This window comes from Parasteatoda tepidariorum, chromosome 10 (genome assembly GCF_982258835.1).
Source record: "Parasteatoda tepidariorum strain Cologne lab strain chromosome 10, Ptep-v5.0, whole genome shotgun sequence".
Lineage (NCBI taxonomy): Eukaryota > Metazoa > Arthropoda > Arachnida > Araneae > Theridiidae > Parasteatoda > Parasteatoda tepidariorum.
Genome location: NC_141764.1, coordinates 15,690,275 through 15,762,265, shown reverse-complemented (window position 1 = coordinate 15,762,265; position 71,991 = coordinate 15,690,275). Strand labels below are relative to the sequence as shown.

At 28.8% G+C, this 71,991-nt stretch overlaps 4 protein-coding genes and 1 long non-coding RNA gene across 7 annotated transcripts; 3 read left to right on the top strand and 2 right to left on the bottom strand.

The window, feature by feature from the left end:
* The first annotated feature begins 6,268 nt into the window (after positions 1-6,268).
* On the top strand, positions 6,269-14,644 carry LOC107450676 (venom peptide MmKTx1). The gene is made up of 4 exons (XM_016066528.4): positions 6,269-6,333; positions 8,097-8,190; positions 11,657-11,771; positions 14,239-14,644. Exons 2-4 carry the CDS (start codon positions 8,124-8,126, stop codon positions 14,348-14,350), a joined length of 294 nt encoding a protein of 97 aa, XP_015922014.1. The 5' UTR covers positions 6,269-6,333; positions 8,097-8,123; the 3' UTR covers positions 14,351-14,644.
* A 12,277-nt stretch (positions 14,645-26,921) lies between these two features.
* Positions 26,922-29,600, top strand: LOC139426329 (uncharacterized). 2 transcript variants are annotated; one of them, XR_011637571.2, is made up of 3 exons: positions 26,922-27,060; positions 28,023-28,137; positions 29,379-29,600. It is a non-coding gene; the product is annotated as an uncharacterized LOC139426329 (long non-coding RNA). The 2 variants fall into 2 exon arrangements; XR_015430009.1 differs by lacking the exon at positions 26,922-27,060 and having other exon boundaries at positions 27,929-28,137.
* LOC107450678 (U-scoloptoxin(16)-Er13a-like) lies at positions 29,316-40,781 on the bottom strand. 2 transcript variants are annotated; one of them, XR_015430008.1, is made up of 5 exons: positions 40,655-40,781; positions 38,977-39,058; positions 36,454-36,562; positions 35,666-35,831; positions 29,316-29,486 (listed from the first exon to the last, which is right to left on the bottom strand). XR_015430008.1 is itself a non-coding variant. In XM_016066531.5 (4 exons), exons 2-4 carry the CDS (start codon positions 39,038-39,040, stop codon positions 35,720-35,722), a joined length of 285 nt encoding a protein of 94 aa, XP_015922017.2. In that variant the 5' UTR covers positions 39,041-39,058; positions 40,655-40,781; the 3' UTR covers positions 35,652-35,719. The 2 variants fall into 2 exon arrangements, 1 of the variants encoding a protein (XP_015922017.2); XM_016066531.5 differs by lacking the exon at positions 29,316-29,486 and having other exon boundaries at positions 35,652-35,831.
* Positions 40,782-47,164: 6,383 nt separating this feature from the next.
* LOC107450677 (venom peptide MmKTx1) lies at positions 47,165-55,952 on the top strand. Its single transcript, XM_016066529.3, has 4 exons — positions 47,165-47,232; positions 48,640-48,733; positions 52,590-52,704; positions 55,583-55,952. Exons 2-4 carry the CDS (start codon positions 48,667-48,669, stop codon positions 55,692-55,694), a joined length of 294 nt encoding a protein of 97 aa, XP_015922015.2. The 5' UTR covers positions 47,165-47,232; positions 48,640-48,666; the 3' UTR covers positions 55,695-55,952.
* An 8,357-nt stretch (positions 55,953-64,309) lies between these two features.
* On the bottom strand, positions 64,310-71,761 carry LOC122270169 (U-scoloptoxin(16)-Er13a-like). The gene is made up of 4 exons (XM_043046538.3): positions 71,629-71,761; positions 68,600-68,681; positions 65,726-65,834; positions 64,310-64,487 (listed from the first exon to the last, which is right to left on the bottom strand). Exons 2-4 carry the CDS (start codon positions 68,661-68,663, stop codon positions 64,376-64,378), a joined length of 285 nt encoding a protein of 94 aa, XP_042902472.2. The 5' UTR covers positions 68,664-68,681; positions 71,629-71,761; the 3' UTR covers positions 64,310-64,375.
* Between the last annotated feature and the right edge of the window lie 230 nt (positions 71,762-71,991).

Here is a 71,991-nt window from a genome sequence, read left to right as displayed (position 1 = left end):
ATATCTTTCCTCCAGGTATTGAAAATTAAAGATATTTTTCAGCAATTCTTTAGATATTATGCTACAGATATTAAAATTTACTTTACAAATAATAAAAACTTATGTTTACTATCAATGGCTTTGAAAAATTATTTTCCAATATTTGAAATGATGTGCATTTTTTAGAGCTTGCTTAGATAGGTTTCTAAATTAATTATAATAATGCAATTATAAAATTAGCTATTTCAAATTAATAGCTAAATAAAGAAAAAATTAAAATTTCAAAAATATTCATGAACTGTAAAAAAAAGAGAAAAAAATTAGTGTAACTCAACACAAAAAATGAAGGCAATTACAATACACGCAAGTGGTGTAGTGAAACAAAGCAAGATAACTTTTATATCTACGTGTTTCACTAAACCAAGAATGTAGTCGCCACCATTTTTGTTATTAACACCCAAATTTATAACTACCGTAAGATATGATACATTTATCAGTGTGTGATATATATAATATATATAATGTTATTTTTAAGATACAATACAAGGAAAGAATCATTAATTTAAAATACATGTATGCAATATTTCTTAAAATAAATTTACTTGTTAATAAAGCTTACATACAGCACAGCGCACAGTAATATTTTATAACCGTTGTTGAACAGCCGACCCAATTCTGCTTTGGGTTCGCGACTACTAATGTTCAACTCTGTAGTCTTGTAACTTTGAACCCTATCCAGAAGACAAGGGAACTCCTGGATCAAATATTGAGACAAATTTACTTTCGTGGAGGACTTTTGATGAAACTAACCCGCCTTTTCGTTACAAGGAGAGGAAGACCACGAGAACCTCCCATGGTTAGCCTGACTTCAAGGGGACTCTAACCTATAATCCGTCTGCCACTGAGGATACTTCACGTCAGCACTGTGGTAGGTGCTGAAGCCGGTACCTACTGCAATCCGCATGCAAGCCGGATGCGGAATTCGGATCGACCAGCCATAGCTGGGATTCGAACCCGGTTCACCTCATTGGAAGGCGAACTCTCTATCCCCTGAGCCAGCCTGGCTCATATTAATACATTTGATAGAAATCTGTTGAATTGCGATATCAAATTTCAAATATACGGCATGTAAAAAGCCGTATATTTGAAATTTGATATCGCAATTAATATACGGCATGTAAAAAGCCGTATATTTGAAATTTGATATCGCAATTCAACCGATTTCTATCAAATCTATCCCCTGAGCCAGATTGGCTCATATTAATGCATTTGATAGAAATCGGTTGAATTGCGATATCAAATTTCAAATATGCGGCTTTTTTCAAATTTGATAGCTTAGAAACTATTCAACAGATTGTGCTCAAATTTGTGTTTTGCTATTTTAAATTACATTCTTTCAATTGCTGTAAAAATTTGCACATCTTATAATTTAAAATTTTTCGACTATTATTAAATAAAATAATGAAAAATAGTGAATAACTATCAAATTTATTTTTTCTTGGAATTATCTTTAGATGAATGAATTTTATATTTGTGTGCGAAAAACTTTTGATTCGCTTAAAAATTTCTCAAGATATCAAATTAAAAAACAAATTAAGATTAGGAGGTCCAAACTTTTCATGACCCTCCTGACCAAATTATTGTGACCACATTTTCTAGATTGCTGCTACACTTCTATATTTTAGGGATCAGAAATCCAAATTTTATGAAAGAAAGGAATGTTTATTTAGAGAAAGTAAGTTTTTGTGTTTGATTCTGTAACTTAAAATGTCATCTAATAACTAATTAGCATATTGCAGTTTAGGTCCTTGAACCATTAAAGATTTAATATTTTTTTTATATTTTGGCTGTCTCTTGGTTAGTCGCCTCAGTCGTGTTTATTGTTTTCCCACGATAATGAAACTAATCTTCATTAATAATTCTCTAAAATTATTATTTTAAAATCAATAATTCTTTAAAATTATTATTTTAAAGCATTAATGAGTGGGTGGGGTCATTTAGTGACCCCACATTAAAATCTATTTTTCTTTAAAATACTACTTCTTCTTAAAGTAATCAACAACATCGGAAATATTAAAAAATGATCGGAAACTCAACCAGAAAAATACTAAAACTCTATAATTGTTTTTTAAATTTAAATATGCACCAATATTTTCCTTTTGAGTCCCTTAATGATTCCTCATGCATAATACGAGGTTTATGCAAAATGAATCTTTAGAAGTTCATCTTATCAAAATTAAGTTAAAGTGTAGCAAGATGCTGTTGCTCGTGGAAAACTCATAATAATCCAAGTACAGCACAATCAAGCAATTTCCTTCGGTACACATTACATACCGGGAGCAGTAAGAAACCTCTTACTACAGTACCTCTATTAATATAATTGATACCTAATACCACGATATCAGTAGAACCTATTTCCGAAATTAAATAAGCATCACTAGTGTCAAAAATTGTACATTTTAACGGTTCCTTGAAGTTGTACACGGTTTGCTCTTTGGTGTACAAATCTTCCTTTTATTTTAACTATCGTTCATTGGGTACTTGCACTTCAAGAAAAGGAAGACCATTTATACCCACACATGTGACCGATGAGGTCAGTGCCAGCTGATCGTTTATAAGAAAAATGGCGTTTTAAAGTAGAGCTAAGTATCTCCACATAAGTTAGAATGTTAATTAAAGTGAAGTTAGTTAGATACACTGCCGTATGGCACATCGAATTTATTGAAGTGTAATTCTTCCTCTTCTTCGTCTTTTATTTAACTTGTATTTATTTTCTTTTTATGTATTTTATTGTGGCCGTGATATTTTTTTGTTTTGTGTACCTGGCAACTTCGATGCTTAATTATCTAGCTTATAATTTACCTGGCTTCATGCCTGCCTTTGTGTTAAGTAAGAAATATATAGTGGAAGAATTAAAATACTTTATACGAATATAGAATATTTGTATGCGAATATGGAATGTATCATTTAAGAGAACTGATGCTTAACGGGCTTGGCTCACTCTAAATATAATAGAAAGAACAGTTGCTAACGTAAACAAATGCCACGTTTCAACAACCAATCTGGATCAAGATACAGACACTACGTCACCTACAGATATCCCATTTTAAATTATTTACTATTTTTATTTTTATTTTATAGCCGTCGTTGAACAGAAGACCCAATTTTTAAGCTTATAACTACTAATGTTCAACTCTGTCGCCTTGTAATTTTGAACCCACTCCAGAAGACAACGAAACTCATGGATCAAGTATTAGGAGGAATTTGTCTTCGTGGAAGACTTTTTGATGGAACTAACCCGCATTTGCGTTACATGAAGAGGAAGACCACGAGAACCTCCCACGCTTAGCCTGACTTCAAGGGGACTTTAACCCATGATCCGTCTACCACTGAGGATATTTCACGTCAGCACTGTTGAAGGTGTAAGCCGGAGGCGGAATTCGTATCGACCAGCCATCGCCGGGATTTGAATCTGGTTCATCTCATAGGAAGGCGAACTCTCTAACCCCTGAGCCATCGCGGCTCTAAATTATTTACTATTATAGAAACTGAAAAGTTTATTCATTAAAAGTTGCATTCAAGAGTGTAACTATAAACAAAATATACACGTGGCTTGAGATAACTTTAGAAGACCTCGGTGACGTAGGCAGGTCTATGTTGATCCTTGCGCTTATCTGAGTCAACAAATAAAAAATAATTAAATGAACGTGAAATAAAATCTTTTTAAGATTAAATAAAGTTGTGAGTTAAGAACTGATGTTATTTTTTTAAATACATGGAAAACAGAATCTTTCAGAGTTTACTTCATGATAATCATTCATGTTAAACCTATGAGAAAAATTAATTTTTCAAATTTTGTTCTCTTATGATCTAATTGAAATTTTGAAACTATTACCAGAATCGGGAGCAAAAATTGCCTCTTGTACCTACAGCCTAAAATTCCTAGAACCACCCGTTCTAGAGTAATAGGAGAAACTTTTTATTTTAATAACAGAGAATGAATCAGAAGTTAATATCAAAGTTCAACCTTCAATTATTTGAACAGCTTATTATTTGTTCAGATGTTAGAAAAGATTAATCACAAAATGTATGTTTCGATTTAAAAAGAAGTATAACTGTAATAATTTTTTTATAGATTGTATTTTTATTCGTTTTCTGAAAAATAACTTTTCTTCTGAACTTTTCTACTTAAACACCTGAATAGTTTTTGAATAAAGTTTTGTTTAAAAAAAATTTTTTTTCATGAAAAAATTAATGTCCAAGCTAGAGGCTAAACTATATCACTTGACTATTATCATTCAATCAATTGCCGCAATATTATGGTTGTTTACATTAGATTTATGCGTCTTTTTCACTAAATTTCTTCGAAATGAAATGGTTGGTTGCTACTAGTGATTGATTGAATATTTTATTTTATATCCGTCGTAGAACAGCCGACCCAATTTTTGGGTTTACAACTATTAATGTTCAACTCCGGGGCCTTGTAATTTTGAACCAATCCAGAAGACAAGGAAACTCCTGGATCAGTTACCCCAGAGGCATTGATTTGTTATGAGAGCATGAACGGACTTAGCGACCCGACAGATTTAACGCGCATCAGTCACTATTTACTACACGGGGAGTCTTCGGCCGGCGGGGATCGAACCCACGAACTCTTGGACATGAGTCAAAACTACCAGAATATAGTAAAATTTACCTTGTTTCAGGCTCTATGGGAACGTCACATAGCTAGTTAATTTTTACCGCAGTACTTTGGTAATGTTGATGGAATTTACAATAAAATATAGTTTTATAATATGTGATGAAAATTGGTAAACATGCTAAAATTTGGTATTTTTAACATAGAGAATGCTAAAAATCATTTATTTGATTAAATTTACTTTTTCAGTTTTATATTTTTTACTAAATGTGTGGTAATAAGGACTATAAATTTGAAAACCAAATTTCTCAATAAGTCGTTAATATACGAATAGAAAAGTTACCAAATAAATGGTTTAATTACTGTATATTTGGTTTTGTTGTCAAAATTATTATTATCGTTATTATTTATTTTACCAGACATGCCATTAATATACAAGTACAATATTTTCTTCGTTCGCACATTACGTATTTGACATAATTAGTAAAGTTTTCTGATTTGCTAAATGAACCAATTTAAATGGTTTAATTAACAAATCAGAATATGATTTGTTAATTAACCCATTATTGAACCAATTATTGAATTATCAAATGACATTTGATAACTCAAGGTGATGAAATCAAATAGAGCTCTAAAATAATAATAATAATACATAAATAAATGGACGAAAATAAATAAAAAATATTCCTAAGGTCCTAATTAGAATTACTGTAACTAATGTCATAGTTTCTTCATGCAGTAAGTACATGATACGGCTCCTTAGACTATCTGGGACAGCTATTATTATTATAAGGTTTCAGTAGTTATAGTTCATATATAGTTTTATATATGACCACATCATTCTATTATTTCTGAAAAAGTATCACTGACGTTTTATTGATTTGTTTATTTACACTAAAATAAATGCAATTTATCATTTCAAAGTAAAAAATAGAGCACAAGTCATCATTGAGTTTCATAAACAGAAAAAAAATTGCCTTTAGCAACAAAAGTTATTGGCGAAAAGAAAAACCTTCAATCTAATTAAAAGTCGTTTTCAGTTTACCACTTCAGTTTCAGTTGACCACTTCAGTTTCAGTTGACCATCCAAGTTTTCAGATGACCACTTATATTTAATTTCTGCCCATTGTATGCTCATTAACTAAATGTTTTCTTGAAATTTTTTTTGATTTTTTGGTATTTGAAATTTTCATTTTTAATAGTAATCAATTTTAATTTGTTAATCAAGTTTATCCTACCGACATATGTCTTCCAATTTTGTCTTCTGCAATTGAATCTATATTTGACAAGACACCTAAGTATACAATTTTAAATTTAAATTAAGAAATTTTATCTGACAGAAAATAGCGTTTACTTATCATTTTGATTTTCCATAGTTTATTCCATAGAAAAATTAAATTTTATAGTTTATTTATATACTTAAAATTCGGATATTGTATCTGTCAGCAAAGAAAGTTTATTCATTGCTTTAGATTTTTTTTTTGTTTAAAATCAACTGCCAAGAAGATCAATGTCAATAAACTTTTATTATTTTATGAGTACGTAATTCATGATTGGATTGCATTTCAACATCACATTTAAGATTAATTTAAATAAAACTAAATAGATTTTGTGATGTTAAAAACACATAAATCTGAACATAAAATTTAGGATGATTTATAAAAGGATGATACTCTTTGCAATTTATGTAGAATACATACTTGGAAAGTACCGTAGTAAGTCTTCTAACATATTTTATTTATTCATTTTTTTCAAAGATATTTCTTTTATATTCGTTTATTGAGATAATTTTTTTTCAAATGGTTTCCCCCAAAATGCTTTACCTAATGTATAATTAATATATTTAAACTTTCTGTAAAGATTTTTTTTAACTCAAAACGTTTAAGTAGTGTTCTAAGTTTAATTTTACGAATCTCAATTTTATCAGCAGTCAAAAACTTCGTTGCTCTTCTACTTGCCAGACATAGTTACGATTATATCGTTACTGTATAATATTGAACATATATAATACAAAATAAAAGAGATTTTTTAAATAACACTTCATGAACAAGTTTTAAATTAAATATATTGTATGTTACTGTCCAAGTATTATGAGAACTCCTTTCGACTGAAAGTGTAAGGTTGTCTGTTGCTATGGAATCGATTAATAATTGAAGAAAAGACGTAACTCTCCCTACCTAAATAACTTATTATAAAACGATTAACCCCACATCTTCAAATTGAATTACATTCGTAGCTACTGTAACTCCACTTGAGGTTGATGTCTAGAGGAGATTTCGTGATAGCCAAACAGTAGGTGAATTTTATAGTTACAGTCCGCAAAAGAAATCCGGTTCTCGGAATAAAAATATTTAAAATTTGAAATCTTGAAAATTTAAGTATAAAACATTTAAAAAAATTTAAAACTTTTTAAAACCATCATAATGATTATTAAATAAATTATTTTTATTATTAATTCAGCTCATTAAGGAAACCTCAAAAATATTTCAGACATGTCTGTTTTGTAATAAATTGAATCACGCCACTGTTGAGAATTCCGTCGTTCGCTAACTTTCGTGGTTTCCTGTTAGTGTAATGTACATGTAAAATTCCTGGAGTATTACGAGACAATTAATTTAAAGGGTGCTTACTAGTGAAATTATTAAAATAATTGCTTGTTATTGAAATGATTTCATTTAAGTTTTTCTGTTATTTGAGTTCAACTGTTGCGTTACATATCGATTTGTAAGATGGTATTTTTTTCAAGGCTTTTGTGATGCAGGATTTTTTGCCACAATACTCAAAATTATACGTTTTTTAAGATTTTTAGTTTTACCTTTAATTAAAATATGGTAAAAATATGCTTGGTTGTAACTAAAATGAATTGGATCATCAATATTAATTTTGTTTTTTCAGCATTTTGTACTATTTTTGAAATATGAGCAATGAGCCTTAACATCAGATAATGGCGTCATCAGCGGCATTATCAAAAGGCTTGTAGCAACTTAATTATAACTAAACAGCACATCTGTGTCAGGCTAATTAAATATTACATTGTTTCAATGATTAATAGTACAAATTATTCACTATATGCATAGGATAAAACAACTTAAATACTTATGTAAACAATATTAATGAGTTATGTAAACGATATTGTAAACAATGATTTAATATGTAGAGAAGATATATTAAACTCTGATTTGTTTTTGCACTGCATGAAGGATATATGAAACAATGATTCCCTATGTAATGATGATACTTGTTTTATATATCAAATTTATCTTCATGTCTGAAAATTTTGATATCTTGTTAAAACTATTATTTTTATTACAATCTTTTGGGAATTGTCTTAAATTTTTTAAATTTGCGTGGGGATATGCTAATCGTATTTAATATTTATTGTTTTTTTTATTTGAAGCAAATAAACGAAGTTCTTTTTTTCTCTCATATTTTATGCATGCAAATACTGCGTGAAATAACATATTCATATCTATTTCAGAAAAATCTCTAAATAAATCTTTCAACAATGTTCCGTTGTACAGCAATTTTAGTTTTTGTTGGATTGGCGCTTGTATTGGTAGCCGCAGAAGAAGGTAATTACTTTTTTAAAATTTTTTTTGCTAAATTTTATATTCCAATTAATCTTTAATAGCAGAAAACTGTGGTCATATATTCTAGTTAACAATATGGATAATTAGTTTTTCTCATTGGTGTTACTATTATATTTATACTTTGGCAAATAAGTAACTTGCTTTTGAAAACAATTTTTACCAAGTATAAAATTTCAATAAACTTTTCAAAACAAATTTAATCGTTTTGAAATGAAAAACATTTGATTTTGAGTTTATTTGATAACTTATATAAATTTTAATGAATCTTTTAATTTTATTTCAATTAATTAAGGGTTTGATTTCATTATTATTTTTTAATTAAGAGCATTAGACTATATAGTGATATATTCAAATGCCTATATTTTGTTGAGTATCATTATTTTGGAACAAATAATATTTTTTCAACATTTAATGATAACATATTTCTCTAACCTGAATGAAGTAATGACTATGTCCTCGATTTTAAAATTTTTGATTATTTGTTGATAATTTTTAGCTTTTAGTTTAGATTATGACAAACGGCCTTGAAACCAAATAAACAAATCCTCAAGGGAACCTAACTGACACCATCCTTGATGTTTTATCAGAGAAATTCCTTAACGGAAGGTCTACAGTTATTCTTTTCTTTTAATCCTCTCCTAGTCTTCGACTTCCTTTCAGTCAACGAACTCGGGGATCTTGTCTGACTCCGACAGACAGAGAGGATAAGCAACAATAACTACAACAACACCTTCTGTTAAAGAATTTCGATTCAATTCCAAATAGAAAGAGATAAATAAGAGAAAATTAACACAGAACTCGTAGCATGCAGTTCCCCCAGAAAACTTTTGGTGACGTGAGAAAACCAAATCTAATACCAAAATGACTTTCAAGTGATAGATTTGATATTCTATTAGATTTTCATGTTTCAAATCGACAATCGAAGCTATTCAGAATGGTAGGACTAACTTTGTCGCCACTAAGCGAGTGTAAATCTTATGTGCTGCAATGAATCTCAATCTTATCAAATCTTATGTGCTGCAATGTGGTGGCTCAGGGGATAGAGCACTTACCTCACATTAAGGTTAGCAGGTTCGAATCACAGCGATGGCTGGGGGATACGAATTTTGCATCCAGCTAGCACTGACCACAGTGCTGATGTAAAATATCCTCAGTGGCGTATGCGGCAAAGGTGTCCCTTATACCGATAGTGGAGAGTTGGGATCACGAGTTCCAACATCGCAGTCGATAACAATACTCAACAAAAATTATCTCAAATATATCATGGTTAAGAGTTTTTTTTTTGATTGTGGTGTAGTTGTTTGGACAAAGGTCTATCAGCACAGGTTCTGCCACGTCACCTGGTCATGTTCAAAATTTCGCAATTTACCATGATCGTTAAGAAGATAGAACCTTGGAAAGCTAGGCTGTTTTTTAGCCATTATTTGATGATATACGCGAGTACTTGGACAAAGAGCCTTAAGCATGGTAAGTTTTAAACCAGCATTACACTTGATGAATATAGTATCTTCACCTATCAGATTAACCTGTTCTGCACCAGCGAACCATGCTGAAGACCAGCCCTCAATTATTCGAAATTATAACGAATTTGTTATAGCGGACAGCCATATAATATTGCTCAAAAATTGAAACAAAACGTTTCAAATAGAAATCACGTCCGAGTGATCATTCTTCGTCCATGTGAACTGTTGTTGTCAAAAATAATCGGCTGATATGATATCGTAGGTAGTGAAATGAGAGTTGTGTGATCACAGTTCTGACCATTTAAAGAACAAATCATCACATTGAAAATTTTTCCTGATAAAACAAGGATATATTCCAACTTATTATTCCAAGGATATATTCCAATTGCCCCAATATTCAGCACACATGGAGACTTATTTCCTGGTGGTCGGCTCTCACAGTAAATATTTCAATACTTAGCATATAGCCCCTTCTAGATCCGTCAGCTGACAGTAAATATGCCTGAAACTTCTATGAAGTCAACAGAACTCCTCTCACCATTCTTTCAAGAGCACTGTCAATAATTTTGATTATAGGGTAATTATATTTCAAATAGATGTGTAGAGTAAACACTTAGAACGGATTTTGATTCGGATTAGAGAGCGAAGTACCGATCTACTACTAGAAGAACTACTCCAGACACCAGACTTACATGTTGTTTGATATTATGGTAGTATTGTAATTAATTCACTTCAAACAGTTGCATGAGGATTCCATTCGCAAACCGTTTCACATTGCTTTAGGTTGGGTAGACATACCATTTCTTCAAATCACAAACTCAAATTTTCTCGTGAAAAGGGTTGGGTTTCATGAAAACTAGAAATATCTAAAACTACCTTCTTGAAAATGCCCATATTTTATTTCCATAGCACCATACAGCCCCCCAGTCTCGGTAGTGAGAAGAGTGATTTTGATTCAACAGACCATCCCCTTGCGCACTGTGCTCCTAAGTTTTGTTAATTCTAATGGGAAAGACTTAATTAGCATCTAAATTTGAAGTCTTGATTTTTCTTTATTTTGTTAATATCAATGGGAATGACTTAATTAGCATCTCAACTTGAAAAGTTCAATAGCTTTGCTCTTTTTTTCTTTATTTTTGTTAATATCAATGGGAATGACTTAATTAGCATCTAAATTAGAAAAGTTCTATAGCTTGCTCTTTTTTTCCTTATTTTTGTTAACATCAATGGGAATGACTAAATTAGCATCTAAATTTGAAAAGTCTTGAAAAGTTCAATAGCTTGCTTTTTCTTTCTTTATTTTTGTTAATATCAATGAAAATGACTTAACTAGCATCTTAATAAGAAAAGTCTTACAACTATGGTTCTATGGTTACAATTTATTTAAGAAATTATCCATTTATTATTAATTCTTAATCAACGATACAGCTAATTATTAGAGAGTACTAAAATTCTCTATTTTGACTCACCGAAGTGTTAATAAAAATCTTTATTTACATTTTTCTACCAAACGGTAGAAACTGAATATCTGTTACGTTTTCGTGACTTATCATGTAATTTAAACGAAGTTAACTTTTTAAATATAATTTTGCCTATTTTTCCATTCCTGAGGTACCAGAACACAGCATTTTATGCTGAAATTTAACATGTTAGTTAACGTTAAGGATTAGATATTTTTCCCATGGTCAGCGTAGCATCCCTGGGATCACCAGCGTTAAGAAGTAAATTTTGGCAGTGAGCAATGACCTGTGCGATAACAATCAAGTTCAGACTCGATTATTCATATTTATTATCTAACTAATAAATAGATATATTTCATGTAATAAATAAATAAATAAATGGATAAATATATGCATAAAAAAACACATTTTGTAGTAAAATTAGAGTCTAAGCAATTTAACAGTTTGTTAGAATTAAACGGCATTGTTATTTATATTCGTTTTTGTTAAAAAAAAAAAAAACATCTTTTATTTTTATTATTTTAGAGACGTGTGAATATGCAGGAAAAACATACAAAAAGGGGGAATCATTTCCAATGGAAATAGAAGATGGATGTGGAATAAGTACTTGCCTAGGAAAAGGTTCAATAGCTGGCAAAGGGTAAGTTTAAAATAATAATTTTTAATAACTGCAATAAGTCATTAAATTATAATGCCATTATAATCAACTAATTATTTATTATAATTGGCCAAAAATAACAAATTATTAATTATAATTTTCAAAATGCAGTTATAAATTAAACAGTAATTGTAACTAATTTTAAAATGTAGTAATTAAGACTTTTTTTAATCATTAATCATTATAAATTTTTAAAACTAATTATTAACCTTCATTGTAAAATTTAAGTTTTTATTTATTATGTTTTATACAAATTAATAATTTATTACAGCACTTTTCTTTATCAGCTACTTATTGTAATTTTTACTCACTAAATAATTATTATTGTTATAAATCAATGACTTACAATTTTCACATATTATATATAATCTTAACACTTTGATGAATATTAGCAACTAATCATTACTAATTATAAGTTCTAAAAAATTAATTAAATATAATGCGATTATAATTAACTAATTATTTGTTATAATATCCCTAAAATATTAAATAATTTATAATTTTCAAAAACTCATTATAAGTTAAACTAGACTAATAATTAATTATAAAATAGAGAAATTAGGAATTTTTTTGTAATTCATCTTAACTAATAAATTTTTAACATAAATTTATTATAAAAACTAATTATTCGCTTTCATTGTAAAGTCTAAGTCATTATTTATTATATTTTATACCAATCAATAATTTATTATAACAATTTCAGCTTTGTCATTTATTTACTGTAATTTTTACCCACTAAATAATTATTAGTAATAATGTTAATAAACATAGCTTACACCAAATAATGTTATTTAAAAATAGCTTACAATTTTTACAAATTATACATAATTTTAAAACTTTATTAATTATTTAATAAACTTTAATAACTAATCATTACTAATTATAAACTTTTAATAATTAATTACTTATAAATTTTTAATATTTTTAATAAATTGCTCAAAGCAAATGACTCATAAGTTTTTAGTAATTGAATGGGAGTTCAGTAAGTTGAGAGTTAAAAATCAGTAATTTTACAATATTTTGTTAAGGAATTTTTAAGGCAGATTTTCAAATTATTAAAAGGAAGTTGGGCTTTACATTTCCGAGAAAACATTATTTGCTAAATAGAAAAAAAATGCAGCAGCTACAATATTTAAGTTTGTTATTTAGGTTACGATTTTCAATGTCTAAACAACGTTTTTTAAAGGCCCGATAATAATGTAGTCAGCGTAAATGAATAAAATTACATTAATAAAAATTAAATAAATACGAAATTAAAGCATTCTCGCAACAGTCCATTTTGAGTCAGGGAGATCATAGAGTTTAAGATTCTAAAATTTGTGACCAGTGACATGATTTCAGGCAATGCGGTCAGCATTACGCGCACGCCACATTTACTTCCTCGACAAGCTCGTACGCTTCGATTTAAAGTTTAGTGTGATTCAAGTGTTTTCTGGGGATAATTATTCATCTTATTCTTCCCCAGTTATTCACAATGACAACTCAGTGTCTAAACCTCGGAGTCAACAAAAATCGTGTGTCAACAAAAATCGTGTGTCAACAAAATAAATAAATTGAAATCAAATTAATAAATAAAGGAAATGTCTCAGAACATAGTTGTCTCCTTCAATTTTTAATTTTCAGAAAGTATCAGAGCGTTTTAAATTATATAGATATATATTAAAAAAAATGGAAATGTTACACTGGTAAACGAGAAAGAAAATCAAATAAATATACTTTAAAAATGAATATTAAATAAAATTGTAAGAAATAAAATTTTAATAAAAAATAAATAAATAAAAACATATTTCAAAAATTAATTTCTTCACCTTTTGCTTTGCTTGAGAAATAGTGAGGGAGTTAAAAATCATAATTATAAAACCAAATAAAGTTACTACTATTTAAGGGATAAAATAATCATATAAATAAAATTAAAAATTTGAAGTAGAAATAAAACAAATAAAAAATTATATTAAATAAATATCCTACTGCAAAAGGTAATTTTCTCTTTTTGTTTTATGTAAGAAATATTAAGAGAGTAAAAAATTATGACGTAAAAAAAGGTGGAAGCCATTTCAGTTTATATCATAAAACAATCAAATAAATAAAATCGATAAGCAAAATAGGAAATAATAAAATAAATCAAATAAATATAAATACATTAAAATTATAAATTATTAAAATTAGTAAAACTTAATTAACATTATGATGAAATTTATTATAATCAATTAAAGTTAATTAAAGTTAATTAAAATTATAATAAAATTAATTATAATAAAATTAAATAAAAATCTTATTTCAAAAGAAAAGTGTGTCATCCGTTCTTGGACTCAATGAAATGGTGAGGGCGTAAAAAATATATCTTAATATAGCTCAATTTATATCTTGAACTATTTTTTAAAAATTTTTTTCGAAAAGATTAATTTTGATATATTTTTAGCTATTAAAGTTTTTTTAAATTTATTTTCAGGTGCGGAACATTTCAACTTCTCCCTGAATCTAAATGCAGGAGAGTACAAGGACAGGGAAAATATCCTGATTGCTGTGAGCGACCAGTCTGCCCTGGAGATCCAGATTACTAAAAAAATAAATAAATAATTTTTAATACAGAACTCTAATATATAGAACTCTAATTTTACATTAACATGCATGTAGTTTAATTCACAAACGTATTAAAATGCTATTAGTTTTCAAGCACAAACACGCAATATAGTCAAATTACAATTCTATAGTTGTCTGGTTTGCTTTAATTATGCAACGTTACGTTAATAATATGTTAATGAAAAAATTTGTAAATTTCTTTGATGCTAGCCATTTATGTAGCTCAATAAATATGCTGTATATGCTTAAAATTAAAGCATGATTAATAACATAAATTTGATATGTATTATTTTGTGTTGTATTTATTGAATTAATATTAAAAAGGCTAAGTACATATTTTATTTTATTTTATTGTTGGTGTTAAGGCCGTTCGCTCGCTCGATCGGGAGAAAAGCAACCCCCATGTTATTCTATGGACAGTTCAGTACTGCATAAAATCGTCAATTTTCAAGATAATAACGTTCTGTTTTTTGGAAACGAAAGAAAATAAAAATATCTTTATTATGCTGTCTGGAATTAAATTAAAAATTTTTTTTACTATTTTTTAAATTCGAAAAACTCATTCCAACTTCCAACAGTTTTTATCCATAGTAGTTTTTCTCCCATCTAGTTTTTAAAAAGGGAAAATTAAGGTTAAATTCTTATCTTTCATTTAAAAAAAAAAGAATAGAATTATTTTTAAATTTGACCGAGAAAAATGGTACAAAGACATCACGAAATTGGAACTTTAAATCTAAGCTAACTGAGTTATTGTGCTGCCACCTACAATGAAGGCGTTGATTTACCTAATTATGCGAAGTGAAAAAAAAGCAACCCCCTTAGTCGGCTGGTCACTGATTGGTTTAAGGAATGGCGGTTCATTCGAAAAAAGTAGCCAAATTTTAGCCTCTCCTTACTGGTAGAATAAGTGATTTTCTTTACTTGTAAAAATTTCTTAATGTTTTGCGAATTTTATTTTGGAAAACGCTTTACGTCTTTGATCTTTCCTTCGATTCTTAAAGTTCCGGAATAAAAGATAAGAATTAATATTATGGGTATGCATTGAAATCTGGTATTATACAAATGGAAAGACACTATACTTTATTATTATTATTTAGTCAGCAGTTAGTAACCCCTCACCGAGCCTCGATAGCGAACTAGGCAGCGCGTCCGTCTCATAATCAACGATCTCATCTCATAATCAATCCCCTGAATGAATGATTCTGTATTTCTTTCATTAAAATATAGAAATCAACAAATCGGAAAATTTGCAAAAGTTTTTAATAAATTATTTTTGAGTTATCGGTAAAAAAATTTCACAAATTTAAAAACATTAACTGTGAAATTTTCTGATTTACTCTCAATAAATTTTATTTGAATTGAGTTTACAAAATATGCATTTACCCATACATTAAAAACAGGAATTCAGGGGAAAAGTTATATGAAGCTTTATTTGGAATAAATTGATTCTGCGATTTTTACAACTTTCAGATTATTAGCAAAATACAATTTTTTTTTTATTTCAAGGAATAGTAAACATTATTTTCTTCTGAAAAGTAAAAATATGTACTGTTATTAATTTTTTTATTATTCGCAATTCTTATAGCAAACTCACAAAAAGATTCAGAAAAAATATAAATTTTCTAATGGGAAATTGTGCTGATTATTTAATGGAATAATCTAATTTCGATGGAAAGAGAAATTACATTATTTAATAATTCTAAATTAAACTTTTGAAACTAGATACATGAATTTATATTCAGAAAATAACACATGATTTACCCCTTCAATAAATAATACATTTTCTTATAAATAATAAATAATACATTTGTTACCGGGGTAAAGTATAAAACACCGGCATTCCATAACATTGCATAGAATGCCAGTTTTTTTTTTTTTTTTTTTTTTTTTTTTTTTTCCAAGCACGAAATATGAGAATTATTACATACTTTCCCTAGACACTATATGTAATAGCTACACATTCTATAGAATGACAAATGATATTTAGGCAAAGTAAGAAAAAAGATCCTGATAAGGCTATTCTGTAAATCACGCGCATTCCTCAATAATTTAAATGTTATTCGTAAAAAATAATGAGAGTGCCATTAAATAAATGTATTCAAGATGCGTAGAGAAATTGAAAGTTGGATAAAACAAAATTTATGCCTTGAAGAATCCATGCCATATGAAGGGAAACAAAATTTTCATATACAAATGAAGAAATTAAAATTAATCTACTTGCTCTGATATGGTAAGCTTCAAAGACGTTTGAATTACATTTCATTACATTCGAAACGAATCATAGACATATTTTATACTTTGCAGGTTTTTCATTACATTGAATGCTTAGAAAATGTGAGAAATAAGAGTCCTTTCAGGCACTGGTTAGTTTAGGTATAACAACGCCTTGACATTCCACAGAATGTTGACTTACAAACTTTGCCGGTAACATACGTATCAAAATGGAAGAGCCGTGGTTGTGTAGGGGATAGAGTGCTCTCCTCCAAATGAGGTTATTCGATTTCGAATCCAAGTGATAGTTGGTCATACGAAATCCGCCCACGGCTCACACCGAGCGCAATGCTAATAAAAAATCAGACGGATCATGGATCCGTTAGGACTATCCGTGGTAGGTTTTCGTGGTTTTCATGTCCACCTAACGCAAAGACGGGTTAGTTCTTTCAAAACGTTCTCCACGAAGGCAAATTTTCTCCCAATACTTGATTGAAGAGTTACTTTGTCTTCTGGATTGTGTTCAAAAATACAAGGCTACGGAGTTGGTAGTCATAAACTGGAAATTGGGTTGGCTGTTCAACGACAATTACTAAAAAAAAAAAAGAAGAAGTAAAAGAAGGGAGAGAAAAAATGGAAATATTGGAAACCGGTAAGAAAATCATTTCTTATTTTTAATCCATAAATATCAATATATTTTTGGACAGTTATAATAAAGATACGGGACAGTTTTTTTATCCGAAAAAAATAAATGTTGATGAATATTTTGTAATCACAAATAGTGAAATCTTATTTTATTCCTTACGATCTTAATTTTTTTCCTGACAGTGTGCCAGTTTTTTTAAAGAAAATAATAAAATATAGTAAATCATTATTGATAAGATTTCGGAAATAAATAATTTATACTAATACAATTTCCAGCTGTATACAATCTTTATGTCCCCTCCCCATGTATTCGCATCTCGCCTCCCTCGCGCGTTTACTTTATATTTTCGAAACAGCGTAAACAGTATAAGAAACGAAAACTGAAAAGAAAACAAAGAAAAGAAAAAGGAAATAAGTTAAATAATGAATATAAGAAAAACAAGAAACTGTATCCATCTCTTCCTGTTACTATGGGGTATATGCATAAAACCGGTTTTTTTCTGGCTATTCAAATGTGTAGTTGTACTAGCAGGGACTAATATAGGGAAGAATACGATTTTTCAAAGCAAAGCCTACTAAAATGAGCAAAGCCTACTATGAACTAAGATGCCTCGCTTGCTTAGCTTTTATGTATAATAGAACTAAAATAAGACTTTCTGATGCATAATAAAACAACTTTTCAAAATATTAAAAAAATCAGATTGTTTTATAATAGAAGTTTAATTATTATTAGTATGTATACGATTGTTATTTCATATGATAATCAACGTTATTGACATGATTCACAAGCTTTTCGCTTATTGTTTTCGAATAAGGTATTCAAAAACATTATTCTTGGTTCCTAATTTTTTACCGGTCCCTCAAATCTCTAAAAGCATTAAACTTTATTAATATATATGAGAAAACGCATGACTTCAACACTTCAAAAGTTCTAAATAATTTTCTAAGTATTCCTTGAAAAATATGAAAAAATGCATTAGTAGTGGATTGTTTCGATTATTTAGACCGATTATTGTACATACATACATAATATATATATATATATATATATATATATATATATATATATATATATATATATATATATATATATATATATATATATATATATATATATATATATATATATATATATATATATATATATATATATATATATATATATATATATATATATTCGTATAATGTATTTGTTTTATCGGAATCTTCCATAAAAAATGGAACCATATCTATCAGCAACTGAAATGTCGATAAACTAATACCCCTGCTTCGTTTTCTAATAACCGTTTAATTTCTAGCAAATCCTCTTTTTCATACAATAACTTTAAACTACCAAGGATTGCCAAATATTTTGATAACATATTCATATTTATAAGTATTGTGAGTACATTTCTTACAATAAAGATTTTAAATTTGAAGAAATTTTAAATGAGCATGCCGAAAATATTTGTATGCCATTTACTACGCTCAACGATTTGTTTTCAATTTATACAACAGACATTCAATACTTTTACAAGTAGTGAAGAATCGACTAATATTAAGTTAATCATGATAGATTAAATTAGATTGTAAATACGTATTTTAATCAGAAATTATACAGCAAATTTTTTATAAAATCAATGTTAGACTTATTTTAATTAATTATAACTTTTAAAGTCTCTTATCATTTCGAAGCTGATTAATCTAAAACAATAAACCAGAATTCAATGGAACTCCTGGATCCAGCATTGAAACAAACTAACCTTCGTAGCTTCTTTAAACTAATAACCGGCATTCACATTACATGGCGAAGAAAACCACAAAAATCTCCCACATTTCGCTCAACTGAAAATGGAATTCTAACCCTGATGGAATTCTAACTTCGTATCAACCAGTCACCTCTGAGCTCGAACCTGGGTCTCCAAATTGGAAAGCGTATGCCTTATCCCCTGGGCCTCCGTAGCTCTCTTTATAATTATTTTATTTAATTTTACAACCGGTGTTGAAAAGCCGACCTAGTTCTCAGTCTGCAACTATCATTCTTCAATTTAATAGTCTTGTAATTTTGAACCCAACCCAGAAGACAAGAGAACTCTTGGGTCAAGCATTGGGAGAAACTAGTCTCCGTGAAAGGTGTTTTGATGGTACTAACTTACACTTGCTGTACATAGAGAGAAAAACCACGAAAACTTCTTACGGTTAGCTCAACTGCAAGGGGACTCTAACCCAGGGTCCGTCCACCACTGGATATATTTTAAAACAGTACTGCGGTTGGGGAGTCGCCAGGTGCAAAATTCATATCTACCAGCCATCGCTGAGATTCGAAATTGGTTCTCCTCACTTGGGAGGCGAGTTTTTTATCCTGAGCTAACACTGATCTTTTATAATTATATTTTATAACCATCGTTGAACGATTGACCCAGTTTTAAATTTACGACTACTAATGTTTAACTCCATAGCCTTGTAATTTGAACCAATCCAAAAGACAAGGAAACTCCTGAAGGACTTTACGAATCGACAGATTTAACGTGCATCAGTCACCATGTAAACACAGGGAATGTTCGGCTTGGGGTCGAACACACAACCTTTTGGACATGAGCTCAGTGCCCGACCAACCAGGCTATCCTGGCCCCTTTAATCATTCTGGGAATTTTTCTGATTCAATTACTTATGTATTTGTTTTTAAGAAAAATGCGTTTCTGAGTTATGTCTAAAGAATAAAGTACTCACAGCATCCCTTGTGCACACAATATATATATATATATATATATATATATATATATATATATATATATATATATATATATATATATATATATATATATATATATATATATATATATATATAGTATTTTTTATTACCATTTAGGATGATCATGGTTAAGGTATTTACCCAGATCCCCTGTTTTAATTATATTATTCAAAAACTTTAAAAACTAAATTCGATATAATAGCTTTAAGTGATTTATTTTTAAGAGTGAAAAGTTAAACATAATATAATTCATGTTTTTCACTCTTTGAAGCAGAATAAATTGAACTACCATTGAAAATAGTTAGCTTCTTCACAGATTCTACAATGTATTTTTAGAAAATTGGGAGTACATCCTTCTGTTTGCAGTCGCTCTCCACATACTCGCACTCCGGAACTACTCAATTACTCGTGATATTGTTCTAATTCACTTTTTTCACTACTACCCCAGTTTTTATAGTTTAATTTCTTTTGCACTAAATTTTAAATGTATTGTTCGCTGTTGTCATCGGAAATAAATGCTGCTGATAGTCTATATATAGGATATCATCACATATCGAGCAATATATTATATATTAACACATACCGAGCAATATATTATATATTAACACATATCGAGTAATATATTATATATATTAACACATACCGAGAAATATATTATATATTAACACATACCGAGCAATATATTATATATTAACACATATCGAGCAATGCATTATATATTGTGATAATATGAATTACTAGAAGGCTTTGTTTCATACTCGATTCGTTCTCCAATCCTCGCAATTGCCTGTTATTTTTAACATCCTAACGAAATTAAATACTTAATATCCCCTCAATATATATTGAGGGGATAGTATACTATTTTTTGAGGGGATATTAAGTATTTAATTTCGTTAGGATGTTATCGAATTAGGAATACTTCAGTGACCCAATCTGTCATCTTGATTAAATAATATTATAACTAAAGATGAAAAGGGACAATGACTTGATTTAAGAACTTCACTTAGATATTATCCGAGATTTTGATTTCAAATACTCTATAACGCATTTATCGGATTTTATTAATTAAAACACTATGGCATAATAAACATGTAGTTGAGATAAATATCTTCGTTTGTTTTCAACTCTTTCATCCCTTTTCTACATCTTATACATTTTTGTAATTAAATGGATTGTAATTAAGTATCAGGAGCAGATTAGCTTGTTTTATTGTAAGTGTCTACTAGTTTTAATGTTTATTAGGTGAGAGTAATTGCATTAATCATGGAATTTCTTTATGTATGTCATATATTTGGATTAAAAAGTAAATTAAGTTAGATTTTAATTTTTAAATTTTTTTACAAAATTTGAAGAAAAAAATATTAAAAATTAATTTTAATAAGTATGCTTTTCATGCTAAAGCATTGAGGCGAAAATAAAAATAATAATTTAAACAAATTATAATGTAAAATAAACTGAAAATGGTAAAATATTAATAATGAAATAAACTAATTTTATAAAAATAATATTATAAATTATGAAAGCATTAAAAAATTAAAAAAAAATTACTATGGATAATCATTAAAATAATTATTTTTATTCCCTACAAGCTCATGGTTCTGATTGAGGCTGGTTTCCAAAAGCCTTCTTGGCATTTGTTTGGAGGTTGGAGGGTCGGGGGAGGTTTAGGGGTTGGGGGGTCGGCGCTTAAGAACCAGTTTTACTCTCCCCTAAACTAGAAGGAGGAGGGAGTGTTACTTCCGCGTCATTGTAAATAGTCTGAGAATAAAATAATAAAGAAAAGAGGATACCCTTTTACTACCCGCTAAACATTTTTATTTGGAAAAGTATGCATGGAATACGTAGAGTTTGTTTAAAATACATTATTATCAAAATGATAATATTATATCTAATAAAAAGAGATAAATTGAAAACTGCCGAGATCTGTACTTCGGTATTAATAAAGCATGATTTCGTTAGAGAAAATTAAATAATTAAAATAATTTAATAAATTAAATAATTAAAATAATTAAATAATTTAAATAATTAATAAATTAAATAATTAAAATAATTAAAATGAAAGAAAATTTTTAATTTTCGGTTTTAAGGTTGACTACCGCAATAGTGTACTCGTTTTAGTAAATAAATTTTCGGCTTTTTCCTAATGAAACGAAGCAATGTGTTATAAAAAGCGAGACTCGCTTAACAGTTTTGTTTGCTTTTTTTCATCTATTTTCATCTACAAAATTAAAGTATCTCTACCTGAATGCAGAAAAGTTTATAAAATTATTAATTTAAAGTTAAAGGAAATTAATTATACTTAATTTTGAAATGATATATTAAAATATATTTTTTACTGCTATTTTTTAAGACCCAGCAGATAATAAAATTAAGATAACTCTCATGTTAAAACATCATCCTCTAACTCGTTGTTACAAGTATTTTTGAAGAATCCAATTCAAAAGCTAGAGTAAGTATATAATTTTGTTAGCCAGGACCTCTCGAACCAGTTAGATATATAGATTTTTTTTCTTTTACTTGCTTTTTGTTTTACTCGTAAACTTATTAATGTTTACATTTGAAAGTATATGCTACCTTTTATTCATTTACTAAAGTACCACCTGTGATTGTTAAAAATTGTAGAGGTCTCTGATAAAATGCTTGTCAATTGTAATTTAATAGTAACTATACGTTAGTTCTGTTTAAAAAATTTTAAAACAAAATTCTTGTCTTAGAATTGCAAATGATAAAGATAGCTTTAACAAAAAAAAAATCTAGTATAACGGTTTATAACTGATAGATAACGTGTAAAAAACTAGTCTATAGTATTGTTATTACACATTGTTTTATAAAATATACGGAGCACACATTTAAGAAATTACGCTTTTTATATTTTATTTAAATTTGGATTTTATGAATTATTATTTTGTTTAGACTTTGTAAAAATATTAATTTCACATTATGTTGTATTTTCTTTTAATCCTTAAATGACTACTGTGTTATTTTAAAGTTACTTACTTTTTTTTTCAAATAAAAAATTTTGCATACATTAAAATTAAATTTTTGAAAGTTTATAATTTAATTTTTCAGTTGTATTTTTTTAGATCTATTGAAACTTCAAGAGAATGTAGAAAAAGACATTAAGATTTATTCGTCGTGAATCATGAAAAATACAGTTTTCACATTTTTCAATAACATCAGAAATATAAAATAAACCTTTGAATATACCTTTAGGATCACCATTAAATGCAAGTTAATTGTCCCCGGTTTAGTAAAACCCTTGCGCACTTTAATTCTTAAGTAAAATATGGTTTGAAATATTCGGAGATGTAATGACTATATACACGCTATATTACATAGTTATGTGAGTGAAAGAAAATTCAAAATGATATCGAGGCTGTAATATTTATTTACTGTTGGGGATACGCAGAAAGAAGATTGAAAGACCCAAAACAATTTATACAAAATTATTGTTAGTCAGACTATTAATATTTATAATATAAATCTTTTTCCAGAGCAGAGTAATGTTTTAAGGCATTCCTAATATGAAGGAATAAAAGACAGTGTCATACATTATTTTAAATTTTATTTGATATTACCAATATTTGGAATGATGAGGAAATATGAATGGTGTAAAAATAATTAAATAAATAAGAGGAGTAACAAGGAATCACACTACCTCCGTTTTATACACCAAAAATAGTGAAAAAGTAATAAGTGTAGTTGCGTGATCTATTTTTGGCGCACCCTTTAAATATTGAGTTTTGCCAAAAAATGTAACCCGGACTTCCATGGTCGCTCAGTATATCTCCACCCCCTATGTCCACTAATGTCCACGCCTATTCCTCCCATTCTCCCACCCATAGCTCCTTCAATTTGACTTGTCTTTCAGCGTAGAAAGGGCCTTAAGCAGCTTTTTTTTTTTGAAATTCTGTAGCCTTGTAATTCTGAACCATAAACACCAGGAAATCCAAGAAAAATATAGACGCAATGTATTTTATGTAGCTACGAAATTGCAATATCAATATTCCCCTTCAAATAGAAGAATATAGCACATATTCTTAATATATTAAATAGGCCTATAAAGTCTCATTTTGATTTTGAATTTATAATTACCTATAATTTTTAAATTTGGCCTCAATTATTGTTATAACATACTTGAAAACAAAGCTGAACAGCAGAATTTCAGTCGAATTAGCTTGCGTAAAAGATAGACTAATTTTAATATGAATATTATTTTTGTAATAGCTCATATTCAAAATACACATAATGGGCTATATGTTCTCTTAATATTAAGCACTTATTTTGTAACTTAATCAGATATGTTTATATAACATACTCAACTACCAAACCTAGCCGATAAATTATAGACTATTAAGAGCCGCACAGTGGGATCTAACAGAGAGCGCCCTATACAAACTCGGGGTCATGGCTTAGAAGCTTTATATCCAATAGAGTTTTGCGAAAAACAAAAGTTTTCGTTAATTAAGAAGCAAACACGATAAATTTTGTCACATTCCGGTAGTTTTTGACATATTTTTTCCTCGATGTAAAATTAAAATTTTTTTTACCTTCGTTATCTCTCATCTGCCTGTATAGTGCTACTCAAGATTCATAAAACCAAACCCTTCTTGACTGCTGTAACGTACTTGTAAAGAATTTTTTAATCTTTTATACCATTAAATAACTCTGTTGCTTAAGGGTTATTGGTCTAGAATAAAAAGTTCTCCGATGACACGCATTGGAATTTTAAACAGAAATCTACAATAGTTATTCACATTTTATTAGAACAGTTCAAAAATTTTTCTATTTGCCAGAAACTTTTTGACATTTAGCATTGGTTCTCAAAATAAGGTAATTCGAATCAAAAATTGCTTCATTTTGATACTGGCAGTCATTAAATAGCTATAAAAAGCTTAAAAAACTTATTTAAGATGTAATTAAGAATTTTTTTTGTTCGATGCAAAGATTATAAGCAATGCCATATTTGAAACACTATTTTATGAGTATGTTCCTAATGATATGTATTTGTTCATGCATCTAACATTATATTTAACGATTCATTTGAATAAAATTGAATTGGTTTTTATGGTACAAGAAGCGAACATAAAAATTAAACATAAAAATTGAGTGCTTTTTATAGAAATATGGTATTTTTTCTTTTTGGGAACTTCTAAAAGGATATTTTGAAGAAAAGTTTAGTAAGTTTTATAATGCTTTTTCTTATCTTTTTTTCTTATTTTTTTTAAAAATAGATTTATTTTAATTTCATGTATAGAAATCAGCTTTTTACTCTATTTTAGATTTGTCTAAAGTTTAAATTATGAACAAAAGTGGATTCGGTCTTAAAGTTTAACTGATGCTTTAATATTTGTTTAATTATGTTTATTTCCCTTTTCTGGTATTCGTTCCTGTTTCCGTAAAATGGGGCTATCTAAGATGGCTATCTAAGATGGCCCGGCTATCTAAGATGTGAAGACCTGTGAGAGCTAAGCTGTTCGACGCAGAAACTGCTAGATTTAATCAACACATTCATTGTTTAGTTGCTTACAACAAATTTTTCTTGAGTCACGATGACTCAGGGGTTAGAGCGTTCGCCTTCAAATAACGTGAACCGGGTTCGAATCTCCCGCGATGGCTGCTCGAAACGGATCCGCATTCGGTTTGCACCGACCACAGTGGTAAACGGATCATGGGTTAGAGTCCTTTTGTCGTCAGGCTAACCATGGGAGGTTCTCACGGTCTTCCTCTCTATATAACGCAAATGCGAGTTAGATCCTTTAAAAAGTGTCCTCCAAGAAGGCAAATTTCTCCCAACACTTGATCTAGGTGTTTCCTTGTCTTTTGGATTAGGTTCAAAATTTAAGGGCTACAAAGTTGAATATTAATAGTCATAAACCCAAAAAATTGTTCAATAACAGTTATAAAATAAAATATATATTAGTCTTCAAAATTTTATTAATGTAGTACTTCCTTATAAATGAAAAAAGTAGAGTCACCCGTCCAGTTGCATATGTTTACTTTATCGATTATTTAGAAAGACTAGAACTTCAGTGAAAAAGTAGCAGATTATTTAATTTTATTAGACAATTTAGGAATATTATGTGCGAAATTCACATACGAAGAAATTATCTTCGCCCTCCACTCAACTAAACTTCCGTGGGCCCTAGAAAAAATACTTTGTGTATTGAATCAATCTTTTTTTTTTGTTTAGTTATAAAATATATCACTGCAATATAAACAATCCTCATCTGATGCATTTTTATCATCTCCATTGGAATGAATCAAGGGTTTTGGTTTATTTATTTATGTAAATTTTTTTTGTTAATAAAACTGTTTTGTTATGTAAGTTGTTCATACACTTGTCTTTTCTCTTTTTGGTCATTTTGCTTTGAAGTTTTCCATTTTTTTAATTATTTTTTTATTCACCTTAAGAATTTTTCTCTTCCTCGATAGTAATTTTCTTTAAATATTCTTTTTTCTTTTTTTAATCCGGAGAATTACCTTTATATGGTGATGGTAATACGGTAATTACCTTTATAGGGTGATTGTCTTACCACAAACTTTTTTCTTATTTATTTACTTTACTTTCCCACCTTCCGAAAACATTCTAAATTCATATTTAACGTTGTTTTTCTTTTTTTTCCCTGCAAATGAAGTAAATAAACATCAACTCCTCATTGTTACTCAAATTCAATGCTCAAAAGCAATTGTATTGAATTGTATGAAAAAACATATTTGTATCTATTTCAGAAATATCTTAAAATAATTAAATCGATCAACAATGTTCCGTTGTACCACACTTTTAGTTTTTGTTGGATTAACCTTGATACTAATAACTTTTTTTTATTTAAAATTATCAATTTCTTTCCCACCTTTCAAAAGCATTCTAAATTCAAATTTAACATTGTTTTTTTCCCCCTACAAATGAAGTAAATAAACATCAAGTCCTCATTGTTACTCAAATTCAAAGCTCAAAAGCAATTGTATTGAATTGTATGAAAAAACATATTTGTATCTATTTCAGAAATATCTTAAAATATTTAAATCGATCAACAATGTTCCGTTGTACCACACTTTTAGTTTTTGTTGGATTGGCACTTGTTTTGGTAACTGCAGAAGAAGGTAATAATTTTTTTATGAATTTACATTTGTGTAAATGCTTACTCTTATGTGCATTCCAAATAAGTTTTATTCAAAGAAAAATCTCGACGTCTGTTTTAACTTAAATAGATAAATATTGTTTCATAAGTTTGGTAATTCGATCTACACTTCCGCATTTTTTCTTTTTTTTAAAAAAGTAGTTTGTACCCAAAATAAATTTAAATAATTTTTCAAATCAAATTTAACCATTCTGAATCGAAAAAAAAACCTTTTGATTCTACTGTATTTGATAACTTATGATCTTATTTAAGAATCTTAAAAGAGTCCTTTTTAATTAATTAAGATTTAATTTCATTATTATTTCTTTATTTGAAAAAAATTAGATACATTATTGATTCATTCAAATGACCGTTTTTGATTAACGCCTGCTAATTTGGTACATAAAGTTATTATTATTTTGTAATATTCAATAGATAATTTTCAAAAATAATGATTAAATCTTCTATTCATGGGATTATCTGTAAATAGTTTCTGTTTCAAATTTATATTTCGACTAACGGAGTTAAAATCATAAAAAGAAAAAATATATATCCCGAAAGCTTAACTGTCTCCGTCACCGACGTTTGCTCTTTAAAATTAATAAACCTGAAAAATTTAAAGTAAAGCAAGATTTCGATCGGAGCCCTGAGGGCAATAGAAAAAGAGGAAGGCCTAACTACTTGGCACAGGACTATTGTAAACCAATTGAAAACAATAGGAAAGACAAGGAAAGAGGCAAAATATCTAAATGAGATGGAAAGCTATGAAAGAAGCCCTATGCTAGTGAAAAAGAACATGTATGCATAAATAAATAAATTAATAAATAACAAAAACACATTGCACAGTTAAATTAACGCCTACAAGTCTAAATATTTTAATAGTTGACTTGAAGTAATACTTTATTTTTTTTTTCAAAGAAAAACTTCTTTTTGACATAATTTCAGAAACATGAGAGTATGGAGGAAAAACTTACAAGAAGCAGGAAAAATTTCCAATGGAAGAAAAGGATGGGTGTGGACTTAGTACTTGCGTAGGAAAAGATGCAATAATTTCAGTTGGGTAAGTTTAAAATTATTTTTTTAATAAACTTCAAATATTTACTAATTATAATTTTAAAAAAATAAGTAGCCATTTAATATGATTCTTCCGAACTAATGAAGCATTAATTATAATCAGCAGAAATTATTTCATTGATTTTTTCCATTGTAAAAATTAATTAGTAATTTTCTATAATTTGCCCTAAGTACTTATTATAAGCGTTCCGACTTCTTCAATTATTAATTATATTATTTAATCCCTAAATAATTAAATATAATTTTCCTTAACTGAATTGTTAGTTATAATTTTATTGAATTGCTACAATAATAAATTTCAAGAAATAATTAATTATTAGTTGAACGTTTTAATAATTAGGTAAACATTAATTTTTAATTATAAATTTTTAATTTTTGAATTAAGTTTTAAAAATTCCTTTTAAATAAATGATTTATTAGTTTTTAATCTGTAAAAAAGGTCTTTGGTAAGTACTGCTTGTTTTGAAAAGCAGTAATTTTAAGACTATGCTTAAAGAATTCTTAATAAAATTTTAAATTTTTCTTTGTACATAAAAAAGGAAGTTGAACTTTATATTTCTGTGAAGCAGTACCTGTCAAAATTAAGTAATAATTTAAATAATTTAGTTTGTTATTCATGTAATGATTTTTAATGACGAAATTCTGTTTTCGATAGACGCTATAACATTTCTGTGTGAATGTATGAAACTATGTAAATGAAAATTAAAGGAATAGAAAAAAAGAACCTTATCTTAATAGCATTTTGTATTCACTCCGACTCAATAAGTTGGTAATCAATAATCTGAAAGTGTAGGACAGGGAATCGAATCCCAGTCCTTCACATAGACAGCTCAATTCCTTAACTATTAAAAATCTAGAATTAGCGATATAAATAAATTAAAATCAAGTAATTAAACAAAAATTCTTCTTAAAAACATTATTGTCTTATCCATTGTCAGATTTCAGAAACGATCAAAGCGTTAAAAAAGTCATATTATGAAGCACTGGAAAAGTTATTCCAATTTAGGGGACAGAAAAATGAATGAATACACAGTAAAATATTGTATATAATAAATAAAATTAGAATCAAAAATCATGGTACAAAAATTATAATAAAAAGTTATATACATCAATAAAAATATTTCATAAGAGGAAAATATTTTGGTTTAAATAAATATTATTTTTATGCTTTCGGAAAGATTTATTTCGGATATTATTTATCTAATAATCAAGTATTTTTTTTTTTAGCTGTGGAGAATTTCAACATTCTCCTGAATCCAAATGCAGGAGAGTAGAAGGACAAGGAAAATATCCTGATTGCTGTGATCGACCCGTCTGTCCCGGTGACCCTGATTTCTAAAAGAAATAACATAACATTTTTGAACTATTGAAAAAGAAAATTAAAATTGGCATGATATGAGTTATTTATGTACTTCAGTAAATATTGTTCTTGGCACTTAAAATAAATATATGAAGGTTTATATTGTGTTGTATTTATTTAAAGAGTATGAAAAATACCAAGTATATACTTTGCTGCATTTATTGCCGGCGCAGAATAGCTGAATTTGTATTTCATTTACCTTGCCCTTTAATTTTGAACTTGAGAGACATGGAAACTCTTAGGTTAGCATTACAAAAATGGGAGACATTTTAACAGAGCTGACCTACATTTGTGTTAGATGAAAATCCCTGAAACCTCCAACGGTTAGACCGATGACAAGGAGATTCCAACCCATTTGATGGGTACAGTTGGAAATATTTTTACTATGGTCGATGTAAATCGGGAGAAGTGCGTGAATCGACCAGTCATCGAGAGTTAAACGTGGTCTACTCATTAGAAGGCATGTGCTCTATCCTCTAAACCATCGCAGGTTACAAAATTTAGATTCATGAGATAGTAGGTTCATGAGATTAGGCTCATGAGATTGACATAGTAGTGTTCCGTAATGATTGCTCTTAGTATATATTTTAGAATACTTGATAAAAATGAGGTCATTAAGAATGCACATTGGGGAATTTCATCGCGAAAAGCATAAAGCGCCATCAAAATAAAAAAGATCATTACTGAGGAAGGCTTAACATTAAATATCTAAACCTGTTTGATTACTGGAGAATGCAGAGAGGATTTAAAAGCATTAAACTTTCCAGACTGACCTGATTTGGGTATTCTAAAACAGTGGTGCATACTAGGTGTTCCACATGGGTTGTGTGAAATTATGGCATGAATTTTGAAAATTCAGACTTCATTTAACCAATTACGATTTTTGAATCCTGTAAATTATTTTTTTAATATTTTTATACAGTTTTTAATTTAATAATTTATTAATTACTGATTATTAATTACTGATTATCAATTATAAATTTATAATTTTTTAAACATATTATTAGTTATGAGTTATTAATTATAAATGTTTAATTTTTTAATTATTGATAAAGTTAATTTTTTTATTATTTCTCTAAAATAAAAGAAAGCAAAATTCAACAATTAAGAATTATATTTATCTGACAATCGCTTTAAACTTTTAAAGCAGATTTTTTTTTCTTTTTTAATCATTTAAAGGAAATTTACAATTCAGATTATTTTATTCATTGACTCAAGCACCAAAACAAATTTTCAACTAATATGCTGCTCCAAACCATTGAGAAGTAAATTGTCTAACATAAAACTTAAAATTTTAGAACAGAATTGATAAAAACATGAAAATTTCGATATTATCAAGTGTCTTTTTTGAGTAATATATTCATCATAAATAATGAATTTTATTTATAAAGTCGGTGTTCTATCAAACGATCATTTAGGGTTCTACAGCTGAAGACATAATTTAATAAAAGTGTTATCAAGGTAAAACTCGGACCTTTCGAACTACATCATCACGTTCTACCACTAGACCACGCCTTCTGGTTGTACAGAATTAAATGATTCTAAATTTTTTCTATGGATATGTTGTATAGGGAATATTGATATTGCGATGAGGCGTCCTTTTGCCAAATCCAATTTGCCTATAATTTTGAGACTTGGTGTATTGGAACAGTATATCTGACTAAGTTATAAATTTCTTACTAATTTCTTACGCAAGTTTCAAATTTCTTATAAAAACCTAATGATGTTGAAATATTTTTGTTTCCCTAAATTAAAGGTTAAAATTACCTGTGCAGTTATTATTACGTTTTTGATTTTGTTTGATTTCTAAATTAAGGGTTTATGAGGATTTTTTTAAAAATTATTATTATTAGAATAACGTAATTCAACGTTTCATTTTAAAATAAGTTATTTGAATCGGTGTCTGATCTTATTAATCGTTTTACAATTCTTATATTTTGGTGCAAATTACATTGTGAATTATGGTTAACGAGATATGCATGAGTGCAAAAATTATATTTAAAATACATCCTTCCGTTTGGTAAGAAAAAATTTCGAAGTACAAATGTTAACTCACTAAATTTGTTATAACGATATTCTTTTAATTTTAAATATTATTTACCGTCCGTTTGGTAAGAAAAAATTTCGAAGTACAAATGTTAATTCACTAAATTTGTCATAACGATATTCTTTTAATTTTAAATATTATTTACCGTCCGTTTGGTAAGAAATAATTTCGAAGTACAAATGTTAACTCACTAAATTTGTTATGACGATATTCTTTTAATTTTAAATATTATTATCCGTCCGTTTGGTAAGAAAAAATTTCGAAGTACAAATGTTAACTCCCTAAATTTGTTATAACGATATTCTTTTAACTAGGAGGCTCCGCCCCCTGCTCGCTTACGCTCGCCAACCCCCGAGAATTGCTACACAATCCTATGTAGTTCACGCCGTGAACCATGCCTCGCTGCGCTCGCTCGCCAATGAACACAATGCTCTAGCACAAAGACATAGTATATTATCATCAAAGACACAGTATTTTATCATCAAAGACATAGTATTGTACTTATGTAGAAGAATTTTATCAATGTTCTTATTGTCAAAAAGTATATTAGCTATTTAGATTGTACATGGTGAAAAAATCAAAACATTAGCTAAATGAGAAACATATTAGCAAATATTATGAAATATTGCAGTTACTCACCTAAATTCAACTAAATGTGTACAATAAATTAGTTAATGCTAGAAATTCTGAAAGTTTTAGAAAAAAATTTTATTATTTAAAAATATAAACTTTAAACCCTAACTTTTCCATGTGAGATAATAACCCTCAAAAAGTCTTTCATTTTCAAGAACACAAAAATTTGTTTTATCGCCAAATGAAATATTTTTTGGTGATCAGCATTATTGAAATCAATTTCTATTTTAATTAACATTTGTGATAAAGTACATAACATTTTAGAACAAAATAAGGATGTTTTACATGCAATAAATTAAAATGCATGGCTGTTAGCATTACCCGAGAAATACCAGGTGGCATGGAGGTCGCCATGCTGCATTTCTAATCGGGGAGTTTTGATTTTGGCAGTTCCCCTTGCCTACTGCCAATAGAAGTTTCAATTAAATTTTTTCCAAAAAACATATTTTTCTGCAAAGCTCTAAGAAATTAACACTAAGCATTTAGAATTTCTTTGAAAACACAATTATAGATTTGGCATCTTGGAGCAATTACTGAAAGGCTTGACAGGCTAACTCTTGACAGGCCAACATAAAGTTGTCCATGACTAAAAACTTGTTTAGTCAATACTAAACTGATTTTCTCAAAAGTCTGACCTTGTGACTTATTTGTAGTCATGGAGAAGGCCAGCCTAATTAATTCCTAATTGAGTTTAAATTAAATATTATCATGTTTTAGGGCATGAATCTGAATTGAACAACCTGGTAATGCTCACTCTGGCTATTGTTTCCGTTTTTAATAGCGCTATATGTTGAGCCACCTCATGTGACATTTGCCATGCAACATTTTTATCAGCAATCTTTGGTCCATTTTCTAACGTTGCCATTCGGGGAGTTGTAATGAGGCTTTTTTTTGGTGCCATGTAAGAGAAATATATATATAGATTTTAAATATTATTATCCGTCCGTTTGGTAAGAAAAAATTTCGAAGTACAAATGTTAACTCATTAAATTTGTTATAACGATTTTCTTTTAATTTTAAATATTATTTCAAAAAACGATTACTTAGAAAAAGGATTTATGTTCACTTATAGATCCTAATAGTATTATAAGGGAAATATTTGGACGTAGGAAGAGGGCGGGACAAGTGTTCTTTTTAGTGTTTATATTTTAAGTTGAATAATTTCAATTGTTTTATGCCAAGAAACAGCAATTATTGCGAAGCAATCATCGGGGGTAGAGAGCGTCAGTGACCAGGGGGCTTAGGGCCCTAGTATGGAATAATATTTGTGGATAATATATGTATATTTGGAAAACAGTAAATCACATAAGAAAAATTTTGATATTAAGAAACTATAATGAAGACCCTTCTGTCCTCTCTAATTTGCATTTAATTTTGAGACTTGGTGTGGTTATGGACATTGGAATATTGTATATGAATTAGCTTCAAATTTTCGGAATTGTGGAAATAAAGGCTGTCTGTGACGTAACTACCACTACAATTATTAAACATAAATTCACTAATATCTATGACATGCTAAGTCGATTCAATTTTGGGGAACCTTTTCATAGACGAAGGGTAACATTGTCGTTTCCTACTCTCCCCACATTGGTGACCCGGACGTGATATGAACACGCCTACTTCGATGGATGGGTCACATTGAAATGTTGACTTGCTATTTGAGACTGCGTCCTTCTCACGCTGTTGCTTCTCAGTCTCATGTACACACAACGGAACCACGCACACACTCGACTACTAATAGCAGCGCAGGATAGACCAGACACCAATCGTGAACTTAATATAGCTCACATGACAAATACTCTAAACTCGGTGAGCTTAACGCAGCTCTCCCGATCTTTCACCAATACGGCAACTAATGGTATACATTCATCGAATTATATTCCTGATAAAAGTCTGGTGGAGCAGCATTGTGGTGTAATTACCACTAAAATTATTAAACATCAATTCACTAGAATATAAGACATTCTAACTCGATTTAATCCTAGGGTACCTTTTGATAGATGAAGGCTGACATTGTCGATTACTATACTCTCCTCACATATCTTAGACGCAGTGATTTACCAAGGAAAAATTTTATGATCGAACACTGACAAGAAAAGAACAAAGAAAACCCCCTCGATAGATCAACCACTTATCTAAATTGACCACTTAAACATTGTTTTGCTACTATTCAACTTATACAGTTTTCATTGCACTTTGTAATTTCTCGGATAGGAAAACCTTTGGATCGTATCCCCAGTGTCCATTTTTAGGCTTTTGGACTGGTCAAATGTGCTATTCATCAACATTTGTTTCGCTTTCATTAAATTAACTTTGTATTAAAACATTACTAACTCGTTAAAGTTTTATTATTTTGAAATTATTGATTTTCACGTATTTTATGATGCAAAAAAATCTACTTTTTGCGTAGAATTTATACCATAAATTCAAACTTGAAAGAATAATTTAAATTTTGAAGAAACCAGAAATATACGTTTAGAAAATATTGAACGTTTTTGTGAAATCGAAAATTTAACAAATTCTTCTAAAGACTAGCACATTTTAAATCAAACTACTTCTTGCTATTTAGCACTATGTTTTTAAAAAAGTAACCATATAAAGTAGAAAAATCCTTTCTTTTTTCTAAAGAAAACTTTTAACACTGATAAAACTCCGAGAAGTTGAATAATGAGACGATTTTAAATTTCTTGATGTATTCTTTGCAGTATATAACTGAGGGTTAATATCAAAAAGAAAGCTTATTGAATTGAAAAAAACATAAGAGAATATTAAAAAAAAACATCCAAGCTATTTCTTCATTTTTGTAATGATAAAAAAACTATTATATTCCTAGCGATATAATTTATCGGTGAAGTGATTGGTGACAATATGAACCAAACCCAATTCTATGTTAGATAAATGTTCAGGTGCCATTGGGATATTAACGCGTTGGTTCTAGTCCTTCCGACTGCGATAAATTATTTTGAGCAGTGGTGGCTTGCTTAGAGGATAGGGCGTTCGCTTTCCAATGAGGTGAACCGGGCTCTAATCCCAGCGAAGGTTGAATACGAATTCCGCAACCGGCTTACACCGACAGCAGTGCTGACGTAAAAAATCCTCAGTGGTGGACGAATTATGGGCCAGTGTCCCTGTGCCATTAGGCTGATTGTAAGAGGATTTCGAGGGTTTCCTTTCCATGTAACACAAATACGGATAATTTTTATTAAAAAATCCTCAACCGACTCCTCATTTTTCTCCCAATACTTGATCCATGAGTTCCCTTGTCTTTTGGATTGGGTTCAAAAATACAAGGCTACGGATTTGATTATTAGTATTCGTAAACGCAAAGCTGGGTCGGCTGTTCAACGACTGCTATAAAATGTAAAATAAAACAAAATGTATAGATTGACAATCTTCATTCATACGCGTTAGTATTTTAGATAAAAAGATAGATAGGTGGATAAAATGTTAATAAAATGAGAAATTTTTATGTACTTTTTATTCACTGTTAAACATGATGCTTGTGTTTAAAGAAAATGTGAAGCCTTCTTAAAAGTCTGGATCTCCTGGACAGACCTTTCGTGGACAGCATTCGGGATATCTTCCTTCTTTTTCGATAATCTTGCAAGGGGAATCATCTGGCAATCGAAATACTCCGCAGCTAGAAATATAAAATTAAGCAGTATATCAGTAAAGGAAAAAGGAATTGCCATTGTATTTAAACTCTATTAGAGACAAAAGAGTGTAACAATAGTGCTGCTCATGTGTTATCTTCGTCATCCGACCGGAGTCAAAATTACATGACCTTAAAAGATGGATCCCTGAGGAACGGAGTTTGGTGATTGGGGGTTGTATGTGATCATCGATATTATGCAGAGTGAATTTTAAGTCATTACGCTTCAAGTATAATTTAAAATTTTTTTACGGCCTATTAAAACATATTTCAAAGAATTTACTCGATTTTTATAACTTATGACGAGTGTGCAAGACTCCATAGTATCTCTTTTTTTCGTCAAATTTTGTCTCTAAAGAAAATTTAATTATAAAAGTTGTTTGAAAAATTTTACGCAATTGTTTGCATATAAAAAATATCCGTGATTACAGTAAACTATTTTAGGAAAATTTATGCTTATGTAATAAATACTTTAAGAAAGTTTAGAACCCTAAACTAAACTTTATTTTAGTTACACAAAAGCAAAAAGAAGTTATCCATCGATAATCTTTTAATAAAATAAAAACCATCTTGACTCCTTAAGAGAATTTTAAACAGTTTGAATACTTACTCAGTAGCGTAGATTAGGCCTCCAGCCTGGCATGTTTGTATTAAACATCCCTTCTCACTGGGGAATTTTTCTCCTACTTTATATGTTTTCCCCCCTACTGTACATGTATCTGAAAAAAAGAAAAATAAGTTCATAATAATACGGAATAGTGAGAAAAGCATTTGCAACCAAGATTGCGCTCAACAAGTATTAAGAATTTTTTTTAGTAAATAAAGAACAATAGAGTTTTAAATAATCCACTATACTGAGATGTGCATCTGTAAATAATATCGATGATTAACCTATCCTTATGTAAAATTTACTGTAAATCCAGATAATATTTTACTCAAAAATAAAAACTGGTGGAATCAATTTATCTAAAATCAATTGATAAGTCATTTTTTTATATTTTACTATGATCCTGATAATGCACTTCTGAAACCTGATGTAAGATATTTTTTTCAATTTAATGCTTATTTTTTAACCTGAAAATGAAAGCTTAGGAGTACAAGTATTATTTATTACTCAGAGTATTTTACAAAATAAGGTGTCAAAAATGAAATTCAAATTTTGTTAAAGATGAGCTAGTACAACTTCAGAGCCTTTATTTATATACATACACTGAAGAGCCAAAAAAACTGGTACAGGCATGAGTATACAAATAAAAGGGTATGGAGCCAATCAAAGTGCAGCGCTGCGATCGGCAACGCGTATATAGGACAACGAGTGTCTAGCACAGCTCTTAGATCGGTTACTGCTGCTTCGAGACGGTGGGCCAAGTCCGAAAGTATCTATGCTGGAAGTCCGGTGTTTCCCTTCTGCATGCCTAAGCTTAATGAACTTAGAATAGCTGGAGAAATTTTGAGATCCTAGCCGAGGAGTTTGCCCACGAGCTCATCTACCATTCCGGTGGGCGTTTCCAGAGGGCGAACAGTGAATTCTTTTGTGTACTTATAAAACTTTAAATTTTATTTCGTTAACATTTTAGAGGAATCATTTACCGTAAATTCTGAACTGTTTATGTTGTGTTTTTTTGTGTGTAGGAGAACAATGAGTATTTAAGTGTGATTTATAGACATCATAAACCAAGTCTTTATTGCTTTTAGTAATGATAAATGCAGTTTTTATTTCTTAAATGTCTTTTTTGAACTGTATGAATTGAAGGTTATGCTCAAGTGTTTTAAGGTTGCATGTTGTTTTAATTAATGAATAAAGGGAAGTGTTTATTCCCATGTTAGCATTTGGAAATGTGTGGAATTATGTTTTTTGAAGATTTAGAATTGCAATAAAAATGAGTTTTAAATGTTAAGAGTTTCCTGTAATTCATTAGGTATTTGTCTACTGTATAACCTGGGTAACCGTTACTAAAGTTAAAATTAGAGTTCACAGCTAGAGGGGTAACGGTACATATTCATATTATTATATATAATAATATAATAATAATAATAATATATATATATATATATATATATATATATATATATATATATATACTCTTTTTCTGGACATTTTCATTGTATGATGCCAAAAAATAATTTTTTGACTAAGATAAAGCAGTTGCATGAACTCATGAGAAAAATATTTTTAGACAATGTGAAGCAATCAAGAAATTTATTTTAGAAATTTACATGCTTAGAATTTTTTTTAAGAAATTTCTAATGATTTAATCACTGATTTGATACTAATGATTTCATTATATTGATTTTATTATAATCATTCTGTTTACTTAATGCTGATGATTTACTTATAATAATTTTATAACATTGTATGCAACTTAAGCGTCATACAAATTAAACACTTTTAAAAAAATTAAAAGAATATTGATATTGACGTTATATGTAACAACAAAATGATAATAATTTTGTTTTCGGAAAAACAACTTTAAAATTATTATTTATCAATAAAAAATGAAACAATGTAATTTTTCTTGCGCAGTTCTGCACAAATTTTTTGTGGAGAACTTCTCCAGACTAAAAGTCTGGGATTGTCGGCTGTTATGGTAAAAAGCAAGAGCATATTTCTAATGAGGGTGTAATGGTGAAATGAAGGTGTTGATTGGTTAACTCACGTTGACCTGTTCAAAGATCAAGACAAAACAATTCATCCCACACCCCTGGTCGAAGTAATTTTCCCTCGTAACCATGGTACCCGCCACGATGCAAGATTGAAGTCTGGAGGAGTTCTCCTGAAAGCCATACTATGCTACTACTATATATGCTAATCTTATGCAAAAACAACTTTTTTCCTCGTTTACAGTGTTTCAAACCTCCTTAACTCTTTGGCATAGTGTCCAATCATTAGGACACATCTTTACATTGCTCTATATTCCTTAACAGCACATCCACACTGAAGAACATAATTAAAAATTATTCTTGCTATTTGGCAGTACAAAGGTGAAGGCATCTCTTATTCGTTTTCAAAATATAATTGCATGCAATTCATTGAGTTTCATAATTTTTCCATAGTAAACTTTTCATGCAGTAAATTTTAACAGAAAATTCAGCTTCAAGATTCAGACGCAGAATAATCGAAACACTTCCTTACCTTCAGCTTGAACTGCGAAAAGCACACAGCTAATCAAGAAGATGACTGCAATATTCCGACGCATGATACTTTCGTGATTATCCTAAATGAAGTATGCAGCATTAAAGTTCGAATAAAAGAAGACAACAAATATTATTATATTATCTTACTATACTATCTTGTTTATAATAATAGCAAAAAGCATATCCTATTAAAAAATAAAATTAAACATAATACCGATTCTGTAATTTTCAAAAGGCAACACACAATTTTATTCATCGAAGTGTTTCTGACTGTAAAATTCCGTTACAACGATATATTTAGCACGAAAAATGGCAGCGCCAGATCAAGATTCGGGTATTAGCATAATTTTATATTCTTACTATAACGATCATGGTTTGATGTAAAAGTGGGTGTGATTGAAAATATCGAAATTTGTTCTCTGCAACCGCAAGCATGGAAAATCTTTTGACTTTAAGAGAAATAATAAGCACGTGATTCGTATGCATTTTGTATGCTAATAAATACAGGTTCTTCCGGAACTTCTGCTCATAATCTTTTATTATAAATTTTTAGTCTTTGTTAGATATGAAGATATAAGGAGATAAACATAATAGGCCGCAAACTAAAGCTTAAATGAGAAAAAAAATCTCTTTGATATGTTATTTTGAAAAAAAAAATTAAGTTTTTAAAAAAAATTGAAATATTGTTTTAAAAAAATGCGAATATAGCGATATTTTTACTTCTAGATCAGAATTAAGTTACATAGATATGATAAACTCTGGAAATAATTTTCACTTTGAACTAGTTTTTATAAGACCAAAAAAAGCAGGATTAGAGATTAAACTGAAAACCATTTTCGTATTCGGAAAACTATAGCTTTTCTTCATTATAAAAGTACACGTTATTTGAAAAATCAGCTTAGAAAACATACATGATAGAATAATAATAAAAGAATAATAAGAAAGAATGATAAGAAAAAATAATAGAATAGAATGTAGATAGATAAGTCATAATTTAAGTATCGTACATTCAAGGCGAAGCTATAATTTTAAATTGGTATCTTCTCGTGAAGAATTATCATGGCTTCAGAACAGTCAAATTACTTCAATATTTGAAAAGTTATATATTTTTTAACATAAAACCATTGCCTATTTGGCGAGATTTTATGGGACGATGCGTTAGTTCTTGGGACGACAAAGCACAATTAGTTTGTTCAGTTAAATGGCTCAGGAGATAGAGCGTTCGCCTTCCAAGGGAGCGAACCGGGTTCGAATTCCGTATCCGGCTTGACCGACCATAGTGCTGACGTGACATATCCTCAGTGGTAGACGGATCATGGGTTAGAGTCCTCTTGCCGTCAGGCTAACCATGGGGAGGTCTCGTGGTTTTCATCTCCATGTAACGCAAATGCGGGTTAACTCCATCAAAAAGTCCTCCACGAAGGCGAATTTCTCCCAATACTCGATTCAGGAGTTGCCTTGTCTTCTGGACGGGGTGCAAAATTACAAGGCTACGGAGTTGTACATTAATAGTCGTAAACCGATAAAATTGGGTCAGCTGTTCAAAGACGGTAATAAAATACAAATCATGCATAACAATAAAAAACTCAAACCAATCCCGAAAGTAGCATATTCTCCAAAAAAAGTTATTTATCAAACCTGCTTAAGAAGAAAAATATTAATAAGATGATACTTACTTGCTTGTTGTTTGAAGAAAATCTGCATCGGTGAAATATTTGACTGCTTTTATATTTTTTGGTGTTTTACCTATTCTGCGAATTTTCCTTTATTAGTCTTAAGAAGAATAAATTTAACGATTCGAATAAACCATTTTATCTTTAAAAAAAATAATGGTTATTCGATATATGGGAGAACAGACTATGCAAGAACAAATATTAAACGACTCTGAAAAACATAAATTTTTATCTTTAAAATATAGGAATAGATAAAATTGCCTAAACTTGATGGCAAAATTAAATATTTTTTTTAAGTGTAGTACATGCACCTGCTTATATCAAAATTTATGACAATTTTATACCTTTTACCTTAAACTTAAGCAATATAAGAAATGATTTATAAGATAGGGAAAGATCATAAAATTTCTGAAATTTTCAAATCCTTTATATCTTTTGAAGAAATAAAATGCTTCAAATATTTAATTATTTTGAATAACAAATATTAGTTAATAATGCTGCAAAAAGTGATCAAAAATGTCTATACTTCTTAATTAGTAGTAAAAAGCTTGACAACTCTTTTTTGAAGCATGTAAAATTCATAACATTGTCACCAATTAGAATAGCTTAACGAGGATAGGTATTTTCTAATTAAACTATGTTATTCCTATGCGCCTCAGGCTTCCGATTTTTGATGCAAAAAAAGTTAAGACGCACGCTTCTGAAACCAACCGAAATTTTACATTTTATTGAAAAATTAAGTAAACAAACAAATTAAAATTAAAAAAATAACATACCTATAAATAATTTTTAAGCAATGACAAAAATTTCTTTCATCCAAATGATGCATTTTTTAAATTTCTTAGTTTGTTGTTAACTTAATTTAAATCAATGGTGATTCAGAAAATTTCATTTTAGCTGTTTGATTTATTAGAGCAGACTATTCAGATTTTTAAAGGCATATAAACTTCGTCTCCAGAGCTGACAATATTATTGCAATTCTGCAACCAGTATTTTCAGAAAGATAATTGTTAGAAAGTTGTATTTGTCTGCTTTTCGAAGAATATATATGAAGATTATAAGAGAATTCTTCGTTATCTTCAAAATCGGTTTTCATCTTTTAAATCAAACTTTGATTTTTAAAATTTAAAAAAACATTTAGCAACTTTGTTTTCAAAATATTGAATATTAAAGTTTAGGCCTGGTTAATACAAATTAAGGTAAATGACTAAAATGAGGGCTATTTCCAAGGCCTCTGAGCTAAATAGTTTAAATGTATAGATTTATTGTGCTGAATAAATTCTTACTTAGTAGAATTTTTCGTTCGTAGTAAATTGGTTGTATAATATTTTTTTAGAACGAATGAAGGAGTTTGCGTATATAAAATACAACCCCATCATAATATCTTTTAATAATTCTTTTAATAACTTTACAACAAAGCTTTTCGAAAGATTTCTTCTAAAACGATACAGATGTTTGCAGAAGAGTATAAATTTTCACACTAAGTCTTATTTAGTTTTCTAAATAGATTGATTCTAAGAGAATTGGTGCAAATTACTATAGTTTTATCTGGAATATAAAAAATATGTCATAAATTTCTTTGAAAAAGCATTTTTCCCCCGGGAAAGCTTTTCTTTCACTTTTTTTCATCCACTTTTTGTTACGTTTTGTTAGTACTGACGGAGGTACAGAATAGAAATTTTTACTAGAAATATTACGCTATATCGTGAGTATATTACACAATATCGTTGATTATGTTTTAACATAAAATTGCAAACTGATTAAAAATGTGTCAAAGAGCCTAACTCGATAAAGCTTGAAATTAAGCGATTTTGTTTTGGCGGTTTATATACTTATCAGATTAAATATTTAACCGCAAAATTTTGGGCAACTAAGAGTTTTGAAAAAATAAGAATACAATCTCCATGGCAGAAATACTTTATCCTTCACTAATGTCACTTTTAGTTTTTGGCATTTTTGTAAAATTTTTAATGAGATACTTAAAGAATTATTTTCCAACTTAAAAGGTGTTTTTATACAACGTACAATTCGCACAATTTCTCATAACTATTAATGAAGTTGAAAGATTTTAAAGGTTTAAATGACCAGCATTAAATTATGAACGAAAAAGAGTGTTTTTGAACACATATGGTCAAACACTCAGGGCAATATGCAATAAGCAGTAAGCTTGTGACATGTATTTAATAATTAGGTTATCATTCCATCATTTGAAATAACTGTACAAAATCTCACATTTCAGAATATATATTCATGGAAATATCGAAATTTTTTAAAACAAACTATTTTTTCTTCCCAATTTCTTACTATAACTGTAGAAATATTCAATAAGATTAGACATTATTTTTGAAAAAATTTTAATCAGTAAGAAATATCATTTTAATATTTGAAACAGATTTTAAAAATTTAGCCTAATGAGCATTTAAAGCCGTATTCCTCTCGCCTGCGCATGAGTAGAAAAAATGTAGAAATAAATTTCTTTCTTCATGATTTTATTCTGAAGTGTATTAAAAATCCAATAAGAATATCTGGAAAATTTAAAAAAAGAAACTTAGCAAATTTCGGAGTAGCTTTTGTAATAAATAATTTCCGAATGGTAAGGGGTCTTCCACAATTTTTTTTTTTTGCACTATTAAGCTGGACTTAGTAAAAATGACAGCAGCGTTATAAAAGACTATTCCCTATTAAAGTTTACTTCATTTTAGTTTTCTTTCCTCATACCATCATATTTTGTTGCCTGGACAATCAATATAGGGTCATCTTTTGATCAGTCAATGTATCTAATGTAGGTCATTTATTGTTTAATTTTGTTTATAATACAAGATGAAATTTGGAAAAAGACCCTTACTATTCAGAACTTTCATTCAAAATTTAGAAAAGCCATTCAGAAAATTGCGAGAAACTTTTTAAATTTTCAAAATATTCGAAACAAATTTTTTTCAGAAGTATCTAAATACGATTCAAAACAAAATGATGAAAACAATTTGAAATGTTTTCAGCACATGCTTGATACAAAAGGATTACTTTAAATTCTTATACATTACGTAATTTTATAATGATATTTTCGTTATCAATTAAAAATGACTCCAAAAATTTTGTTTAATTCATTGAATATTTTGAATGTCGGGATCCAGGAATATTTAAGCTAGGCTTACGAATTTTTACGCAGTTATTACATATGATAATCAAAGTAATTGATAGAATTTACCAGTTAATTGCTAAATATATTGGCTTAGGATGCTAAAAAAAACTCTTTTTCCATTCGTAATTTATTACTGATCCCTCAAAACTCTGAAATCTTTCAACTTTATTGACACATATGAGAAATCGCATGACCTAAACACTTTTAAAGTTATAAAATAATTCTTTAAGTATTTCTTGAGAAATTTAAAAAAAAAAAACAATTACCGGACATTTTGCACATTTTTTTTCTTTTTTTGAACTTTTAAATCATTTTAAGTTTGATAAATATTGACGAGTGAGAATCCATTTGTTAGATACGTGTCATGAAATTCTTACAATAATTAAAAAAAAGTTTCTTCTGTCCGAAACGTGCTAAATTCATAGTATATGTTTTGCTAACATAAGTAGGGACACTTTTTGAATATTTTTTTTTACAATTTTTATCAATCTGAAAATCATTTGAAATTTGTCTTACGTTAGGATCATTTCCTAAAAAGTTGTCCTTTCATGTCCCAGGAATCCTAAAGGCACATTTTTGAAATTTCAAAAACAGAAAAATTTAACCGTTAAATTCCAGTATATATAGTTCAACTGTTCGTAAATAAAATTTATTAATTATACTTAAAAAAAATTATGTGCATCTTATTATCTTCTATTATTATCAATTTTAAAAGCTCTTAGAAAAATTGGAATACTTATAAATCTGTTTCTGGTAGTAGCTGTTGTTTTCTACATAATAATAAATGTGTTTTTTAATAGTTGGTGGCGGCAAACGACTTATACTGGTCACTTCTAGTAGTTGATATAACAGCAAAGAAAAGAAGTAATTTTGATTTCAGCTGTAGAGCATTCTGCAGTGAACAGAGCATGGTTTTTAATCACTAGAATAATGTATTTAATTGCTAGAATAATGTCTTTCACTCATTTAGTATAACATTAACAAAAGGGAAAGGAAATTTATTTTTTCATCTGTAATAATTATAAGAATGTGTTTAATTAAATATTTAATATTTTAAAGTGTAACTGAGATTTCTATTATTTTCCATTTCTTCATTTTTAATAACGAAAAAACAATTATATTCCTAGCGATGAGATTTATCGGTGATATGTATAGTGACAACGTGAACCAAACCAATTTATATGCTAGATAAATGTTTAGGTATCATTGGGATCTTCCCTCGTAGGTTCTAGTCCTGTCGACTGCGATAAATTATTTTGAGCCGTGTTGAATTAGGGGATAAAGTGTTTGCTTTCCAGTGAGTTGAGTCGGGTTCAATTCTCAGCGATGCCTGTTCGTTTCAAAAGCCGTACCCGACGTAAAATATCCCCAGTGGAATACGGACCAGGGGTTAGAGTCCCCTTGTCATCAAGCTAGCCATGGGTGGTTTTCGTGGTCTTTTACTCCATGTAACACAAATGCGGGGAAGTTCCCTAAGTCTTCCACAAGGACAAAATTCTCGCAATACTTGATCCAGAAGTATCCTTGTCTTCTGGAATGGGTTAATAATTACAAGATTGCAGAGTTGAACATTGGCAGTCGTAAGCCCAATATTGGATGTGTGGCTCAGCGACAGATATATCTGACTCAACGATATATATATATATATATATATATATATATATATATATATATATATATATATATATATATATATATATATATATATATATAAAATCTAAAATATGGACGAAAATGGGGAAATAACATTGCTCAGAAGTGTCTAAGCTAAATCTATTTATTTGGAGGGCAATCATTTGTACAAATTCACCCATTATCAACGGGAGTTGTTAGACTTGTTACAACCGAAGTCACCACCTCACATAAATAAAAGTATTTATTGTATCTAAAATTTTATCGATTATATGAGTGAATCTATTGAAATTGACATTCTGATTAGAACTAATTATGGATCAAATTATGAAATCAAACACAAAACAGACACAAAAGCATATCAAATCAATTTCTGAACAAAAATCGAAAATTAAAAAGTCAAGGCGAAAAGTTTCCATTTCCACTTATCATTATATAAACTTGCAAAAACTTATCATTATATAAACTGACTAAAATGCAAACTGGTGCGTTTAAAAAACTGATGCAAAACTGCATTTTTATTAAATTCAATACTGGTTGCAATCATATTCAAGGCATTATTATAAGTCTAGATTTAAAAAAAGTCTAAAATTATAGTATAATTACATTAGTATAAGTCTAAAATTTGAAAACCAGATTTCCCCATAATACACATGCTTGGTTTAAATACTGCATGTTTTCTGATAATTTCAAACGACATTTGATAACTAAGGGTGATGAAATCATATAGATCTCCCAAATAAGCATATAGCGCAAAAATAAAAAATAAATCGATGAAAATAAATGAAAAGCATGCCTAAGGTGCTTCAATGTCATGAGATTCTTTTTCACCTGAAATCATCTTAAAAACCAATTAGAAATTACTATAACTAATGTCATAGTTTTTTTACGCAATAAGTACACAATACGGCTCCTTAGACTATCTGAGACAGCTAATATTAAACGGTTTCAATAGTTTTTGTATGTGATAACATCAATCTACTGTTTCTGAAAAAAATATCATTGTCGCTTTATTGATTTGTTAATTTACACTAATATAAATGCAGTTCATAACTTCATAGTAACACAAGTCATCATTAAGTTTCATAAACAGAAAATAATTGTAACTATTAACCAAAGTTATTGGCAAGAAACCAATCATAAATCATCAATCATTAATTAACCTTCAATCTAATTGAAAGTCGATTTCAGTTTCACCACGGAAATTTAAATTTTTGCCCTTTGAATGTTCATTAACTAAATGGCTTCTTGAAATATAGTTGATTTTTTGGTATATGAAATTTTCATTTTTAATAGTAATCAGTTTTAATTTGTTTATCAAGTTTATCCTACTGACATATGTCTTCCAATTTTGTTTTCTGCAATTGAATCTATATCTTATAAAACACACAAGTATAAAATTTAAATAAGGAAATTTTATCTGATAGAAAATAACGTTTACTTATAGTTTTTATTTTTTATACTTTATTCTATAGAAATATTACATACTGTAGTTTATTTCTATACTTAAAATTCAGAAATTTTATCTCTCAGCAAATAAAGTTGTCTTGAATTTTTTATTTAAAAGCAACTATCTAGAAGGTCAATGTTAAAAAAACTTTTATCTATGCATAATATACTCATATTTTATGAGTAAGTAATTCATGATTGGCTTGCATTTTAACATCACATTTAAGATTAATTTTAAAAAAAATTTAATAGATTTTGTGATATTAAAAACGCATAAATCGGAACATAAAAATGAGGATGATTTATAAAAGGATGCTACTCTTTGCAATTTACGTGGAATACATACTTGGAAAGAACTGTGGTAAGTCTTCAAATATATTTTGTTAATTCATATTTTGAACAATGTTTCTTTTAAAGTCCTTTACTAAGATAATTTTTTTTCCATTGGCTTCCCCGTGAATCGCTGTTCTCCTACTTGACAGACATAATATTGAACAAATATTATACATGATTGAATAGTGTTTTAAAAAAAATTATGAACGAGTTTTAAATTAAATATAATGTAAGGTACTGTCCAACTATTATGTGAACTCCTTTCGACTGAAAGTATTAGGTTGTCTGTTCCTATGGAAACGATTAATAATTGAAGAAACGATATATAACCACCAAAATAACTTATTAAAAAACGCTAAGCCTCACATCTTCAAAGTGACTTGCATTTGTAGCTACAGTAACCGCACTTGAGTCTGATGTCTAGAGGAGTTTTCGTGATTGCCAGACAGTAGATGAACTTTAAAGTTTAAATGAGCAATAGGATTCCGGTTCTCAAAATAAGAATATTTAAAATATGAAATCTTGAAAATATAAGTGGAAAACATTTAAAAAATTTAAAACTTTTTAAAAACCATTTTAATGATTATAAAATAAATTATTTTTATTATTAATTTTGCGTTTTGAGGAAAATCTCAGACTTGTCTGTTTTATAATAAATTGAACCACGTCACTGTTTAAAATTCCGTTATTCGCTAACTTTCGTGGTTTCCTATTAGTGTAATGTACAAGTAAAATTCCAGGAATATTATGAGACAATTAAAATAAAGGGGGCGTTCTAGTAAGAATATTAAAATAATAGTATATTATTGAAATGATTCCATTTAAGTTCTGTTATTTGGGTTCTACTGTAACTTTACATATCGATTTGTAAGACTGTAATTTCATTCAAGGCTTTTATGATGCAGCATTTTTGGCAGTAATACTCAAAATTAAACGTTTTTTTATCAACTTTTTCCTTGCTTTTAATTAAAACAAGGTAAAAATATGTTTGGTTATAACTGAAATGAATTAACTCATCAATTTTGATTTTTTTTTTTGGTTAGTATCTTAAACTATTTTTTAAATATAAGCTACGAACATTATTATTCGATGATGTTCTCAGCTGCATTATGAAAAGGCTTGTAGCAATAAACAGCACATCTGCGTCACGCTAATTAAATATTATATTGTTTCAATGATTTATAGAACAAACTCATTTACTCATTAACTCATTAACTCATTTAACTTCATATCTGGAAATTTTGCTATCATTAAAACTATTATTTTTATCACAATCTTTTGGAAATTGTTTTAAATTTACAACTTTGCGTAGGAATATGTTAACCGTGTTTAATATTTATTATTTTTTTAAAACTGAAACGAATAAGCAAAGTTCTTTTTACTCTCATATTTTATGCTAATACAGTAGGAAATAACATATTTATATCTATTTCAGAAGAATCTCTAAATAAATCTTTCAACAATGTTGCGTTGTACAGCACTTTTAGTTTTTGTTGGATTGGCGCTTGTATTGGTAGCCGCAGAAGAAGGTAATGGCATTTTTATCAAATTTTTTTACCAAATTTTAAATTTTAATTAAACTTTAATAGCAGAAAACTGCGGAGACATATTTAGTTAATAATACGGATAATTAGTTTTTTTTTATTTGGTATTGTTATTATATCTATACTTTGGCAAATAAATTACTTGTTTTTGAATACAATCTTTCACTAGTATAAATTCCGAAAAACTTTTCAAAATAAATTTACTCGTTTCAAAGTGAAAAAATTTTGATTTTGAGTTTATTTGATAACTTCTATAAACTTCTATGAATCTTTCAATTTTATTTTAATTAATTAGAAGTTTGATTTCATTATTATTTTTAATTAAGATTATTAGAGTATATAGCGATTTATTTAAATGCCTATATTTGGTTTAGGGTCATTATTTTGTAACAAATGATATTTTTTAATATTTGATGGTTATATATTTCTCTAACCTGAATAAAGTAATGATTATGTCTTCAGTTTTAAAAATTTTGATTATTTGTTGGTAATGTTGAGTTTTCAGTTTAGATTATCAATAACGGCCTTGAAACCATAGAAATAACTTTTCAAGGGAACCTAAGTGACACCTTCTTTAACGCTTTATCAGAAAAATTCCCAAATGGAAGGTGTCTAGGCATTCTTTTCTTTTACATCTTCCATAAACGAATTCCAATTCAATTCCAAACTGACAGAGATAATTCCGTTAAATTAAAACAGAACTCGTAGCATCCAGTTCCTCCAGAAAACTTTTGGTGACTAGAGAAAAGCAAGTCTTATACCAAAATGACTTTTAAGCGATAGATTTGATATTCTAATAGATTTTAATGTTTTAAATAGACAATCGAAATCGATAAAAGGCAATCGAAGCCATTCTGAATGGAAAAAACTAACTTAGTCTCCACTAAGCGAGGGAAAAACCTATGTGCTGCAATGAATACTTGTACAAGAGTTTGTAAATCCTGAGTGCCGTGATGTGTACCTCCTGAGTCGAGGTGACTCAGGGGATAAAGCACTTACTGCACATTGAGGTTTCCCAGGTTCGAATCGCAGTGATGGCTGGTTGATACGAATTCTGCACCCAGCTTGCACGTAAGATATCCTCAGTGGCGTAGGAGGCAAATTCGTCCCTTATACTGATAGTGGACAGATGGGTGTCGCGAACTTCAACATGGTACTCGAGAACAATATCTAACAAAGAGCGTATCAAATATATCATGGTTAGTTTTTGCGTTGTAATGTTTGGAAAGAAGTCAACCACCACAGGCTCTGTCCACGTCACCTGATCGTGCTCAACATTTCGTGGCATTCTTACCATAATCGTTAATATTCAGCATACCAATATTCAGCATACATCAAGACTCATTTTCTGGTGGTCGACTCTCACAGCAAATATTTCAATACTTAGTGCACACCGAAGAGCCATTACATTATGACCACCCTGCTATCAACATGTAGGGCCACCTTTGGCCCTCAAAACTGCTAGCACCCGCCGTGGCATTGATTCCACAAGGTTCTGATTGGTAGTCTGAGGTATATGGTACCAAGCTCTCACCAACTGGTCTTGCAATTCCCTCACATTGCGAGGGGGTAGCGTGGCAGCACGAATTTGGTTTTCCAAGTAGGATCACAAATGCTCTATTGGATTAAGGTCAGGTGAATGTGGGGGCCAAGACATGACTTGAAAGTCACTCGAATTTTCCTCGAACCAATCTATGACGATTCGACCCTTATGACGTGGTGCATTATCCTGTTGGTAAACACCATCCCCTGCAGGAAAAACTGTTGTCATGAATGGGTGAACCTGGTCCGCAACTATGTTCAAGTAGCTTATAGACGACAGGGATTGTTCTATGAGGACTATGGGTCCTAATGTGCTCCTTGAAAACATTGTTCCTGGGCGAGAAACCATGAAAACCTGGACGAGCCCATTGTTATAGATGGAGGGGGGCCACAATGTAATGACTCTTCGGTGTATAGCCACCGTCAGCTGACTTCTTGATCCGTCAGCTGACAGTAAATATGTATGAGTTTCCTTTGAAGTCAACAGAACTCCTCTCTCCATTCTTCTGGAACACTGTCAAAAACTATGATTATGGGGTTACTATATTTCAAGTAGGTGTCTAGAGTAAACACTTAGATCTGATTTTGATTTGGATTGAATAGCGAAGTACCAATCGGTTACAAGGAGAACTACCCAAGACACCAGACTTACATGTTGGTTGATATTATGGTAGTACTCTGGGAAATTCACTTTAAATAGTAGCACGAGATTTCCTTTCGCAAACCGTTTGAAAACTAGAAGTATTCAAACCTACCCTTTTGAAAATGCCCATCTTTTGTTTCCTTAGCGCCATGCACCCCCCCCCCCCAGACTAAGTAGTGAGAGGAGTCGTTTGATTCAGCAGATCATCCCCTTGCGCACTTCGGTCCTTATTTTAGTTAATATCAATGGGAATGGCTTAATCAGCATCTAGATTTGAAAAGTCTTGAATAGTTCAATAGCATGCTCTTTTTTTCTTTTTTTTGTTAATATCATTTTGAATGACTTAATTAGCATCAAAATTTGAAAAGTCTTTAATAGTTCAATAGCATGCTGTTTTTTTCTTTTTTTTTTGTTAATATCAATGGGAATGACTTAATTAGCATCAAAATTTGAAAAGTCTTGAATAGCTCAATAGCATGCTCTTTTTTTCTTTTTTTTTGTTAATATCAATAGGAATGACTTAATTAGCATCTAAATTTAAAAAATCTTGAATAGTTCAATAGCATGCTCTTTTTTCCATTTTTTTTTGTTAATATCAATGGGAATGACTTAATTAGCATCAAAATTTGAAAAGTCTTGAAAAGTTCAATAGGAATGACTCTTTTTCTCTTTTTTTCATTTTGTTAATATCAATGGGAATGACTTAATTAGCATCTAAATTTGAAAAGTCTTGGAAAAGTTCAATAGGAATGACTCTTTTTCTCTTTTTTTCTTTTTTTTTGTTAATATCAATAGGAATGACTTAATTAGCATCTAAATTTGAAAATTCTTGAATAGCTCAATAGCATGCTCTTTTGTTCTTTTTTTTGTTAATATCAATTGGAATGACTTAATTTGCATCAAAATTTGAAAAGTCTTGAAAAGTTCAATAGCTTGCTCTTTTTTTTTTTATTTTTGTTAATATCAATGGAAATGACTTAATTAGCATCTTAATTTGAAGCTTAATTTGAAAATTCTTACAACTATGGTCCTATGGTTACAATTTATTTAAGAAATTATCCTTTTATTGTTAATTTTTAATCAGTGATACAGCTCGCTATTAGTAATAAAATTTTTTTATTTTTTTTTAAATTCACCAAAGTATTAATAAGAATCTTTGTTTTAATGTTTCTACCACACAAACGATAAAAACTGAATATGTAACTTTTCCGTTACTTATTATGTAATTTAAACGAAGTTAAATTCCTAGAAATAATTTTACTTATTTTTCCACTGCCGAAGTAACCAGAACACGACTTTTAATGCTGAAATTTAATATATTAATAAATGTTAATGATTAGATATTTTTTCTAAGGTCAGTATAGCACCCTCTGGATCGCCAGAGTTAAGAAGTTCAATTAGATTAAATCTTGGTAATCAGCAAGCCTGTAGGGTGCCAATCAAGTTCAGACTCGATTATTCACATTTATTATCTAACTAATAGGTAGATATATTTCTTGTAATAAATAAATAGATAAATATATGCATAAAAATACAAGGACATTTTGCAGTAAAATTAGAGTATAAGCAATTTAATAGTTTGTTAGAATTAAACGGCATTGTTATTTATATTCGTTTTTGTTTAAAAAAAAACCTCTTTTATTATTATTATTTTAGAGACTTGTGAGTATGCAGGAAAAACATACAAAAAGGGTGAATCATTTCCACTGGAAAGAGAGGATGGATGTGGAATAAGTACTTGCGTAGGAAATGGTGCAAGAGCTGGCAAAGGGTAAGCTTAAAATAATAATTTTTAATAACTGAAATAATTCATTAAATATAATGCGATTATAATTAACAAATTATTTATTATAATTCCCCTAAAATAATAAATTTTTAATTATAATTTTTAAAAGCTAGTTATAAGTTAAACTATAATAATAATTAATTATAAAATGAAGGAATTATGAATAATTTTTTAATTGATTTTAACTAGTAAATGCTTATTAAAATTTTTTAAACTGATTTCATAGTGAAATCTAATTATTATCTTTTATTAGCTTTCATTGTAAAATCTAAGTTATTATTTATTATGTTTTATACCAGTTAATAATTTATTATAACACTTTCTGCTTTATCATTTGGTTATTATGATTTTTACTCATTAAAATAATAATTATTATTATGAATAAATAGCTTACAATTTTTGCAAAGTATATATAATTTTATTACTTTAATAATTAATTAATAAATTTTAATAGCTAATCAGTACAAATTATAAGTTTTCAACAATTAATTAATTATAAATTTTAAATAAATTAAAATCGATAGTTCAAAGGAAATAATTCATAAGTTTTCAGTAAATGGGTGGGAGATCAGTAAGTAGCATATATGGCAACGTTACTTTTAAAAAGTAACGAGTAAAAGTACAAGTATTTTTAAAAAAAGTAACGAGTAAAAAGCAAAAAGTTCATATTTTAAAAAGTAACGTACAAGTAAAAGTACAAGTACTAAGCAAGAAAAGTAACGATTTAAAGTACATTTCTAGGAAATCGAAAATTCAAAGTAACCTAAAATTTTATTGAATAATATTCTTATGCTCTTTAAAGTTTTTGCCAAATTGTTGTCATTTATTTAATTATTTTTAATTTTGAATGTTATGGATTTAAATTTGTTTTTAAATTCGAAGGAATATTATAATATAATTTTATAATATAATCGTATAATATAATTTTAAAATCAAATATAGTTTTAATTTCAAACTTTTTATGGATTTGCACGAAAAAGAAATTTTATCTATTGATTTTAATTTTTAGTTTATTATTTTTATTTATTTAAATTACCATTGATTAAAGATTGTTTTACTCTTTAGAGACGCGTTTCAAAAGCACAAACGTAAACAAAGCAAACACAGGGTTTCAGATAGCTTTGTGATCTTTGAGCTAGTAAAAAATAATTGAATGTGCAGTATAAGTTGAAACAGAAGGTATTTAAACACGAAGTTAGCTGTGAATGCATGTATATTGCACATTAATTTTATTAATTAAAAAAAAACATGAGCATTTTTTTCCAATTAAAAATTTTTTTTTTAGAAAGCTTACCGAGTATTAGAAAAAAAGTAACGATTTCGTTCGATATTTCCGTTACAAATACTTGTACTTTTTCCCTAAAAAAGTAACGAAAGTACAAGTAAAAGTACGTACTTTTTACTTGTTCTGGCGGTACAAGTAACGAAAGTAAAAGTACTGCCATATATGGTAAGTAGTAAGTAAAAATCAGTAATTTTACAACATTTTGTTAAAGAGTTTTTAGACCAGATTTTCAAATTATTGAAAGGAAGTTGGGTTTTACATTTCTGCGAAAACATTATTTGCTAAAAAAAAAAAAAGGCATCAGCTACAATATTATTTAAATTTGTAATTCAGGTTACGATCTCTAATGTCTAAACAGCGTTTTTTAAAGGCACAATAGTAATGTAGTCAGCGTGAATGGATAAAATTACATTAATAAAAATTAAATGAATACGAAATAAAAATATTCTTGCAACAGCCCATTTTGAGCCAGGGAGATCACAGAGTTTAAGATTCTAAAATTAGTGAGAAGTGACATGATTTCAGGCAATGCCGTCAGCATGCCGCATTTACTTCTCACACAAGCTAACACCCTTCGATTTAAAGCAGTGTGGGATTCAGGTCACTTCTGAGAATAGTTATTCATATTATTCTTCCCCAGTTATTCAAAATGACAACTTAGTGCCTTAACCTAGGAGTCAACAAAAATTGTCTCCTTCAGGTTTTGATTTTCAGAAAGTATCAGAGCATTTTAAATCATGTTTAAAAAATGAAAACATTGCCCTGGCTTACGAGAAAAAAATCAAATAAATATAATTTAAAAATGAATAATAAATAAAATTATGGGAAATAAAATTTTAATAAAAAAAATAAAAATAAAAATCATATTTCAAAAGTTTATTTTCTCACCTTTTGTTTTGTTTGAGAAATAGTGAGGGTGTAAAAAATCATAATTATAAAACCAGATAAAGTGACTACTGTTTAAGACATAAAGTAATAATATAAATTTAATTAAAAATTTAAAGTAGAAATAAAACTAATAATGAATTATAATAAATAAATAAATACTCTACTGAAAAAGATAATTTTTCTCTTTTTTTTTTGTAAGAATAGTAAGGGCATTAAAAATTAGGGTATAAAAAAAGGTGGAAGCCATTTCAGTTATTATTGTAAAATAATCAAATAAATAAAATTGAAAATCAAAATAAGAAATAATAAAATAATGCAAATAAATATAATTAAATAAAAATTATAATTAATTAAAATAAAAATTATAATTTATTAAAATTATATAAAATTAATTATAATAGAATAATAAACTAAAATTAATATCTTATTTCAAAAGATAAGTGTCTCATCCATTCTTGGATTCATGAAATGGTGTGAGGGCGTAAAAAATATATTTAAAAAAGTTTCTAGAGAAAGTATTGAGAAAGATTCTAGAAAAAGTTTCTACAGAAAGCAAAAATGAGAGAAAGTAATCTGGCTTTGCTCAATTTATGTCTTAAACAATTTTTCTTAAACTTTCTTCAATTTTTTCGAAAAGATTAATTTTGATATTTTCTCAGTTATTAAAGATTTTTTTTCATTTATTTTCAGGTGTGGAACATTTCAACTTCGCCCTGAATCTAAATGCAGGAAAGTACGAGGAAACGGAAAATATCCTGATTGCTGTGAGCGAGCCGTCTGCCCTGGAGATCCAGATTACTAAAAACTCTACATTAACATGTATATTGTTTAATTCGCAAACGTATTAAAATGTTATAAGTTTTCAAGCATAAGCACGCAGTACAATCAAATTACAATTCTATACTTGTCTCGTTTGCTTTAAACAATTAACGTTACGTTAATGATATGTAAATGAAAAAATTGGAAATTCTTTGATATTAGCCATTTATGTAGCATAATAAATATGCTGTATATGCTTAAAATTAAAGCGAGATTAATAAAATAAATTTGATATGCATTATTTTGTGTTGTATTTATTGAAGGAATATTTAAAATGCAAAGTACAGATTATATTTTATTTTATTGTCGAAGTTAAGCAGCTTTTTCCTTTCGTTTCCTTCTTGAAATTCTAAATCATAACTCCAGGAACAAGAATTGGGATAAATATAGACGCAATACATTTTATGAAGCTACCAAATTGCAATATCAATATTCCGTTTCAAATAGAAGATTATATCACATATTCCTAGTAATTAATTAAATTGCTTATAGATTTTTCCAATACTTACTTATAATTCTTAAACTTTTTCAGATATGTTATATTAAACAACAACACAATAACGCAAAATTATAAACGAATTAGGGACCGCACGACGGTACTTTATAGAGTGCGATACCGGCTTATTAGCATGATATACCGGCTAAACAACCAGATAACCATGGTCTCGTGGTATTGTTAGAAGCCACCAATTTCCTAATGCCAAGAGATCCTGTTTGTTACCCTGGGTATACTAATGTAGTATGTGTGAATAAGAATAGATATTGTATATTTAAAACACTATTTTAAGAGTATGTTCTTAATGATATGTATTTGTTCATACATCTAACATTATATTTAACGATTCGTTTGAATAAAATTGAACAGGTTTTTTTGTTACAAAAAACGAACATAAAAACTAAACATAAAAATTGAGGGCTTTTTATAAAAACATGGTATTTTTTCTTTTTGGGTACTTCTAAAAGGATAATTTGAAGAAAAGTTTAGTAAGTTTTATAATGCCTTTTCCAATCTTTTGTTTATTTATTTTTTTAAAGTAGATTTATTTTAATTTCATGTATAGAAATCAGCTTTTTACTCTATTTTAGATTTGTCTGAAGTTTAAATCACGAACATAAGTGGATTAGGTCTTAAAGTTTAATTGATGTTTTAATATTTGCTTAATTATGTTTATTTCCCTCTTCTGGTATTCGTTCCTGTTTCCGGAAAATGCGGTAAGACCTGCTATTTAAGATTTGAAGACCTGTGGGAGATAAGCTGTTCGACGCAGAAACTGCTAGATTTAATCAATATATTCATTCTTTAGTTGCTTACAACAAATTTTTCTTGAGCCACGATGACTCAGGGGTTAGAGCGTTCATCTTCAAATAACGTGAACCGGGTTCGAATCCCTAGCGATGGCTGCTCGAAACGAATCCGCATCCGGTTTGCACCGACCACAGTGGTAGACGGATCATGGGTTAGAGTCCTTTTGCCGTCAGGCTAACCATGGGAGGTTCTCACGGTCTTCCTCTCTATATAGCGCAAATGCGAGTTAGATCCTTTAAAAAGTGTCCTCCACGAAGGCAAATTTCTCCCAACACTTGATCTAGGTGTTTCTTTGTCTTTTGGATTAGGTTCAAAATTTCAGGGCTACAAAGTTGAATATTTATAATCATAAAACCAAAAAATTGTTCAATGGCAGTTATAAAATGAAATATATATTAGTCTTCAAAATTTCATTAATGTAGTACTTTCTTATAAATGCTTTTCTTTTTCAAGAAAAAAGTAGAGTCACCCGCCCATTTGCATATGTTTACTTTATCAATTATTTAGAAAGACTAGAACTTCAGTGAAAAAGTAGCAGCTTATTTAATTTTATTAGACAATTTAGGAATATTATGTGCGAAATTCACATACGAAGAAATTATCTTCGCCCTCCACTGAACTAAACTTCCGTGGGCTCTAGAAAAAATACTTTGTGTATTGAATCAATCTTTCTTTTTTTTTTGTTTAGTTAGAAAATACATCACTGCAATATAAACAATCCTCATCTGATGCATTTTTATCATCTCCATTGGAATGAATCAAGGGTTTAGGTTTATTTATTTATTTAAAACTTTTTTGTTAATAAAACTGTTTTGTTATGTAAGTTGTTCATACACTTGTCTTTTCTCTTTTTGGTCATTTTGCTTTGAAGTTTTCCATTTTTTTAATTATTTTTTTATTCACTTTAAGAATTTTTCTCTACCTCGATAGTAATTTTTTTTAAATGTTATTTTTTCTTTTTTTAATCCTGAGAATCACCTTTATATGGTGATGGTAGTACGGTAATCACCTTTATAGGGTGATTGTCTTACCACAAAAGCAGAAGCCTTCGAAACGAAACAGAACAATGCTAATTCTGGTCTAAATCCTTTTTTGTTTGCTAGAGTTTGAATCCGTAGTAAGTTATAATAATCTGAGTTAAAATATTTTTTTATAGCTGTAATGATCAATAAATAATTATAGTATAAAAACAAAGGAACATTCAAGAGCTAGCACATGCATAAAATTCGACTACATCCATCTGTTTTGGACCTATTTTGACACATTTTTTCTGCATTTTGAGAAATTACTTTTTACAGTGTAATATTTATAAATATTAAAAATATTACTTTATATTAAAAATATTACTAATATGTACTTTTCTATCTGCAACTAATTAAACTTGATACTAATAACTTTTTTTATTTGAAATTATAAATTTCTTTCCCACTTTCCGAAAACATTCTAATAAATTCAAATTTAACATTGTTTTTCTTTTTTCCCCTTCAAATGAAGTAAATAAACATCAAGTCCTCATTGTTACTCAAATCCGATGCTCAAAAGCAATTGTATTGAATTGTATGAAAAAAACATATTTGTATCTATTTCAGAAATATCTTTATTATTAATTAAATTGATGCATAATTAAATCGATCAACTTCATAATTAAACTTTATAATTAATTCATAATAACAACAACTTCATAATTAAATCGATCAACAATGCTCCGTTGTACCACAGTTTTAGTTTTTGTTGGATTGGCCCTTGTTTTGGTAACTGCAGAAGAAGGTAATAATTTTTTTATGAATTTACATTTGTGTAAATGTTTACTCTTGTGTGCATTCCAAATAAGTTTTATTCGTAGAAAAATCTGGGCATATGTTTAAATAGATAAATATTGTTTCGTAAGTTTTGTAATTCGTTCTATACTTCCGCATGGCTTTCTTTTTTTTAAAAAAATAATTTGTACCCAAAGCAAATTTAAATAATTTTTCAAATCAAATTTAACCATCCTGAATAGAAAAAAAAACCTTGATTCTACTTTATTTGATAGCTTATGATCTTATTTAAGAATCTTATAAGAGTCCTTTTTAATTAATTAAGATTTAATTTCATTATTATTTTTTTTTATTTAAAAAAAATTAGATTTACTATTGATTCATTCAAATGACCGTTTTTGTTTAACGCCTGCTAATTTGGTACATAAAGTTATTATTATTTTTTTAATATTCAATAGATAATTTTCAAAAATAATGATTAAATGTTCTATTCATGGGATTATCTGTAAATAGTTTCTGTTTTAAATTTATATTTCGACTAACGGAGTTAAAATCATAAAAAAAAAATATATATCCCGAAAACTTAACTGTCTCCGTCACCGACGTTTGCTCTTCAAAATTAATAAACCTGAAAAATTTAAAGTAAAGCAAGATTTCAATCGGAACCTTGAGGGCAATAGAAAAAGAGGAAGGCCTATCTACTTGGCGCAGGACTATTGTAGACCAATTGAAAACAATAGGAAAGTCAAAGAAAGAGGCAAAATATCTGAGTGAGATGGAAAGCTTTGAAAGAAGCCCTATGCTAGTGAAAAAGAACATGTATGCATAAATAAATAAATTAATACATAACAAAAACACATTGCACAGTTAAATTAACGCCTACAAGTCTAAATATTTTAATAGTTGACTTGAAGTAATACTTTATTTTTTTTCCAAGGAAAAACTTCTTTTTGACATAATTTCAGAAACACGTGAGTATGGAGGAAAAACTTACAAGAAGCAGGAAAAATTTCCAATGGAAGAAAAGGATGGATGTGGACTTAGTACTTGCGTAGGAAAAGATGCAATAATTTCAGTTGGGTAAGTTTAAAATTATCTTTTTAATAAACTTCAAATATTTACAAATTATAATTTAGAAAAATTAAGTAATCATTTCATATGATTTTTCCGAACTAATGAGGCATTAATTATAATTAGCAGAAATTATTTCATTGATTTTTTCCATTGTAAAAATTATTTAGTAACTTTCTATAATTTGCCCTAAGTACTTATTATAAACGTTCCGACTTCTTCAATTATCAATTATATTATTTAATCCCTAAATAATTAAATATAATTTTCCTGAACTGAATTATTAGTTATAATTTTATTGAATTGCTACAATAATAAATTTCAAGAAATTCTTAATTAGTAGCTGAACGTTTTATTAATTTGGTAAACATTAATTTTTAGTTATAAATTCTTAATATTTGAATTAAGTTTTAAAAATTCCTTTTAAATAAATGATTTATTAGTTTTTAATCTGTGAAAAAGCTCTTTGGTAAGTAGTGCTTGTTTTGAAAAGCAGTAATTTTAAGACTACGCTTAAAGTATTTTTAATAAAATTTTTAATTTTTCTTTGTACATAAAAAAGGAAGTTGGACTTTATATTTCTGTGAAGCAGTACCTGTCAAAATGAAGTAATAATTTTATTAATTTGCTATTTAAATAATTTAGTTTGTTATTCATGTAATGATTTTTAATGCCGAAATTCTGTTTTCGATAGACACTGTAACATTTCTGTGTGAATGTATGAAACTATGTAAATGAAAATTAAAGGAATAGAAAAAAATAACGTTCTCTTAATAGCATATTGTGTTCACTCAGACTCAATAAGTTGGTACTCAATAATCTGAAAGTGTAGGACTGGGAATCGAATTCCAGTCCTTCACATAGACAGCTCAATTCATTAACCATTAAAAATCTAGAGTTAGCGATATAAATAAATTAAAATCAAGTAATTAAACAAAAATTCTTCTTAAAAACATTATTGTCTTATCCATTGTCAGATTTCAGAAACGATGAAAGCATTAAAAATGTCATATTATGAAGCACTGGAAAAGTTATTCCAATTTAGGGGACAGAAAAATGAATGAATATGCAGTAAAATATTATGTATAATAAATAAAATTAGAATTAAAAATCATAGTAAAAAAATTATAATAAAAAGTTATATGTATCAATACAAATATTTCATAAGATGAAAATATTTTGGTTTAAATAAATACTATTTTTATGCTTTCGGAGAGATTTATTTCGGATATTATTTATCTAATAATCGAATATTTTTTTTTAGCTGTGGAGAATTTCAACTTTCTCCTGAATCCAAATGCAGGAGAGTAGAAGGACACGGAAAATATCCTGATTGCTGTGATCGACCCGTCTGTCCCGGTGACCCTGATTTCTAAAAGAAATAACATAAAATTTTTGAATTATTGAAAAAGAAAATTAAATTTGGCACGATATGAGTTGTTTATGTATTTCAATAAATATTGTTTTTGGCATTTAAAATAAATATATGAAGGTTTATATTGTGTTGTATTTATTTAAAGAGTATGAAAAATATCAAGTATATACTTTGCTGCATTTATTGCCGGCGTAGAATAGCTGAATTTGTTTTTCACTGACCTTGGTCTCTAATTTTGAACTTGAGAGACATGGAAACTCTTAGGTTAGCATTACAAAAATGAGAGACATTTTAACAGAGCTGAACCACATTTGCGTTTGAAGAAAATCCCTGAAACCTCCAACGGTTAGACCGATGACAAGGAGATTCCAACCCATGAGATGAGTACAGTTGGGAATATTTTTAGTATGGTTGATGCAAATCGGGAGAAGTGCGTGAATCGACCAGTCATCGAGAGTTAAACCTGGTCTACTCATTAGAAGGCATGTGCTCTATCCTCTAAACCCTCGCAAGTTTCAAAGTTTAGATTCATGAGATAGTAGATTTATAAGATTATATACATGGGATATAGATTCGTGAGTGTTCCGTAATGATTGCTCTTTGTATATAATTTAGAATACTTGACAAAAATGAAGTCATTAAGAATGGGCATTTTAGTACTTCAGTGTGAAAAGCATAAAACTCCATCAAAATAAAAAAAATCCCTACAGGCGGGACAAGTGTTCTTTTTAGTGTTTATATTTTAAGTTGAATAATTTCAATTGTTTTATCCCAAGAAACAGCAATTATTCGGAAGCAATCATAGGGGGTAGAGAACGTCAGTGAACAGGGGGCTTAGGGCCCTAGTATGGAATAATATTTGTGGATAATATATGTATATCTGGAAAACAGCAAATCTCCTAAGAAAAATTTTGATATTAAGAAACTAATTATAAAAGGAATATTGCACTATAATGAAGACCCTTCTGTCGCCTCTAATTTGCCTTTAATTTTGAGACTTGGTGTGGTTATGGATGTTGAAATATTGTATATGACTTAGCTTCAAATTTTCGGAATTGTGGAAATAAAGGATATAATGTATATCTGTGGCGCAACTACCACTACAATTATTAAACATAAATTCACTAATATATATGACATTCTAACTCGATTCAATTTTGGGGTACCTTTTCATAGACGAAGGGTAACATTGTCGTTTCCTACTCTCCCCACATTGGTGACCCGGACGTGATATGAACACGCCTACTTCGATGGATGGTTCACATTGAAATGTTGACTTGCTATTTGCGGCAGCGTCCTTCTCGCGCTGTTGCTTCTCAGTCTCATGTACACACAACGGAACCACGCACACACTCGACTACTTATAGCAGCACAGGATAGACCAGACACCAATAGTGAACTTAATACAGCTCACACGACAAATATTCTAAACTCGGTGAGCTTAACACAGCTCTCCCGATCTTTCACCAATACGGCAACTAATGGTATACATTCATCGAATTATATCCCTGATAAAATTCTGGTGGAGCAGTATTGTGGTGTAATTACCACTAAAATTATTAGACATCAATTCACTAGTATATAAGACATTCTAACTCGATTTAATCCTAGGGTACTTTTTTGAAAGATGAAGGCTGACATTGTCGATTAATATACTCTCCTCACATATCTTAGACACAGTGATTTACCAAAGAAAAATTTTATGATAGAACACTGACAAGAAAAGAACAAAGAAAACCCCCTCGATAGATCAACCACTTATCTAAATTGACCACTTAAACATTGTTTTGCTACTGCTCAACTTATACAGTTTTCATTGCACTTTGTAATTTCTCGGATAGGAAAACCTTTGGATCGTATCCCCAGTGTCCATTTTTAGGCTTTTGGACTGGTCAAATGTGCTATTCATCAACATTTGTTTCGCTTTCATTAAATTAACTTTGTATTAAAACATTACTAACTCGTTAAAGTTTTATTATTTTGAAATTATTGATTTTCACGCATTTTATGATGCAAAAAAATCTACTTTTTGCGTAGAATTTATACCATAAATTCAAACTTGAAAGAATAATTTAAATTTTGAAGAAACCAGAAATATACGTTTAGAAAATATTGAACGTTTTTGTGAAATCGAAAATTCAACAAATTCTTCTAAAGACTAGCACATTTTAAATCAAATTACTTCTTGTTATTTAGCACTATGTTTTTAAAAAACTAACCATATAAAGTAGAATCCTTTCTTTTTTTAAGGAAAACTTTTAACACCGATAAAACTCAGAGAAGCTAAATAATAAGACGATCTTAAATTTCTTGAATAGAAATTCTTTGCAGTGTATAACTGAGGATTAATATCAAAAAGAAAACTTATTGAATTGAAAGAAATACAAGAGAATATTAAAAAAAAACATCCAAGCTATTTCTTCATTTTTGTAATGATAAAAAAACTATTATATTCCTAGCGATATAATTTATCGGTGAAGTTATTGGTGACAATATGAACCAATCCCAATTCTATGTTAGATAAATGTTCAGGTGCCATTGGGATATTAACGCGTTGGTTCTAGTCCTGCCGACTGCGATAAATTATTTTGAGCCGTGGTGGCTTGCTTAGAGGATAGGGCGTTCGCTTTCCAATGAGGTGAACCGGGCTCTAATCCCAGCGAAGGCTGAATACGAATTCCGCATCCGGCTTACACCGACTGCAGTGCTGACGAAAAAAATCCTCAGTGGTGGACGAATTATGGGCCAGTGTCCCTCTGCCATTAGGCTGATTGTAAGAGGATTTCGGGGTTTTCCTCTCTATGTAACGCAAATACGGATAAATAATATCAAAAAATCCTCAACCGAGTCCTCATTTTTCTCCCAATATTTGATCCATGAGTTACCTTGTCTTCTGGATTGGGTTCAAAATGACAAGGCTACGGATTTGACTATTAGTATTCGTAAACCCAAAATTAGGTCGGCTGCTCAACGACTGCTATAAAATATAAAATAAAATAAAATGTATAGATTGACAATCTTTATCCATACGCGTTAGTATTTTATATAAAAAGATAGATAGGTGGATATAAAGTTAATAAAATGAGAAATTGTTTATGCACTTTTTATTCACTGTTAAACATGATGCTTGTGTTTAAAAAAAATGTGAAGCCTTTTTAAAAGTCTGGATCTCCTGGACAGACCTTTCGTGGACAGCATTCGGGATATCTTCCTTCTTTTTCGATAATCTTGCAAGGGGAATCAGCCGGCAATCGGAATACTCCACAGCTAGAAAAATAAAATTAAGCAGTACATCAGTAAAGAAAAAAGGAATTGCCATTGTATTTAAACTCTATTAGAGACAAAAGAGAGTAATAATAGCGCTGCTCATGTGTTATCTTCGTCATCTGACCGGAGTCAAAATAACATGATTTTAAAAGATGGATTCCTGAAAAACGGGAATTGGTGATTGGGGGTTGTATGTGGTCATCTTTATGAAGCAGATTTAATTTTAAGTCATTACGCTTCAAGTATAATTAAAAACATTTTAATGGCTTATACACCAAAAAGCTATTATATTATGACCACCCTGCTAATAACATGTAGGACCACCTTTAGCCCTCAAAACTGCTAGCACCCGCCGTGGCATTGATTCCACTAGGTGTTGATAGTAGTCTGAGGTATTTGGTACCAAGCGCTCACCAACTGGTCCTGCGATTCCCTCACATTGCGAGGGGGTAGCGTGGAAGATCGAATTTGGTTTTACAAGTAGGACCACAAATGCTCTATTGCATTAAGGTCGGGTGAATTTGGGGGCCAAGACATGGCTTGAAAGTCACTGGAATGTTCCTCGAACCAATCCATGACGATTCAACCCTTATGACATGGTGCATTATCCTGTTGGTAAACACCATCCATAGCAGGAAAAACTGCTGCCATGAATGGGTGAACCTGGTCTGCAACTATGTTCAAGTAGCTTACAGATGTCACGGATTGTTCTATGAGGATTATGGGTCCTAATGTGCCCCATGAAAACATTGTTCCTGGGCGAGAAACCATGAAGCCTGGGCGAGCCCATTGTTGCAGATGGAGGGAGGTCATAAGGTATATATATATATATATATATATATATATATATATATATATATATATATATATATATATATATATATATATATATATATATATATATATATATATATATATTAAAACATATTTCAAGGAATTTACCAAATTTTTATAACTTATAACCAGTGCGCAAGATTTCATAATATCTCTTTTTTCCGTCAAATTTTGGCTCTAAAGAAAATTTAATTATAAAAGTTGTTTGAATAATGTTACACAATTGTTTGCGTATAAGAAATATCTGTGCTTACAGTAAACTATTTTAAGGAAATTTAGAACCCTAAACTAAATTTTATTTTAGTTATGCAAAATCAGAAAAAAAGTTTTGCATAGATAGTTTCTTGATAAAATAGAAACCACCTAGGCTCCTTAAGATAATTTTAAGCAGTTTGAATACTTACTCAGTAGCGTAGATAAGGCCTCCAGCCTGGCATGTTTTTATTAAACATCCCTTATCACTGGGGAATTTTTCTCCTACTTTATATGTTTTCCCCCCTACTGTACATGTATCTGAAAAAAAGAAAAATAAGTTCATAATAATATGAAATAGTGAGAAAAGCATTTGCAACCATGATTGAGCTCAACAACTATTAAGAATTTTTTCTAGTAAATAAAGAACAATAGAGTTCTAAATAATCCACTATACTGAGATGTGCATCTGTAAATAATATCGATGATTAACCTATTTTATTATTAAAAATCAACTGTAATTGAATCTAGATAATATTCTACTCAAAAATAAAAACTGATGGAAGCAATTTATCTAAAATCTATTGATAAGTCATTTTTTTATCCTGATAATGCACTTCTGAAATCTGACGTAAAATATTTTTTTCCATCTATTGCTTATTTTTTAACCTGAAAATGGAAGCTTAGGATATATATATATATATATATATATATATATATATATATATATATATATATATATATATATATATATATATATATATATATATATATATATATATATATATATATATATATATATATATATATATATATATATATATATATATATATATATATATATATATATATATATATATATATATATAATAAATAAATAAATACAAGAAAACACTAAGAAAAAATTATGGTTAGAATTATTTACCAAAAATTCCTTTACTAAATAATTTCCTTTGTTAATCTATACAGTTTTTCCATGTGCAAATCCATTTCGGGCAAATCCGTGGATAAAATTGTTTGCTATAAATTTTTTATTAATTTATACAATTTTCCATGTGCAAATCCATTTCGGGCAAATCCGTGGCTAAAATTATGTACTAAAATTTTTTCTTTGTTAATCTTTCCATGTGCAAATCCATTTCGGGCAAATCCGTGTTAAAATTATCTATTAAAATTTTTTCTTTGATAATTTAAATAATTTTTCTATGTGCTAATCCATATCGTGCAAATCCGCGGCTAAAATTATTTGCAAAGCAGGCAATATATGTTTCTCTTTTCTATTTTACATTTTTTCTTCAATAAACATCTATCTTCTAAAACTATTTATGATCAATTTTTAAAATTATCCAGTATAATATTACCTTGCGCACATCCATTTCGGGCCCATCCTTGGTAACTAACAAATCAAAACTCAGAATAACAAATCACTTCAGCAGTGCAGTAAGAACGACACTTTAAAACCCTCTTGTTACACTCAATTTGCGCTTTTGTTTTCATCTTTTGTTTTCATATTTTGTAATCTGGCAATCTCTCTGCGAAAACATTTTTAAATCATTCTTGAAAAATATCCGTCCATGTAAGTTGTTATGATTTTGCTACTCGCTTTATAGTCCCCCCTTTTTAATGTTTTTTCTTTTTATTTTATTTTATGATCTGTTTTTACATGTTATTTTTACTTTTTATGAACTATTTTTATGTAGTTATTTTATAAAATTTTTTTTGAGTGCTCCTCACACTATTGTATTAATAAATTTTGCTTTGGCTTTATTGATACAATATCAGAAAGCACTCTGTTTTGCGGATATAATCGTGTGGGCTGAAGTAAAGATTATATCTTTTTTTTACCGGCTTTTTTCCGGTTTTTTATTAAAAATTCATTTTTTTTTTTTTTTTTTAAATAAAATGTTGTTTGTTATTTTTTTTACTTATTATTTCCCACCCCCTTTTTTTAATATGTCTATTATTTTTCTTTGTTTTATTCTTCATTTTGAACTTATATATATATATATATATATATATATATATATATATATATATTCCTTTTCTGGACATTTTCATTGTATGATGCCCAAAAATAATTTTTTGACTAAGATAATGCAATAGTATGAACTCATGAGAAAGATATTTTTAGACAATGTGAAGTAATCACAAAATTTATCTTAGAAATTTCAATGTTGAGAGTTTTTTTTTAGAAATTTCTAATGATTGAGTCATTGATTTGATACTAATGATTTCATTATATTGATTTTATTGTAATCATTTTGTTTACTTAATGCTAATGATTTACTTATAATGATTTTATAGCATTTTATGCTACTTAAACGTCATACAAATTAAACACTTTTAAAAAAATTAATAGAATTTTGATATTGACGTTATACGTAACGGCAAAATGATAATAATTTTATTTTCCGAAAAATAACTTTAAAATTATTATTAATCGATAAAAAATGACAATATAATTTTTTTTGCGCAGTTCTGCACTAATTTTTTTTGTGGAGAACTTCTCCAGACTAAAAGTCTGGGATTGTCGGCTGTTATGGTAAAAAGCAAGAGCATATTTCTAATGAGGGTGTAATGGTGAAATGAAGGTGTTGATTGGTTAACTCACGTTGACCTATTCAGAGATCAAGACAAAACAATTCAACCCACACCCCTGTTCGAAGTCATTTTACTTCGTAACCATGGTACCCGCCCCGATGCAAGATTCATGTCTGGAGGAGTTCTCCTGAAAGCCATACTATGATACTACTATGTATGCTAATCTTATGCAAAAACAACTTTTTTCCTCGTTTACAGTGCTTCAAACCTCCTTAACCCTTTGGCATAGTGTCCAATCATTAAGACACATCTTAACATTGCTCTATATTCCTTAACAGCACATCCACACTAAAGAACATAACAAAAAATTATTCTTGCTATTAACAGCACAAAGGTAAATGCATCTTTTATTCGTTCTCAAAATATAATTGCATGCAATTCATTGAGTTTCATAATTTTCCCATAGTAAACTTTTTATGTAGTAAATTTTAACAGAAAATTCAGCTTCAAGATTCAGACGCAGAATAATCGAAACACTTCCTTACCTTCAGCTTGAACTGCAAAAAGCACACAGCTAATCAAGAAGATGACTGCAATGTTTCGACACATGATACTTTCGTGATTATCCTAAAAGAAGGATACAGCATTAAAGTTCATTCAAATAAAAGTGGACAACAAATTTTTGTTATATTATCTTACTATACTATCTTGTTTATAATAATAGCAAAAAACATATCCTATTAAAAAAATAAAATAAAACATAATACTGATTCTGTAATTTTCGAAAGGCAACACACAATTTTATTCATCGAAGTGTTTCTGACGGTAAAATTCCGTTACAAAGATATATTTAGCACCGAAAAATGGCAGTGCCAGATCAAGATTCGGGTATTAACATAATTTTATGTTTTTACTATAACGATCACGGTTTGATGTAAAAGTAGGAGTCATCGAAAATATCGAAATTTGCCCTCTGTGACAGCAAGCATGGAAAAATTTTTGACTTTAAGAGAAATAATATGTTAATGATTCGTATGCATTTTGTATGCTAACAAATACAGGTTCTTCCGGAACTTCTGCTCATAATCTCTTGTAATAAATTTTTAGTCTTTGTTAGAAATGAAGATATCAGGAGATAAACACAATAGGCCGCACACTAAAGTTTAAATGAGAAAAAAAATCTCTTTAAAATGTTATTTCCAAAAAAACAAAATTTAAATATCTAAAAAAAATTTAAATATTTTTTAAAAAAATGCGAATATAGCGCTATATGTACTTCGAGATGAAAATTAGGTGTCATAGATATGAGAAACTCTTGAAATAATTTTCACTTTTAGCTAATTTTTTTAAGACCAAAAAAAGCAGGATTAGAGATTAAACTAAAAACTACTTTCGTATTCAGAAAACTATAGTTTTTCTTCCTAATAAAATTACACGTTATTTGAATAATCAGCTTAGAAAACATACATAATGATAGAAAGGATTAATAATAAAAGAATAATAAGAAAGAATAATAAGAAAGAATAATAAGAAAGAATAATAAGAAAGAATGATAAGAAAGAATAATAGAAAAGAATATAGATAGAAAAGTCACAATTTCAGTGCCGTAAATTCAAGGCAAAGCTATAAATTTAAATTAAAATCTTCAGGAGAAGAATTATCCTTGCTTCAGAACAGTCAAATAACTTCAATATTTCAAAAGTTACACTTTTTTTTTAAATATAAAATTTGCCTATTTGGCGAGATTTTATGGGACGATGCTTTTGTTCATGTTCTTACTTTGCCTAAATATCATTTGTCATTCTATAGAATGCCTAGCTATTACATATAGTGTCTAGGGAAAATATGTAACAATTCTCATATTTCATGCTTGGAAAAAAAAAAAAATCTGACATTCCATGCAATGTCATGGAATGCCGGTGTCTTATACTTTACCCCGGTAACAAATGTATTATTTATTGAATGTATTATTTATTGAATGTATTATTTATTATTTATAAGAAAATGTATTATTTATTGAAGGGGTAAATCATGTGTTATTTTCTGAATATAAATTCATGTATCTAGTTTCAAAACTTAAATTTAAAATTATTAAATAATGTAATTTCCCATTCCATCGAAATTGGATTATTCCATTAAATAATTACACAATTTCCCATAAGAAAATGTATATTTTTTCTAAATTTTTTTTTTTTGCGAGTTTGCCGTTTTGCTATTAAAATTGCGAATAATATAAAAAATTAATAACAGTACATATTTTTACTTTTCAGAAGAAAATAATGTTTACTATTTGTTGAAATAAAAAAAATTGTATTTTGATAATAACCTGAAAGTTGTAAAAATCGCACAATCAATTTATCCAAATAAAGCTTCACATAACTTTCCCTCTGAATTCCTGTTTTTAATGTATGGGCAAATGTATATTTTGTAAACTCGATTTAAATAAAATTTATTGAGAGTAAATCAGAAAATTTCACAGTTAATGTTTTTAAATTTGTGAAATTTTTTACCGATAACTCAAAAATAATTTATTAAAAACTTTTGCAAATTTTCCGATTTGTAGATTTCTATAATTTAATGAAAGAAATGCAGAATCATGCATTCAGGGGAAGGGGATTGATTATGAGACGGACGCACTGCCTAGTTCGGTATCGAGGCTCGGTGAGGGGTTACTAACTGCTGACTAAATAATAATAATAATAATAATAAAGTATAGTGCCTTTCTATTTGTATAATACCAGATTTCAATGCATACCCATAATATTAATTCTTATCTTTCATTCCTGAACTTTAAGAATCAAAGGAAACATCAAAGACGTAAGCGTTTTCAGAAATGAAATTCGCAAAACATTACGAAATTTCTACAAGTAAGGAAAATTACTTATTCCACCAGTAAGGAGAGGTTAAATTTTGGCTACTTTTTTTCGAAGGAACCGCCATTCCTTAAACCAATCAATTACCAGTTCTTTCCGAGGGGACTAAGGGGTTGCTTTTTTTTCTCTTCGCATAATTAGGTAAATAGACGCCTTCGTTGTAGATGGCAGCACAATAACTCAGATAGCTTAGATTTAAAGTTCAAATTTCGGCGCAATTTTTCTTCGTCCAATTTCAAAATATTTCTAGTTTTTTTTTTTTAAAATGAAAGATAAGAATATAATCTTAATTTACATGGATTAAGAATTCGATGAGAGAAAAACTATTATGGATAAAAATTGTTTGAAGTTGGATTGAGTTTTCTGAATTTAAAAAATAGTAAAAAAAAAAAATTTTTAAATTTCCTCCACATTAATTAAGATATTTTTATTTTCTTTCGTTTTCAAAAAACAGAATGTTATTATCTTGAAAATTGACGATTTTATGCAGTACTGAACTGTCCATAGAATAACATGGGGGTTGCTTTTCTCCCGATCGAGCGAGCGAACGCCCTTAAAGGTGGATAAAATTTAACGTAACAACATAACAGTCATGCATAACAATGACAAACTGAAACCAGTTCCGAAAGTAGCATATTCTCCAAGAAGAGTTATTTATCAAACCCGCTTAAGACGAAGTATCTTAAAAAGATGCTACTTACCTGCTTGTTGTTTGAAGAAAATCTGCATTGGTGAAATATTTGACTGCTTTTATACTTTTGGGTCTTCTATCTATTATACGAATTTTCATTTATTAGTCATAAGAAAAATTAAATTTAACGATTCGAATAAGCCATTTTTTCTTTAAAAAAACTATGGTAATTATATAACTGTTAGAACAGACTATGCAAGTATAAATATTAAACGACTCTGAAAAACATAAATTTTTATCTTTAAAATATAGGAATAGATAAAATTGCCTAATCTTGATGGCGAAATTAAATAATTTTTTTTAAGTGTATATGCACCTGCTTATAGGAAAATTTATGACAATAATTTTATACCTTTTATCTTAAACTTAAACA

Coding starts and splice junctions, on each gene's coding strand:
- LOC122270169 (XM_043046538.3), bottom strand. CDS start 68,663: ATGTGTCGAAACATTGCAGTCATCTTCTTGATTAGCTGTGTGCTTTTT. Junction 65,835..68,599: donor TTTTGCAGTTCAAGCTGAAG/GTAAGGAAGTGT, acceptor TCTTTTTTTCAG/ATACATGTACAGTAGGGGGG. Junction 64,488..65,725: donor GGCCTTATCTACGCTACTGA/GTAAGTATTCAA, acceptor TTATTTTTCTAG/CTGTGGAGTATTCCGATTGC.
- LOC107450676 (XM_016066528.4), top strand. CDS start 8,124: ATGTTCCGTTGTACAGCAATTTTAGTTTTTGTTGGATTGGCGCTTGTA. Junction 8,191..11,656: donor ATTGGTAGCCGCAGAAGAAG/GTAATTACTTTT, acceptor TTATTATTTTAG/AGACGTGTGAATATGCAGGA. Junction 11,772..14,238: donor GGTTCAATAGCTGGCAAAGG/GTAAGTTTAAAA, acceptor ATTTATTTTCAG/GTGCGGAACATTTCAACTTC.
- LOC107450677 (XM_016066529.3), top strand. CDS start 48,667: ATGTTGCGTTGTACAGCACTTTTAGTTTTTGTTGGATTGGCGCTTGTA. Junction 48,734..52,589: donor ATTGGTAGCCGCAGAAGAAG/GTAATGGCATTT, acceptor TTATTATTTTAG/AGACTTGTGAGTATGCAGGA. Junction 52,705..55,582: donor GGTGCAAGAGCTGGCAAAGG/GTAAGCTTAAAA, acceptor ATTTATTTTCAG/GTGTGGAACATTTCAACTTC.
- LOC107450678 (XM_016066531.5), bottom strand. CDS start 39,040: ATGCGTCGGAATATTGCAGTCATCTTCTTGATTAGCTGTGTGCTTTTC. Junction 36,563..38,976: donor TTTCGCAGTTCAAGCTGAAG/GTAAGGAAGTGT, acceptor TCTTTTTTTCAG/ATACATGTACAGTAGGGGGG. Junction 35,832..36,453: donor GGCCTAATCTACGCTACTGA/GTAAGTATTCAA, acceptor TTATATTTCTAG/CTGCGGAGTATTTCGATTGC.